Source organism: Stegastes partitus, unplaced genomic scaffold (genome assembly GCF_000690725.1).
Source record: "Stegastes partitus isolate 25-593 unplaced genomic scaffold, Stegastes_partitus-1.0.2 Scaffold1652, whole genome shotgun sequence".
NCBI classification, from domain to species: Eukaryota; Metazoa; Chordata; class Actinopteri; family Pomacentridae; genus Stegastes; species Stegastes partitus.
In genome coordinates, this window is record NW_007579383.1 from 87981 (window position 1) to 149583 (window position 61603).

General features: G+C 43.7%; 2 protein-coding genes across 2 annotated transcripts in view; both read right to left on the bottom strand.

Annotated features, from left to right (window-relative positions):
- LOC103371819 (insulin-like growth factor-binding protein 5) overlaps positions 1-1334 on the bottom strand; it is a 5663-nt gene extending 4329 nt beyond the window's left edge. Inside the window, exon 1 of the mRNA XM_008301272.1 lies at positions 785-1334. Coding sequence (XP_008299494.1) covers positions 785-1118 — 334 coding nt within the window. The 5' untranslated portion in view covers positions 1119-1334. The remainder of the gene's footprint in view (positions 1-784) is intronic.
- Positions 1335-30310: 28976 nt separating this feature from the next.
- On the bottom strand, positions 30311-60205 carry LOC103371820 (tensin-like; the record flags this gene model as incomplete). Its single annotated transcript, XM_008301273.1, has 19 exons — positions 30311-33706; positions 33853-33882; positions 33973-34041; positions 35807-35975; positions 36358-36384; positions 37393-37464; positions 38000-38077; positions 38168-38263; positions 38344-38472; positions 38575-38661; positions 38750-39306; positions 40338-40419; positions 40681-40707; positions 41024-41098; positions 45941-46085; positions 46197-46360; positions 46874-46954; positions 48165-49847; positions 60168-60205. Coding segments are annotated over 19 exons (3739 nt in total), but the record flags the coding sequence as incomplete, so codon positions are not given.
- Positions 60206-61603: the final 1398 nt, after the last annotated feature.

The following is a 61603-nucleotide window of genomic DNA, read 5'->3' on the forward strand; positions in this document are numbered from 1 at the left end:
GAAGAAAAAGTAGAGGTGTGCTGGAGGGGGAGTGGTGGGGGGGAGGCGACAAAAGAACAAAAAAGAGGAGAAACCGTAGAGGAAAGGGAACGGGGTGAAGCACGACTTTACACCTTGAAGACAGTTAGCGAGAGTGGACCGGAGCCAACATTTCCCACAAAGCCGTCCTCAGTGCTCCCCCAGCAGACACAGTGGCTCTGTCCCTGAACTGTTCATTCAAAAGGAGCCACCACCTGTAATCTTCTCCCTGGTTTTTTTATGTCGGCCCCCCCTGAGGCGACGGGCCGCTCACACGAAAGCACGCTGATTTACGGTTTCGCAAAGACCCAAAAATCTGAGATGACAGGTTGATCGGCGATTGTCGACGAGAGTTCACGGGGTCAAGGCGTGAGGAAGGCCTTGGAAGTCGTGTGCCTTGATAATGACAGGTGTCAGCTCCTATTAAAGAGTGTGTGTGTGTTGACCCACATCAGCCTCGCTGGCTCCCAAGGAGACAGGGAGGAGGGCTGGAACTCTTTTTTCCTAAATCCTGCAGAATAAGTGCATTCATTGCAGGCATGTGAGAGTTTCTCGATCACCTTTTGCACCTCTTCATTAAAGCACAATTACTGCACACAATCAGCATTATATAAGCCCTGATATGATTGCTTAACCAACACACCAGATTGTGGGATATCATGAGAAGGGCTCCTCTATAATAAAAAATGACTCCATTCATTCAGTTAATTAATGCTCCAATTTAAGCCGTTTAATTACACTGCTCTGGATCTCTCCACAGGCCTACCTTTTGACGGATGCAGCAGTTTGTACAACTTCTCGTTCTTGCACACCCCCCGGCCGTGCAGGAGCGCGTGCAGCGGCTTCTCCTCGCCGTTCTTGGGCAGGCAGCGGAGCCCGCGCGTGCACGGCCCGGTGTACACGCCGCACGGTTGGCCCTCTTCGAGCGCGCACGTCAGGCAGCAGCCGCAGCCGGGCTCCTTCACCAGCTGACAGCCCACCGGCACCGGCGGACACATGGACAGGGCCTTCTGGTCGCACGGCTCGCACGGCACGTACGACGAGCCGCAGCCGGTTATGCTCAGCAGCGGAACCACCAGGAAGGAAACTCTCAGCAGCATGGCGCGCTTCTCCTCTTCTCAAACTGCTCTCTGAATGAAACGATTATCAACTCAATCTGACGGCGAATCCTTTCTTTGTACGAGGTTGGAGTCCGAACATCAGGGGGGTGTTTGTTGCATCCACAGGTGCTTTGCGCGCTCGAGTCCAAATGTCATCCGATGCTCGCAAATCCACAAAGGCAGTCTTCCCCCCCTTTTTGAGCTCTCTTTCCCCCCCTCCTCAGAGTCAGCAATAATTCAGAAAAAGAAATAAAATTATCCAGACAAGCACGTCTCTCAGCCCTTCAGTGATGCCCGGTGCCGTTTTTACGCGCAGAGCCGTTCGTCTCCAAATGAGAAAATGAAGAGCGCGCTGATTCCTCCTGTCGCTCTCTCTGTAGGTTATTTTACCCGCACGGATTGTGAGCAGAATGTATAATCTGTGGCTTTGAGCTTGCCTTTTAAAAAAGAAACTGCCAGAGGCGAAGCCTATAACGATGGGTATGTCAAACAACGTTTGGAGGGGGAGGCGCACTTGTCAACTCCGTGCGCTGCGATGCTGATTTCACAGGGCGGGTGCTGGCATGCCTCCAGATCTGCCAGATACAGACGATGCTCCTGAAGGCGACTGTGGAAGACCTTATCTCTCTCGCTGACGGAATGGCCATTTAATAATAATAATATCAGCATTATGAAAACAAAATTAGTTGTATTTTTGTTTATTACAAGATCACATTGTTCTGGAAACTAGACCTTAAATGCTGACTGACAGTGAACTTATAAGCCAAGAAAAAGAAAACAGTTTAGAGTGAAGAGTCACATAGAAGCAAAGCAGAAACATGTCAGGATATGGATTTATGGTAAATTGCTCATACATTTATTAGGCTTTTGTGGAGGAAATTTCAGGGGAACAGCTACAAATGTCAAAATATTTTTGGTGAGTGTGTTGCTGGTCTCTTTATGTGATTTTTTCCTTTCAAACGTGACTTAAATATGTGATTTTTGCATGTCACAGAAGCCCTAAAGCCAAGTCTTCCTGCTCCTTCTCATTTCCTTACAGGCTTGACGCACACACACTGATGAGGGTTTTGTTCTTAAACCCTGCGTCAATGTTTGTTGTTCGCCACAAGACATAAGCAAACTTCGCTGCACACAACAACTTAAATTCCTACTTTGATTACCAAACCTCAGAAATACAGAGTTCACGTTCGGGGGCTGGTTTTGATCTCCGCACACAAACTCCCAGATCCCGATCTTCACCGAAATCTAATTACTTGATCAACGTAATTTCAGAAAATGCAATTAGAGGATTCAGATGTTGACATGGTTTCCCCCCAAGGAGCTGCCATTTAGATGCATTGCAGTAGCCTACATACACCCAGAGACCCTAATACGTGTTGTCAGAAAGTATTTGGTCAAATCGGACTTGTAATGGCACCGAATGCGCTCAAGGGCGGGTTCCTGCATGCAAGAAACAAGAAAGCTTAATAATTCCCCTCGGATGCCATTTGGTCTCTTTCGCCAAAGTGCTGTAGCTTTAAATATTTGCAGGATGCTGTCTTAACCATAACAAATGAATTTTCCAAAGATGTGCACAAAGCCTCGCTGTCGAAAAAAAAGGGTCCAGATCAAGGCGAACTGCACTCGCGGTGACCTTCTTTTATGACTCAGCGAGGTCAGCGAGATAAGTGGTCAGCTCTCATGCAGTGCAGAGCGCTCGTAACTCACTCGATGTTTTGGCAGATAGCGACATATATCTGGAGATTTTACGTGATGAGCATGTTTGTGTTGTTAGTAAACAGAGTTTCTGCAGAGACCGAGTTGAAAATAATTTAATGCTCTTGACCCTGGTCATGCTCATCCTGTTTCTTGCCGTTGTTATTGCTGCGCAGAATTTCTTGATTATTTAGTTTTTATTTGCCTCCTTGTTTACATCCTGTTCCTCCCCTTCTCCGTCGCGCAGTTTAAATGAAGTTTAAGTGTCCCATATGTGCGCGAATCCAATTACAGATGTTTGTCACGTCATTCGAAACTGACCTTTTCAAGCCCACACTGATTAAAGTTGTATTCCTTCGCACTGTCAAGTTTCACTTCCTCTTCCTCCCCTGCCCCCGCTTTTGCGAAACTTTGTTCTGCTCCCAATCGCCCGACCCCTGTTTGCCTTCGCCCTTGACCTTTTGCGCCGTATCGGGTGTCGGATGACATCACGCGTGACAACCCTTTCATTTCCCTCGCCTACCTGTCCGCGGTGGAAGAAAGAGCGCCTTTCACATTGAAAACTGGGAGACACATCTGTGCTTCACAGGCTCCAAAAAAAAAAAAACCTCCCTCTCAAAGATCACCCTGAAACTCTCCTCCACATTTATGATTCATAAACTGATGATTTACGACCCAGAGGCATATTGGCAATGCAAATGTGTCTACACTTGTTTTGTTTTCTCCAGATGTGAGACGAGGAGGATTTGTGGTCCAAGGGCTGCTCGGCTTCGTAAACCCCGCTGCTCCGTTTGTTAAGGTTAGGCCTTCCTATACAGTTTGAGTCGATTGGTGTATGTGGGCCATATGACGCACAGATGGCGGCTGCTCTGGATGGAGGTGCAAGGCTCGGATTTCTCTTGCAGTTGAGCTCAGGACTAAATATGCGCTGAGGTTTTAATGCCCGGTCAAAGCTGCTTTGGCGACACGCTGGCTTGTCGGCAAAATCCATGCTCACAGTTTGGTATCTTCAGCTGATGTTTTCATCCGGTCCACCGCTATTAATCCAGAATTTCAGTCTAGGAGCTCATCCATAAACAACAATATTCCCAAATGGCTCTTCCAGTTTTAGTTTGTACCATGAGTGATGCGTTCATGGGCCAACCTGAGCACTATGGTTCACCCAACGGACTCCCAAAGCTTTCTGGGTGGTGAAACTTCAAATTTACTTCAAGTATGTACCACACCGACCTCTACAAAGCCCACACTGCTTCAATCATACAACTGTCACAATAATGCAGCTTAAACTTTATCTGTTCAGCAAAATCTGTGTGGGTCAGAAAAGCATGCTCGCTTGCTAATCCTACCAAATGAAGTCAGGCCTCCTGGTGTTACAGGCGTCTGACATACAATATCTATATATAGCATTGAGACGTACGCTTTAAAGGCACCGCACACTCACGCGGAGAACCCACACAGGTGTTTCCACTTATTTTGGCTCATTAGAGCTCTTCTAAGTACTGTGTGGGCATGTACAGACTGTGCTTGCTCGACACCTCCCTGTTAGCCTTGATGCACCTGTTGGGATGGGTCAAAACGCACGTGGAGTTGAGTTAGTTACTTCGCATCTGAACGGGGGGTCTACTTAACCTTTGTAGACAAATCCCCAATTGAAACCGAAACTCAAGTGTTAATGGCTCCTTGAGGATATAAGCATCTGGAACTCCCAACTAGTCAGTCAGAACCGATGAAGCCTCTTGGATGAGAGGTGGAACGTCTTCAAGGAACTCAAGCAAGTCCAGTAGTTATGATTAAACTACGAGAGTAACCATGACCTGGACGACTCTTCACAGACACTTTGCGAGACTTAATTCAGTTTTGTTGTCTTTTTTGTTGCCTTTTTATTTAATTGATGGACCGTGGAAGCCAGCAATTTTGTGTTGCTGATGTTGTGGTGTTCTCCGGCTTCCTCTCCCACACAGTCCAAAAACACGTTGAGGTTAATCGGTGATTCTAAATTGTCCGTAGGTGTGAATGTGCTTGGTTGTCTGTCTCTAAGTGTAGCCCTGTGATAGACTGGTGACCGGTCCTGAGTCAGCTGAGATAGACTCCAGCCCCCCATGACCCTAGTGAGGATTAAGCGGTATATAGATAATGGATGGATGGATGTCTGTAGTTACAAAAGGGCTACTTCCTGTAAAGAATTGAGATATAAAAGTCACATGATATCTGAAGTGCCTGCATAAATCTGACCTGCACCCACTTTAGGACCGCATATAAAAGTCCCTCAAATCAGAATTGAGATGTTCAGATTGATTTGTGCTGTTCACATGGCGATGAAAAAACAAATCCAAGTGACATACGAGCAAAACAATAATACGATTTCCATCACTTTTGCATCTACTAAACTGAAAGCCCCGCACAGATTGATTAAATGTGTTCCTTTCTCGGGTCTGAATCCAACAATTCTGCACTAAAAACGTCACATGATGGATTCACGAGCGAGGTCAAGTTTAAATTACTGCTCAAAATGTGACTGAGAAAACTCTTAAACAAACACAAAACTGGTGTATTTTATATCATTCGGTCCATAGTGTGCGGGGAAGTCTTGCCAAAGTAAAGTTGGACACTTTCACACGATTGTGTCATATTTACTATACATTTGCGTTGCGGTCGCCATACATCACAGCTATAAATGCATCAATCAAAACGGGCCACTAAAAGAAAAAGCCAGCGGTAAGTCTAACCAAGCATCAGGGATTATATGATATGATTGAAAGCTCAAGAACAGCCACTAAATGGGCCTTGAATGAATTTTGAGGATCAGGTTTAAAGCCAACATGGACAAGAGGTCTTTAAAGTTCTCATAAAAATGGAATCCCAAACATGTACAACTCCAAAGACAGCTGAGCAAACTCCAATCGCTGATGGAGATCGTGTGATGTGATTGGTAACTCCGGAGCAGCTCATAAATGTAGCTTGTGGCGAGAGTGTTTACTGAACTGAATGTTCAAAGGTCAAAAATGAACTCCTAATAAAGTCCACGGTTTGTTTGTTTTTGTCAGTGATGTATCCAAAGGTCATTACAGAAAAATGAAAGTGGGATGGACAAGTTGGAGAGCTGCCATTTTTACTGGTATTTAGATTTTGTTTGTGGGTTTTAGGACAACCTCTGCTCGAATAGCTTGGAAATGGAACTTTAACATTAGCTCCGGTCCGTGTGAGGCTGGATGGTGTCATTCGGCGATGTCGTACAAGTCCTCCCGTGTCCCAAACTCCGGCCCTGACCTTCGACCTCCCGCGTAGGAAACTAATACTTTGATTTTTTTGTATATAGAATTGAAGCAACATGTCATAAACCGAGGAGGTTGAATCGCAGCCAGGAACAGAAAGGTACTGTTGTGTGAATTAAAACACACATCCCCCAGCCAAATGATGTCATGCTGCTCATGCTTGGACACTCCCCACCCTGCAGTGCTGGTTTGCATCCAACTCCTATAGCAGCAGCAGCAGCAACGACGGAGAGAGAGAGAAAGAAAAAAAAAAAAAGAGCGTGTGTGGTAGAGAAAGAGATGTATGTATATGTCATGCTTTGCCCGTTTGTCTCAAGAGTCTCATGACAGGACTACCACCCACCACAGCTCGGGTCTCGGGGCCTCGGTGGGGCCCTCGGGCGAAAGCTAAAGACGAGAAAGAGACAAATCTTAACCTCCTCCTGTCTTCTCTCTCTTTCCCTGCTTGTTAACCTTTGCCTGTCTTGCATTATTTGACTTAAATCAATATTTTGGGTCTCCATTTCTATCACATGCTATGATCTACATTTTTTATTTTTAACAGACATGATGTGGTGCAAAATCATGCTTTTATTTTGTAGTATTTCAAGCACCTGAACCATTTCGGAGAACAGCATTTGGAAAAAGTTGTATGATAAGATGGAGGCTGGCGTATCTATAACAAGAGCCTTCTCCGTGGATGCTCAAGAACTTTTCCGCTCAGAATTCACGGCACAGCAGCATTCAAGTCATCAATCTTTTGCCCCCTTCTTCCTCCGCCATTCCCTCCTCTTGCTCCACCATTGTTCATCTCCTTCTGTCTGCAGCTTGGCTTTCATATCCTGACCTACTTTGTTATCTGTCAAAAGACACTAAAGCCGCCGTCGCACTTGTTCGGCACGAGATAATGGGGCTTCGAGTCGACTTGAGCGATGTCTGAAACGGAGAAAATGATCAAAAGCGGGGAGGGGGGAAAGAAGCAACCTCAGCGCAAAATGCTTCGGAGACGTGATACGATCTATGGGAAACGGCGCTCGGGTGTCGTATTTCTGTCCATCCCCGGGACCTCGGGGCTAACGTGCCGCATTACAAGGAGAGAGTCGGGCAGAAAAAGTATGCCAGACAATGAAGTAATCCTCGTGAAAGGGATACCTTGAAAGCCTGCGCTGTACGAGGGGCGGGAAGTTTTATTTTCTGTGCCTCCAATATCGAAATCTGGCGGCAAATCATACATCTAGTCAGTCAAAACCAACTTCTTTATGCGTGTCAACGTCAACACGGTGTGTTAGCGCTGTCGCCTCACAGCTAGGAGGTTCAAATTTCAGCCTGGGGTCTTTTCGTGTGCCGTTTGCATGTTCTTTTTGTGGGATGGGTGACTGATCTCGTGTCTGATTGTCATGTTCCATCCCAAACCTTTCTATCATCCAACATAAAACATGCAAGACTCTTGCCAAGTTATGCAGCTTAGCGAGTAGCGGTATCAGGACCAAAAAAAAAGCACCAGATACAATATGGTGACTGTCACTATCTTGATAGGTTGCAAAGTGGTGGAACTTGAGTGGAGCGAAGGCAGACCATGCTTTGGTGTGTTGACCGTCGTGTCACTTCATCCATTTAAACATGCCATGCCCTTGATTACGCTTAACTTCAAGCCCTAATACAATTTAAATGGGTAAGTTATATAAAGAGTCACCCCGACTTAAGTTGCGATTAATGGTAAATGATCTATGGAGACCTAAATTGTCTTCATACAAGGGTGTCAACATGATTATTTCTGCTGCAAAGTTGGACAATTTAACATGAGAGTCTATGGGGATTGACTCGTGTTTGGAATCAGCCTCTAGTGGCCATTTGAGGAACTGCAGATTTTGGCGCGTTTGCATTAATTTTTTAGGCCCCAGAGGTTACCACTTGGGTAAAACTGATTAAAAGTTAATACAGATGATAATCCATCAGTCCATTCATGATACCATACATGCATACACTCATAAACATATTAGAACTGTTGGTTGGTACCAGTATCTGGTATAGAAACACAACTTTTCAATGGTTACCCAACGTAGTCCATTCACTGAAATATTTGTAGAGTAAAAATGTCAATTTTTGCTAGAGTTTCATAATCTCCCTCTGGCCTCAGGATAAGGAGACTTGTCACATTTTAAACTTCTTCCATGTGTCTCCTATCCATGGTGCCAAATGTTCACAGTTTTGAGGCTGTTACTGGCTAAATTTTTTATTTTTTTTCGGTGGAGGTTTAACAAAAATATCCCATTTGATTATTCCAGTCATTATTATCATTGAAGAAAAAAAAAAAGAGTTTCCTTGGCCGTGCGTTTGGGCTCACGCCTCGGTACAGGAAAACAAACCCGAACATTTGTTGAGTCATTTTGTTGAAACAAGCCAGTTAATGCAGTTTTAAAATCTGATCTACGTGACAATGACGTGCCCCGGCGCTGCAAGGAGCGCCGTCATCCATCACGTTTATGACAAGTCCATCAGTGAACGCATTTACAGTCACATGCAGTGTTTTTAACTTAAAGATTGTTTTGAATCCACTGGTACGAAGCTGACTCTGGATTGGAAGATGACTCGTTTGTGTGACTGATGTGCTCCGTATGGTCGAGTCAGAGCTTACTGTAAGCGACAAAGCCGAGTAAACCGCTGAAAATGTGCTGAGGCAGCACACGTTGCCCTCCCCCACGCACACACACACACACTCAGAGATACAGCCAATTCCCAGAATACAGTAAGCACTTAATTTTCAGAACGAATGAGAGGAGTCCACGCCGGATAAACTGGAGCTGAATTTCCAAGCAATGTGAGCGTGTTTGTGTGGGTTGAAGGACGCAGGTGGAGACTTCTGTGTATTTACCACAATGCAAATTTAGAAGAGAAATTACTTAAAAAAACAACAGCTGATAAACAAGTTAAATCTCAAGTAGTGAGTGGAACAAACTTTTTAATCTTTGTTTGTCCTCCAGTCAAACCTTTTTCTCCGCTGACCACACGATGTGTCATGTTTCTGGCAGCAGTTATTACGTTTGTATTGAATTAACAGTTTAAAAAAACAAAAAAACTGGGTAAATCCAATGAGTAAAAGCCGAGAACCTCCTACGGAAGCGTCATCGAGGGAAATTCCCAAGAAAAAGATGTCCAGGTTGCGGCCACACAGTCAGATATCCGTCTTACAGTACGTGTGGGAAGCGACGCACCACATCAGTGACTGTGCACCATCAGTGACGGTATCTGAATCTAAAAACAAACAAACAAACAAAAATTAAAAAAAAAACCCAGCGACATAAATTGTCGGCTACGGTTGAGACGAAAAAAAAACAAACAAATCTTGTGCCAATCAATATTCTCTTACTGTAAACTGTCTGGCTGTGGTTGCTCTGATTCACAGATTACTTTTATTTCCATGACACAGCAAATTGCAGTCACCAGCACCAAATTACACACCGAGCGAGCGCCCTGTTTGGGAAACGTCAGCCGCAAATCAGCGGGGCGCTGTGATCTGCAATGCAAAAACTGTAGGTAAGAGGAAAGGAGGTGGGGGAGTGAAGAAGCGAGGCGTTTGAAGGGTTTGGTGAAGGAGGAGGAGGGTTATAGGAAGCAGAATGTGAGATGGCAGATTGGCTAAAACCCTGTCAGCACATCTGTGTGGCCCTGGCAACTGCGGATTGGACAAAAGGCAGATCATTGGATCCAGATGTTGGAAAAGCTTTGGCGCTCCTTTGCCATGCCGATTCTATTCGCAGAACAAGTGCTTTTTTTTTTTTTTTGAGTTCATGGAATATTCAAATCTGTCGACAAATCATCCGTCTTTAGCTGCATTTAAAGGGCTCGCGGCGAAGACAAATTGCGTCAGGTGGTCTTTCTCTCAGAGGGAGGTCGCCTGGATTTCGAGCAACTGTGCTGACGTGCAGTAAAGAGATTCTCACCAGCCTTTAACTCTCTTTAGGAAGTCCTGCACCGTCAACATTCCCACATTCGAATACTCTTAAATCTGTTTTTACGAACGGTATCACGCTGCCTAATCGATAAATTACAAACAAATTCGGGGCCGGGTCACGCCGCCCCGTGACCCTGACATAACACCTGCAAATCACGGAGTCGGAAAATAGAAAAACATTTCTTGGAAAACCCATTTTTGACATCCTCGTTACCGTCATCACTCATACGAAAACGCTTTCTCAGAATTTGCGGTTCGTGCTCGTGTGCAGCGTGGTATGCAGATGATCTCCCAAGAAAATGGGGATGAATTTGGCAAGAGGACGCTCTCCGAGGAATCGTCCTGATTTACTGCTCCGGGGTTCTTAAGGCCTTGTTGTGGGCCAGAGCGGCCTGAAGCTGTGGTCACGCTGTCCTCTGGCTTTGTTGCTTTCCCACTGGTGTCGGTGCACCATGAGTGATGGTTACATTTTTTTGTAAAAGATCTTTCCCAGAATAAGTCCCGCTGTGATTTTCAGGGTCACTGCGACTTGGACTTCTTCTGGCGCATTTTTTTTGTGCATCATTTGTGTCAGTGTGTCTCCACATCAAGTATTTCCTCCAGTTAACGTCCTCATTTTTGAAGACAGGCCCCTCCATCAGTGCACTGCAGAGCGGTGATTTAGCAACCATCCTCAGGTGTGTAGGAATGGCACCAACTTTGAAAGGACAGCATTCAAAATAAAAGCATCGATTTGGAGCTCATTTTCTGTATGCAAGAAAATTAAAGCTCAGTTTTTGTTGCTGTTGCTATTGCAAACATTTAAGGAGACTTTCCCAAATTTTCCTCAGAAAAACTACTTTGTTCCCTTAATCAGCCTGGAGGTGGCACCATGACGACAACAAAAAGATTGCAATCATCATCTAATCCCACTTTCTGCATTGTTTTCGGTTTGACTTGTTACGAACAGCTCTTTGGCTGCAACAAAGGAGGAGATGGACATTTTACTACAACCAGAGGTGATTTATGAAGTGACAGTGAGGTGCAATAGGAAGCATCGGTGGTGTGTGTGAGGGTGAATGGCTAAGGAGGCCGGCTTATATAACCCAGGGACACTGGCCAGGTGAAGCAGATTAGCTGATTGTCTGAAACATCACCCTGTGGATCCAATGATTAGGTCGACTGCCACATGCTGATACCGTTGGCCTGTCTACCAAAAAATGAAGTTCCACTATTACTAAACTACATTCTCAATTGGGAAATTTATTTTCTAGACAATTTGTGTCACAGAAACCACAAACACATGTCTAATTTGCATATTTTTTGCCATTTATTATATTGCTTTCCATGTGGTGCTACTTTTCAACTAATTAATCTTCTAACAGATTTGGATAGACTGGTCACCCTGATGATACAAAAAATGGACGGAAAGCTTTAAATATGCTATGAAAGGGTGTATTTTGGATGTTTTTGAGAACCTAACCAAGTAGTTTTGGTGCTGTGAAAACAATAGACCAAAGTTGGCCCCATAGAAGCCTCTAGATCTGAAAAGTGAAGCCAACGCGGAAGTGACTTAAACCTAATTACCAGCATGGGGTGGCTTCTGTGGGTTGAAATAAAAAGAAAAGTCCAGTTGTACGGAAGTCAATTAGAAATTGATGCTACTCCTCATAACATTTTCCCAATTTTATGGTTTCCACTACGAGCTTCAAGTCTCCACCAATAGGGCATTTCGTAAACTATGATCTCATTTAGAGTAAAATAGACGACAAGAGCTTTACTGGGAGGCTACCTTTTGACTGATAAGTATCCGCCTCATCTGTGTTTCGTAATGTCATATTGTTATTCGAAAGACAGCAGGTTACTTCTCTAGCTTGGCAATGGAGTGGTGAAGTCTTCAATTTAATGTGTTCTATATTACCTGTGCCACCTTTAACTTTAGGGTCACACATATCTTTTCGTCCGTTTATCTCTTTACTTTCTATTTTCTAAACCAAGCTTTTTTTGCTCTTGGTCCTTGGCAGAACAACATCTGCACGCGAAGGGGTGTAAATCCAACCGAGAAATCCGTAAACAGCTGAAAACAATCAGCTTTAGATAGTCGTCTTCTCTGTGGGCTTCGTATCATGCGCCCTACCTCCTCAGCGTCTCCATCCTCGTACCAGTCCCAGCCGCGCATAACCCAGAGGCTGTGTCTTCACAATGCAGGACTTTGTGTCTTCCATCGCGCGCAATAAAGCAACTGTGTAATCAGGTTAATCAGGTTGGTTCCTGTCTCGATTAAGCCCGAGTAATTTGCTTGAAAATAGTTGAATCATTCATTGAAATCTGCTGACGAGGGAATGCTCATCGCAACCTTCAATCACGCAGTAAATATGTCAGAATTGAACGCTCATAAAGCAACACCTTTAATTTAACCTTGTTTGACTATAGCTTGGTATTATATAGGGGTGCCTCAAACTGAAAAGCACGCTTTGGGGCAGATGCAAAATGAAGCCCTGACTTTGCCCCGACAAACCCCCCGGTGCACGCTTCCCACTTACGCTTCAAATATGTGCATGAACACGCACAAATGACTTCTTAACAAGCCTTTTTGTCTGCAATTGTGTCTTTGAATTTTAAAAAGAAGCAGCAAAACAACATCAAGATTTGTTGATTTTTCGTTAATTTTAGTTCCTTTCGCAGCCTTCCGAACTTCGTAATGTTATATCAGCTCTCCTGTGAGTGTGGGCTTGTATAAACACTGGTACACTTGTTTTACACCCTCAGAGGTAAATTATCCTCAACAATTTTGGCTTGTGTATAATGATGTGTGGGGAATCTGCGGTGAGAGTACAATCCGGGGGTTTATTTTACGACGTTGGCACCGCTCGCGTTAGGTAAATCATCTCAAGAATTCAGGAATTCCTGCTTTTTGTCAGTGTCCTCGGGGATCTTGTATATCATGGCAATGTGAGAGGCCAAGGAGACCAGCATGACAAGAGGACAAGAGAAAAAAAAAAAACAGTTTCCGTGAGCGTTGCAGATTCCTATCAGAGGTGCTGAGCTCATCAGTTCCGCATTTTTGGACGCCAAGATGCTGAGATGTTGATGAGAATCATGAAAATGTGCACGACGAACACTGTCGCCTGCGAGAAGAAAAAAAAAAACTACCTGCTCCCTCTTATTATGCCTCCCCCTCGAAATCTGTCAAGTATCAGACGTGCCGTGCAGCAGCTTCCAAAAATCAGCTGGACTGAAGCTCTTGTTCTCGTGTTTGGTGATCTATGAGGTGCTGCCAGAGCCGTGTCTCTTTGCAGGACATGTGATACTGCAACAGGACGGCATTGTTAGGCTGGAATGAATCCGAGGGTGTCGTGTTTTCTCGACGGAACCACAGCGAGAGAGACGCTCGGTCACGTTGTGTTTTAAGAAGATACTGCAGTGGATTGAATAGGTAGAAGCTGTTTCAAGAACGGGGACCATAAAACAATTTAAACAATAGTTTCACAATTTGTCAGGGGATCTGTACCTCAACGTAGCATAGCTTAGCTTGGTTTAGCATGAAGAAAACACTTACAGTATGAAGCTCAGTCATTACTATGTTTGATAATGAGTAAACTTTTTAAAAACATTTGGTAAATGCATCAACAAAACATGCAAAGCGTAAAGATGACAAGTTGTGTTACGAGGATCTACACGAGTGCTAACCTGCACAATGCGAGCTGCTTTCATTTTCGTTTCACATTGTCTTATTTTATGGTAATGGAGCAGACTATTTATTGGTCCTGGTCATGTAATATTTTTTTATTTCTACCCTTCAATTCTTGGACACAAAACACAACCAAAAACTGCAGTTTCTCGAACGGCCACTTGAGGCTGACTCCAAAAGTGAGTCCATCTTCATAGACACCAATGTTAAATGACCAACTTCAAAGCAGAAATAAACATGTTTAAAGCCTGGTATAAAAAACAGTTTTGGTCTTTATAGCTAAGTTCCCCAACCATGACAACAGTAGGGGGGGCAGCTTTTCTATAACTCTCCCAATTAAAATGTATTAAGGATTGAAGGAAAGCATAATCAGGGGTGTAGTTGCTTTAAATAACAAGTGGATGTAGTCATAGGACAGTACGTGGCCTAGAGATATTTGCATGGCCTGCCTCAGCTCCACTCAGGTTCCAACTCTTTGGTGATTTTTGGATTAGTCGTGAATTATGAGGAGTCAGGTGCTGCCAAGATGGCGATTACCCAAGCCAGCACATGAGCTTCAAAACTGTTTGTCCATCTTTATATACAGCCTGGTTACAATGCAAGGTTACGTTGACATGCGCCACCCACCCAAACACCGTCGCAGACCAAGCGCACCCCCACAATGGCAGCAGCACTTAGCAGCCTCCCACAGCAGGATGATTTCATCACTCAAGGAACAGGACACGAAGCCAAGCCCCCTAGATCCAAAACTAATCCAGCATCTGCAAGTTTCACGGGAACAAACCCGATCCACAATGGCCCCATCACGCAACCTTCAGGACCCAAAGAATCCAATGTTCTGGTGCCAGACACCACAAGACACCCTAAGAGGTCCCATAGCCATGGATTGTCTGTTTTCGTGGCACAACATTGGACAGGTGGTTTAATATTGTGGCTGAGATGAGCCATGTATGTTAGCAGGCTTCCAACTTGTATGTATGTTGAGTCTTAGCCTTAATGCTAAGCTACCTAGCTGCTGGTACAGACATGAGTGGACATGAGTGCAATCTATCTTCCTTAACTGCTGCAAGAACGTGAACAAGCACATTTCTCAAATGGAAAGTTATTGCTTTTTAATTTATTTTGGGTGGATTAAGGATTCAACCTCCACATTTCCTACCTTCTTCTAAACTCGCAGCTCCCTTTTTTCTCTTCCTCGAACCGTCAAGAAGCGCTACAACAGTCTACGCACATCTGACAAGAAAAACAATACAAAACAAACCTTTCACTAAGCTGTCACTGACACGTCTTAATACCCACTACAGATTTAATGACATGTCATAAGTTGGGCCTGAGTCACTCTTCTTGGCAGAGACGAGGTTTCTACAATCACACTCAGGAGTTGATGGAAACGTGTCAGAGGGATGTGCCTTTTTCCTCACTACACACACAGAGAAACTTTTGTTTTTGGCCAGGGCCGGATGTGTGTCGTGTTCACGTCCATGTTTTTGGCTTATTCTTTCTATCGGGTTAAAGCTATTGGTAAGTTTCTCATATCCATATGTGACATCTTTACCTGGATGCTGCAAATGTGTTTTTTTTGGATTTAGGGTTAAACCGAAATCTTTTTGTTTTAGTGTACTTGTAAGGCGAGAGTCTTAAAGCCTTCCAGGATTACGGCTTTAGACAGTGGCATTTCTCGGGGATTATGCTGCATGTACGCCTGGTACTCTCGATGCCAATGCGTGTATTTCTCAAGCCAAGTTGATGAACCCGCTGACATTAGATAAAACTGCAGACGTGAATGCACAAGGCAATTTAACCTTTGAGGCTTCTTGGCTTTTTTGCACGAACTTTTATAGATGCATCACATGCACTTTACTTTTCGGCCTTTTAGTTTGCACCTACCATTCTAAAAGGCCCTGTGTAGCTGCAGGAACTTGGAAACTCTGCACATCCATGTCGTAGAGAAGAGAGGTGGTTTCCAAGAGATGACTAAAATTCATTCTTTTTGAAAACTTTTTCCCTTTCTGCAGGTAAGCGAGATGGCAGGGATTCAGCCTTTTTGCACAAGGATATTTCCACAAGAGCCCGAACCTGAGTTTTTCAGAGTGGATGGAAGCTCTTCCTGCCACAGCTGATCCAACTCAACCACGGCCGGCAAAGAAGCAAAGTTTCCGTCTCTCTCTCTCTCTGTTTGCAAACCGGGCTTCCTTCCTGGGCCAAAAGACAGAACAGGCTGCTATTAATTACAAAGAAATATTATCCTCTTGCGGGAGGTTCGCAACAACACCAGTATCCAAAGCAAACAGATACGGTGTGCTTGGAAGCTTGGTGCCTTGTACAGCTGCCATGCCAAATCCAGGCCCACAGATCCTCTTACAGCAGATCAGAGAGGAGGGAGGAGGGGAGGTTTTGTTATCATGCATGCTGCAGCATCATAATTCCCCATTTCATCTTCACTTCCCGACTACTAAACTGATACCAAAGCAACATGTAAAAGGGATTTCATCGCGGCCCCGATTGCGGCTCGCGACTTCCTGCCGCAAGAAAAGTTGCCGAACAAACTTCTGTGTTGGATCAGAGGGAATTTGATTGCAAGGCTGCGCGATGAACACTTTCCGTCGCGCGGCGCGATAGCAGATGGTCGTGTGGGAGGGTTGTGAGTTTTTAAAACATGCATAACACCACATCAACCCGGCAAAACAGCGCGGGAGGAAGAGGGAAGTTGCATCCACTACGCTCGAGTTGTTACATTTTGTGTAGGAAGCCTTTCCAAGGTCAAGAACCGTTGAGATGATATAACTTCAGGGGATCTTCTGCCGAGCAACACAATGCATGCATTCAAGGCGGTCGAGATATATTTTCTGCGCTCGACAGAAGGAGTGAAGCGTCTTTACATTAATCAGCTGGACAGGTATTTAGTTCCTGGAGCTCTTTAAAGCTGTCAGTTGAACCTCTAAAGCAGGGGGGGCCCTCACCGGCGTCCCACAGTACACATCGTAAATAGCCATTATTCCCTTGACATTACCTGCAAACTGTGAGGAGAGGACATCCTGTGCAGTCAAAGGGAGAACACTCAGTGTCAGGATGATGGATGAGGCCGGGCCGTGTTGTTTTGATAGAAAGATGTGCAGGCAGATCTGCCGGCGGAGGTGTGTGTGAGAGATGATACCCAGTGGGCTGCTTGAGTGACAGCAGATGCACTACGGGCTGCTGCTGTTTTTTGCGCGAGCGGTGGATTTATGCGTCCCGTAAGGGGGTTCCGAAACCCTCGTGGCTCGCTGTTAGCTAAACAACACCACTGAACTTATTGGGTATGATGACAGTTCAGCTCGGAGGTGCCGTTTGCGTAGCCACATAACTGACTGCCGCAGTCAAACTTTACTGTCGCGGAGCACATTTCAACCTGTCAAACGAACATGTCAAAAAAACTGCGATGCGACTGTGATTTATCGGGACTTTTTAGTTTCATTTGCACATGTCCATTTAAAGCTTAGACTTCACAAGATGCAGATTAACCGGCGGTCGTTAAATCTCTCCGTAGCAAAGTTGTAAATCTGCTGTTTGTGACGACATTCCCATGCTGGCACAACGTTAGTGGTGCGTTTCACGTCAGCGAGCAGTAATCGCTTCGCCAGAGCTGAAACGAGAGGGCAACCGTTAGTGACGGAGTTGGAGTCGAGCACGGTGGAAAAAACCGAGGACGCGTCCAACGAAAGTTTCTGATGCTCCAGATAGAGACAAGACAAAAAGATAAGTGCTCACGCTGCCAGAAGGGAGCACAAGAAGTTCCAATGTTCCAACATTTTACCCAGCAGGTCAACTAAACAGCCATATATCTAACTGTATATATATGAAATGTATTTATTCATGATTTATTTCCATTTCTGTCTAATTTTTCACTAGAAATCACTACTTTATGTCTTCTTCTCTATTTTTAATGAATATATTAGTGACAAAATTATTGGGTACTTTCACTGGAAAACTTTTGAGCTCTCGCTGAGGTTATGAATGATTCTCATTTATCCATCTTTGGCAGTGTCTGTTAATTTGAAATTACTCTTTGTCCCTTTTAAATATCCTTCTACTGGCAGCATTGTGCCTCTAATGTTGTGATGTGTCCACGTTTTTTAAATTTTACTGCTGCAGCCCCAGCCCTGTTCTCTGCCATAAAGGACAAGGTAATAACAACAAATCTGATGACAAAATGCATTTTTAAACTGTATGTACACTCTAGAAGGCAAATATGTTTGCTGGAAAAATGGGAAACTTTGAGTTAAAATTAAGTTTCTGCAATGCAAACTTTTCATTTGTGGGAAATCTAATAATTTATCTACATCTAACCTGAACCAGCAGCATTAATATTACTTGTTAACTTAATCTGGATTAACTTAATTCAATTGCGTGTTGCCAATTAATCCATTATCCATCCATCCATCCATTATCTATACACTGCTTAATCCTCACTCTCTATCCCAGCTGATCACAGGGCTACACGTAGAGACAGACAACCAAGCACACTCACATTCACACCTACGGACAATTTAGAATCACCAATTAACCTCAACATGTTTTTGGATCTTGTGGGAGGAAGCCGGAGAAGCCGGAGAGAACCCACGCTGCACGGGGAGAACATGCAAACTCCACGCAGAAAGATCCCGGATGTCCTCATCGGGACGCGAACCGGCGACCTTCTTGCTGCGAGGCAACCATGCTAACCACCGAGTCACCTTGCAGCCTGCTCCACCTTGCACAGTCTTACCAATTAAAGCAATTCATTGAAGTTGATCCAACAATTCCCTTTAAGGTTCTAACTGGGATCTCAATAGTCACATAATTTATACACACATTAGTACGAGGTGCAAATGGAGCCATAATGTCAGAACATAACTCAGCTTTCTCATAAAAAAGCCAATTTTTTAAGAGGAAATGTGCAGATTTGATGTCGCTGATCAGCTACTTACAAAACAGTTCTGAGATCCCTTCTTGGCCAACGTAACAGCCAATCACATCATGACTAAACGGACCCTCATATGTGACCTCAATCACCCCGACGGTACTGACAACCCCCACTAGAACTTAAATATTTGAAGACGCCTGTAAGACGACAGGTGAAACAGCGTGACTTGGATCGCTGAGAACCTCCACAGGCGCAGGAAATTGCTATGAAATCACAGGACAAGCATGATGGAGCGTATTTAATCATTGTATAACGTGTCTGATGTAATCCTCAAACCCTAAGAATAAACAGCTGATTGCACTGTTGGCCCGGAGCAAGCCACATGACATAATACTGATAGATTGATTGGGCAACAAAAAAAAAGAACAACTCAGACGGTTTCAACTTCATGCAGCGACAAATTACTTTCTCCGTCAGACAATCTGTGTTCCATTTGGTAGTCAGAGTGAAGACAGGAGTGTGACGGGTTTTATTGGGTTTAATTTTTGCAGTTGTAACTCGAAGAATGCAAGCGCAGCCTTCAAAGAGCCACCGGCTGCCGTGCACATGAAACCTCTGACCTTCTGCTGTATTAACAGGGTGGGTTTTGTCTCAGCGGTTCCTTTTCATCACCCGAAGCAGGAGGAAATAAATAGCATCGGCGAATTATCATCGGGCGTCCTCGCAATCATCGATTGAGGCTCGGTTTGGTTTCGCACTTTTTCTGCATCGCTTAAATAAACTAAATGTAATCCAGCCTCGGCTCAGCTAACTTTGCATATCAGCCGTCCTGACGAAAAGAAAAAAAAAAAAGGGCCTCTCGAAATGTGCACGTGCGGACTGTCAACAAGGACTCCATCAACAGCTTCTTTGTACAAGAGGCTCAGGGGAAGACAAAAACAGCCACAGCACGCTCATATCATCGGAGGGGGAAGGTTGCCGTGCGGAGGCCTGTGATTTTCTGCCTCCTTTCAACCTCACACGACGCTCGCTGCGACATTAATTTCCAACATTCCGACTTTTAAAATACCTCCGAAATGAGCTTAAAAAGCCGCAGCGTTCGGCCTACTGGTAGCAATTACTCACTATTAATTTATCCAAAACGGCGGGGACCGCATGACGTTAAACTCTGATTTTTGTTGACCTCCTGTTTATACCAACTTCTTCGTTTGAGCCATATCTGATTCCTGTATTTACGCCGGAACTGCTCTGTTTACGTTTCAAACAGCCTGCATGCATAAGTGATTTTGCAGATGTGGTCGTAAACAACTATATAACCAAGCGGGGAGCGCCGTCTGGGCAGCCACTTTGCAGCTAAACCAACATTTGCGACGGGACGAAAACAAGAAAGAAATAATAACTCAACCTCGTGCTTTCTCGAGAGCGAACTCTTTGAGCTTCGAGATAAGGTGGAAGAAGAAGAAGAGAGCCCTGATGGTAGCTTTGGCTCCTGCTTACGCTGCATCCTTCACGCTTCATGTTACCTCATTTCATAAAACAGGCTTTTCTGAGAAAGCATCTTGGTAAGGGCACAGGGTTAAAGGGATGACTTTGGAGTGGATTGCTCCTCGACGCCACGGCAGAGGAATAAATTGCATTTTAAGCCCTTAAACGGGACTTTAAAGCTGCGCTGATAGATGTTTTTACATGAACAACAAACCAAATGAGAACCAGTCATGTGAGTTGGCTGCTCAGACTGAAAACAATACAGAGAATTATCCTCAAACTCTGCAGCCCTTCCTCAGATTTACAAAGTTTTTAAAGCATCTTTCAGCACGTTGTTTTGGTTTTGGAGCTCACGACTTCAAGTTGCAGCTTCTCCATCGTATTACTTGTGCCACAAAGATTAAATTGCTTTAAAAAACCACTGCCAACCACACATGACAAGGAACAATCAGCACCACTAAGGAAGTAAAAGCTCGGTCACTGTCCAAACCAAGAAACGACAAAAGCGTTACAATTTAACCCTCCTATGATCGTTGGGGTCAATTTGAGCCCATTCAGTGTTGAACGTCTCTAAGTAAGTGGCTGACATCACTTTTTCAGTTTTATTTAAAGGTCTAGTGACACATAAACTTGGGTAACAATTTTGATTGTGATCATTTTCTGGAGGTTTAAATTGCTGGGGTCCCCAAGGATAAAAGATGTCAGTACATTTGAAGGTTAAAATGGATAAGCTTCTTCATCTTCGACAGTGGGGATCTTTTTCTTTTGCTGGGTATAGATCAGTTCCTGCATTTGTTCTTTGCACCATACATTTTTTTACACAAATTGACCATAAATTGTCATTTTGCCCAGAGAAAAGCAAGATTCATAGGGAACCAGTGTCAAAGTTAGATGGTATCACTATTCTGTATTCATTACACGTGCTTCAACATTTACTTCCTAATGATTAGTTCAAACAAAAAGCTCATCTCTTGTGATTTGACTAACTTTCATTGTTTTAGTGAAACCCCACGTCCAGCATAAAGAGACAGATATTGTTCTTTAGGGTTGCTGGAGATAGAATAAAGGTGAGTGAACCGGTTAAATAAAGCTGGCCCTTTGCTTTTCTTTGGTGACGTTTAACCCTGATACAACCATATCTAACATGTGTACAGTGAAACCTTTCTTTGTGGTTCCCAATATGGAGGCTGAAGCTGCACGAAGGGGTTGCAAAGAAATCTCAGCGGTTGGAAGATGACAAACAGGACAGGAAATCAATTCAATATATTTCTGGACACGTCTTTTGTTCATTATGCTAATTAGTGGCTAATTTTACGACAAAAAGCTTCTTAAAATTGTACAAATGCATGAATTGGAGAAGAAAAAGTGACTTTTTGTTACCCGACTGTGATAAGAAGCCGCAAACAGAACCTGCTTTTTTTTTTTTTTTTTAAAACCACGGACCTCAGTCACACTTCTTAAATTTGAGCAAAACGTCAGACAGTGATGAACCTCTCGACCCTCGTCTCTTTGCTTCACACTTGCTTCATTTCCACATGAGGTTGACCTCAGAAAAACGATCCGGGGCGAGCGCTTTAGGCGCTACGTGGACGCCTTCATCCAAAGTCAATTCGCAGCGAACCAGATTTCTGATGGACATGTTGCATGAAGCAAAAATAAACCGTTGACCTTCTGGTTCACGGATGGAATCCATCAATCCAAATCCCTAGACACTGCACATAGGTGGGGTTTTTTTTTTCTTCTTTTTGTCAGGTAAGGTGTTAAAGAAAGGATTTCACCAGCAACAGACTTTAAGTGCCCTCCAGGCAAACCGCTCAGTTCAGCGAGTTCAGCTCAGGACCGGCGACGTGCTGAACAAAAGAGGTTGAGACAGCCTCTGCATGTTTGGATCTTCTTGTTGCACCTCAGGAGACAGCTCCCGGTGACTCACATGTTGCTTTTTCTCACCTTTATTTATCCTGCACACTTTTTGCTGAGCAGGCATGCTATGCTCTCTCCCCCTCCTGTCTTGCTCATAAAGCTTCCCACCATCACACCTCAGTAAAACCACAGTCTTCTACTTTTGACCGCCGAGCTGCTCCGCCGGTGCAGTTGTGGGTTTGCTCGGTTGCTCAAGGGTACCTCTGACAGTCATTGTTGAGAGAAGGGTGAATTATGCCTTTTTCACTTCCTCTACGCAGAGTTTTCCAGGCAGACTTGGGATTTGAAGTGGTCAAACCTACTAGATGCGAGCCTGTGTGTGTGTGTGTGTGTGTGAGTGTTTCCATGCAACAGAAGGAGTTTGTATCATGTATCTTGACAGGGTTGACGACCAACGCCAGTGATTCATCCATTACTTTGGCAGGTGGTGAGATTGCTGGCTTGCAAAACCTGTGTTAGCGGTCTTTCTTTTTTTTTAATATGACTGCTTTCCTCCCGAGGAAATGAACGAGCATCGAGAAATGTTATGTCTTCATGGTACATTTCTTCTGAGCACATCTTACATAGTCAAGCTTCAAAGTCTTTTTTTTTTTTTTTTACAGCAGAGAAGAAAAGTGAGTAATAGAATATTACAAAACTGTACAATGAGTCCATTGTACAAACGTAATATACGTGGCTGAATTGTGAAATTCCTGATCTATATCAGGATCCTTCTCTGGAGATTGTAAAAAAAAAAAGACAACAACAAAACTGACGCCTTCAGGCATCGCACAGTGGCCTGAGATGAACTACAAGACATCAGCAAAACAAGATTTAGCGTGTCGGAGCGGTGGTTCCCAAAATGGGGGTGGGGACCCCATGATGAGTCGCAAGACACTGACACTGATTTTTTTCTGGAAATCCAAGAAAAGTTTGTCTTTTGCTCCTCTAGTAGGTTTACTCGCTACTACAACTTATAGAAAACTTCGACTGATGTGTTGTTTAAACTGATATTATGGTTGTCAGGTGCTTTTTTTTAATGTGGTACCATTAACTTGTTGGATTCAACCTGACCATCAACCATCCCAAACCCACTTTGCACTCCAGACTGTAGGTTTTTGCACTCTTTCACCTGCTCTGGGTAAAAAGGAATGTGGCTGGCTGAAGTCACCCACAACAGGTGAGATTTTCTAGAGCCAAAAAGGGGGTGCCAAGTCAAGTTTCCTCTCAGACCACTTGATTTAAAAGATGCTGAAATGTCCGTATAAAAATCAGAAACGCAAAAAGAAAACCCCCAAAACTGCTTACCCCAGCTTTAAGGAATCACCAAACTTATCATGATCCATCTTGAGCGTGAACATGAACATCCATCCATCCATCCATTATCTATACACCGCTTAATCCTCACTAGGGTCGCGGGGGGCTGGAGTCTATCCCAGCTGACTCAGGGCGAAGGCAGGGGACACCCTGGACAGGTCGCCAGTCTATCACAGGGTGTGAACATGAAAATCTATATAAAATTTCATGTCAGATTGATGCAATAGTTGTGGTGATATTTCATGTAAACCACAAATCTCACGTCAACGCTGGATGTCAGGGGTTCAGCAGAATCATTACGCATCATCCGCTGGGGACAAGGAACATTTGCACAAAGTTCTCCACCCAGGAAATGCCACACGTTGGATGCATGGTGGAGGAGTTTTGCAGAATTATCACGACAGGCAGCGGTTGTTGACATTCCTGTTGTCTATCTCTGTGCTCCTCATACAGATCGTGACGTCGAGACAGAAATGTAATATGGGAGTCTGTCATTTGGGGTCATGGCTGGAAGCATCGTGTGTGACTATTCAAAACAAGCGTCTCAAAAGATAAAAGTTGTGTAGTCTGATCCCTGCATTAGACGGCAAGCGATAGCAGGAACACGATCACAACGTTATGCACGGGGATATGCAGTTACCGCTTCACTTGACGCAGCTTGTGTTTTCTTTCTTTATCGTACAAATCTGATAGTATTGGTATCAGTTCTGTAGCTCGGGGCGACGGGGAGTGCAAAAGGCGACTATTGCTGGAAGTGTCACAATAATGTCAGTAAGTAAGCAGATCTCCGCTACAACCAATACCCGTCACTTTTGCCATCCGCTCGGAGGTCTGAGTTACATTCATGTTTCGCTTGGAAAAGAACCAGCCGTGAACAGTATTTTTCTCTAATAGGGATCACAGTTCACAGCACTCCACCTTTCCCATACGCCGAGATGTAATCATGACTCAGCGCGCCGCAGGAAAGCGTCCCTCCTAGCAAGACACTTCGTCTCGCCGCGTAGCTCGCGAGCACCTAAGTGGAAATTCTCCGAAAGGGAGAGCTAGCAAAACAGAATGGTTTGAGAAAGAAAATATTATGAAGGCGCATATTAAAGATATATGGTATCATATAAGATATCCCGTTCGCGCAGGACTCCTACTGCTCTGAAAGAATCCTCGCTATGCTGAGGGGGATTTATAAGGTGACGGATCCATTTGTTTTCCAGATGATGAAATTTAGACTGCGTTCTGGGTGTGCGAACATGCATACGTGTCTCTCAGACTCAAGAGGAGATTAAAAAGGTGCGTTAAGATACACACTTTTCGCAGCGTTCTGGCAGCTTCGCCTCTGAATGAATGTGTCGAGGGGTGTAGGTTCCACCGTGGAGGAGATCGTCTCGATTTTTATTGCCATTGGCAGAATTCATAGACTAAATAATGGTTGTATAATGGAACCGGTGCTCCCTTAAACACAGGAAATAAATGGTGGTGGTCATGTTCATTCATGCTGGTAATTATCACTGCCTTTTCAAGAAAAACTGCAAAACCCCCTCAAAGCAAAGAAATTATTAACTTTGGAAAGGCACCGACTGCGCTGCATCGATCCAGAATTCAAAACCGCTCAAGTGGGTCTGTCTGGTACACTCAACGTTTTGATACTGGGCAACCATTGAGGAGAAACCAGGCCCTGTTTTTGGGAGCACATGTTCACCTCAAAAGGCAGTTTCCATGCCAGATGAATCTTTAAGCTAAAGGTTTCTTTTTTCCTCGAAGTGCTTTGGAAAGATTTTTAGAAACAGGATCTCAGAAAGCGACGTGAAGACCTAAAGGCGCCTTATGGACATGTCACATGATTAACATCGCTTCAGAAAGTTTAATAAGAGCATCTGAAACCAGTTATGCTGGTATAACTCCATACATCGCGGACTCTTCGGGAGATCCTGGCTCTTCAAAGCTGACCCAACGACAGGCCCTTCCCAAAGCCCCGGGGCTCCTCAAGGGCCACGTCGTAAAGAGAAACACTTACGCCCCGACATGACTCAAGTTTGGGAGTATTCACATTTATGGCAGTTTGTGTTTTCTCTCAAACATAATGTACTGTAATCATTAGAAGCAGGTGACCTCCTCAACTTTGACTTGTTTCTGGACCAGCATTCCTGCGATGGTTCGAATTCTTCCACTTCTGACTGTAAAAAACGGCTATCATTAGTTCTAAGGGACCTTTTCAACCCGTCGCGGTGGTGGGGAACTTTGGTCGATACATGAAAAGATCGTGCTTATGCCCTAAATATGGAAATAGTTTGGCTTGGTGTAAACGTTAACATTTAGTGTCTCATGTGTTTAAATTTGTGTAATGTGTGTAAAATCGCAGCCTTAGTCTTTATCCTGAATTAAGAATTTTTGCAGTTGTCAGTGCTGACCTGCACACTGCAACGTGTTTTATAAGGGTTGCAGTCCAAACAACGAATCAACTGTAACATTAGCTTAAAGCCAGTCATTAGCTGGCGCAAATTAGCCTGCAGTCGTACTGTTCATTTTAAATGACTGGGATGCTTTTTAGCAGCTGTAGAGAATGCCAGTGGATGCAACCAGCCAGAGAACAAAGTGTCTTAGCAACATTTCACTCTGATGGGAACAGAATTTACAAAGTAAACATCATTTTGTATTGAAGGAGACTTAAACCTAACGAATTAGACCATAAACTTGTTTGGAAAATGTTTACTGAGGAAACAGATCAAGTGAGAAGTAGAATTATTTTCTGAGATTTTTGACTTCTTTTGCAACTGGAGGTGTCGCCACCTGCTGGCTGTTGGAAAGACTGCAGGCAATTCCGCATTGGCATCACTTTTCAGACGTCAAAGCTCTGTCCATCATTTTTCTCCACTGACGCAACACTGTGTAGAATAGTCTGATTGCACCTCATTATCACTTAACTGTAGTTTTTGTGTTTCCTCAAACTGATCACAAGGGGCGGAGCTAAGAACAGAATCAAAAATAGCGATGGAGGAATTGTTTTGGTGGAACATTCGCATGCAAGGAGTTTACCTATAAAATGGAATAGGTGGACTCTTTATGTCAGGATTCAAATGTTGTAGGTTGCAGCTTGAAAGGTGTTGCTGCTTTTTCCTGCAGCGAAGGAGATTTTGAAAATACTAACACGTCGATAGCGGAAAGAGAAGCCTTAGCTACTGGAAAGCTTCGACCGGCAGCCTACATCCGGTGATTTAGACTCATCTTTTGATATAAACATGCGCTCTTAGCTCTGCAAGCTACAATTGTTGTGTCATTTAATAGAACATCAATAACTGTGATCTATGAAGCAGAAGCAGGGAGATGTTAAACTTCAAAAAGGTGCAAAAGACGAGACAATTAAGACCACTCCAGCATGTATACAATAAAAATGATGCTTGAGCCAGGAGTCTTTCTGCCAAGATAAGCAAAACCACGCTCTATCCGCTTATCTAAATCTGCAAAAAAAAAGCATTTGCATCCAAAACATTCAAATTCCAAATTACTTGGCCGATCAGCAAACGCAGCACGCTTTGTTAAAACTCCAACATGTCTCTAAAACCACAAAATAAGCACAACTGCTGCATATGGTGCAGAGGCAAGAGGAAACATTCACCCTTATCCTGATCCTGGCAGAGAGAAAACCAAATCTAAGTCTGTGCTCGACTGGGATGCCTCATCGTCTCCACTCAGTCTCGTGAATCTTGACCCTTTAAAAGCCGAGTTGGATTTGAATCCTTCACATTGACGAACTGAAAATGTCCGCCGATGTGGCAGATATGAAGACTGATGAGCCCTCCGATGCGCAATCGCTGTTCCGGAGAGATTTCGCACGAGCGTGACGCTGAAAGGCAGTCAGTGAGCTGTTGCGAGGACGCAACCAGAGCCTTACGGGGTCTGTTCTGCCGCTTTGGCTGGGAAACAGCTGGCCCGTTTTAAAGCCCGGCGCTCGACGGCCTCTTCCTGACCAACATGTGGATGGCGAGGAAGAAGCCCAGTGTAGGAGAAGCCCATTTTCCACCCCCTAATAAGCCTGATCTCAGCGCTGTTATCTTAAGGAAACCCTCAGGAGCTGGTCAAACGGCGGATATGTCAGGAGTTAGGAGTGTTTTTCTTAGCAAATGGGCTAAATCAAGGCTGCTCCTGGGAAGATTATCACTGGCAGAAACGTCTCACCGACATCGCTGATGAGCTTTTAATTATTTCCTAAAAGTTTCTCTTCATCGCCAGCCAGCGCTCCGACAACATCACCACGTCAAGGATGCTTGGAGGTGGCAGAAAAGGGGGGAAAAAACGGCTCGTAATTAGCACCTGCTGCTCCGGCTCGGCGGGCGGCTCCAGATGATTAAACCTATCACTCTCTTTTAATCTGTCTTCTGACTGATAAATAGTAGAGCTCTTTGGGAAGTGAGTCGGAGGACGCGGAGTGCAAACCAAAACAAGCAGGTTGATTTTTCCGTCTGATAAGAGCGGAGTGGAAATTTTCCCTTGTTTGAATATTTACAGTCCAGTGGCATCTGCATGTGCAGGGGTCAGGTTTTTCCAAAACGACCGAGTCTCTGTGTGGGAAGGTCATACCTGGGTGAGATGCCTCTCTCACACACTGTACACATTTCCACAGCACATTTTGGCTCGGGTTTAACGGTGAGAGGTTCATGTTCATGCTTTGGCCCGAGTGTTGCATGAAAGTGATAAAAAAAAAAGTTTGAACACTGAGAATTTCCTCATGTTTAAACCATTCAAACTTTTACTTTTGGATGGTGCTGCAGAGGAATTAAAGAACTCTTTTTTTTTTTCTTTTTTAGCTTTCTGGCCTGTATACTTAAAGATCTATGCCAAAGGGCACGGATTGCTGCTTTGCTAGAAACGTCTTCTTTGGAATCTACGTCATAACATATCTGCACAATGCCTGAAAGAATAAGAAGCTGCCAGCCATTATTTCCTCTCAACAGCTTCTTCTGCTGACTCGAAAATGCCCACACGTCTCCAAATGTTAGCAGCCGACAGCTCTTGGAACATCTTGTACATGCTTCACCAGCATTGTCTTGCTTTGGCTCGTTGACCAATCACAGCAGGTTGGTGGTCCTAGAAGGATAAAAGTTAGAATGGACAGAAGTTGAGAAGAGGTGCTGCAATAATGCAACAATAGGAACCTGTAATGAAGAGCAAAACATGGGCTCTTAAACACCCCTAGTTCCAAAGTTCAGCTGCTGGAAACCCAGACTTAAACTAAACCAGTTGGACGGGCTTCAGAGCAACTGTTGGATGACTCACGACGACTCTGGTGATTCTCTAATTCATGTCGGCACCAGGAAGTCCAAATGTTCACCTATCAAGCGTAATAAACCGAAAGAGTTACGCAGACATTCACAGAGGTTTATTGATCATCGTCGGCTCGAATCAGAATTTAACACACAAATCTGCGATATCAACCGTCTCGAAACCTCCAAAGTCAGCTTTTGGTGTTGATCCATTCAGCGCCTCAAGACGTGTAAATCCTGCTTCATCGCATCATTAAACCTATAGGGGGAACGCTCCAGCTATCACCTAAAATAACTTGTGAATTAGGTGTTTAAATCCTCCAAACGGACGCTTTTATTGCTCCGATCCGTCGGACAAGCTGCAGAGACGCTTGTTTGAACCTTGGCAGCTCGCAGGCCGCCTCAGACTTCTTTCTCTCGCTGCTTCGACTGTAAAACACCTCCGGCGCGCCAACCTCTAGACTGGATGTCGTTACCTCCCAGCGCTCTTCTTTCAAAGTCAATTTCAAAGCCGGCGAGGCATATGGTCCTGATTTTTAATTCAGCGACTTGGCCGTTGATCGAACCCAGATCCGCCCGGTATCGGGGCGGACGCTAACCGCTTGCGCCGTTTGAACTTAAGTTGTGTTTTTATTGCCTTGACATATTTTATGTTTGGAGTTTGTCTGTTTCGTGGGATTTTTTTTTTTACGCAATGGGGCTTTCTGGAAAAAGGAAACGTCAATGAGATTTCCTTCTTCAAATAAAAGGTGTCAAACCAAATCAGTTCACATCGGCCGCAAACACGACCGAGAACACGCCTTCCATGCACCTCTGAAGCGTTTTGAGGGCGAACGCACGTGTAGCGTCCATGAACTCAACCGGCCATGCGCTTGGTGGGAGCCCGCGCCTCCCTTCCAGCTCATAATGTGGCGAAGCCGAGAGCGACGTACGTAATTTGTCAGGGGGGAATGTGTCATGCATATTTGTGAGTTTGAGCACCGTCTGCAGCCGTGAGAACCTCGCAGCGGTTTTGATCATGTTTCATTATAGCCCGTTTCTATGGGCTCGAGCGATCGCTAGGTGGCCGAGGACAAACAAACAGACCGGGCTACCGCTTCGGTTGTTGGCGCTGCGTTCACTCAAGTGGCTCAAACGGACACCTGTAGTCAATTTGTTAGCCTTTGAATGAGGGTGCAACAGTTGAAGCTCATTTTAGAATCACAACAACCAGTAAAAGAAGCAATAAAAGCAAATAACAGAATGTTTACAATGAAAAGAAAAAAATAGCCGACATAAATCAGAAAGCATACCTTCATCACCAGCAAGCTTTTTCATTCAATGCAGGTATATTTTCTGGCCTCACGTGTCAAACCGTCCGTGGGCACACACCAGACGATCCTCCCCTCTGACCTTAATGAGCAATATGTGCCAAAATGCAAATAATCACCAGCAATAAAGTGAGATAAAGCAGCTTCCCCGTCACAAAGGGTTCAGCCGGGAGGAACCGACAACAGCTTGACATTCAGATAACACGGCGAAGGTGAGCGGGGCAGCGGGGTGAACCCACGGTCACATTTCAAACTCGTATGCAAAGAGGTTTCATATGAGGGAGACGGCTTTGATTTTCAGACAGGTTTTTCCTATTTAACGCCAAGCAAAACCCTTTGCTTTTATCTTATTTTATTTAGCCTCTCACTGATGTCTTAACATGGGGAGCACATGCCGCGTATTTTTTTTGATTTCCAACCCTGACAAAGAAGAATGATGGAGATAAATAAGCGAAATTAAAAAAAAACACCCGCATAGCTTTAACGTAACTGATCTGTATTGCTTTAATGTTTTTTGTTGTTTTTTTTTTCTCCTTAGGAACAGGTAAGCCATGACAATACAATGTAAATGATAAGCGCAAACAAAATCTGAGACCCTTTTGTACATCCATAAGTAGCACATTCATACAAACATACAAGTCCCATCTGTACAACGGGTCACAGAATCTTTTTTTTTGTTGTTTTTTTTTTACCTCCGCTGAAACAAGAAGGTAGCTCTTGACTCAAAGCAAACAGGTACAATGCCATTTTAGATTTATTTATTTTTTTGAAATTTCACTTCCGTTAGTAGTCGATTGAAGCGCACCGTACCTCTTTGCTTTCAATGAAGCGCCACCATACATTCCTAAAATCGATAATGTGACGATGAATTTAAAAAAAACGTGTCAGGAAAATAAAAGAATAAATAAGAATAAATAAATCACTGACTCTCGAGGGGGGGAAAGGTGGTGGAGGTGAAAGGGGGGGAAGGCCCTGGAGAAGACACCTTTGGCAGTCTGACAAAGCTGCAGCTGTAGAGCTTTAGCATCACGGTGAGACACGTCTGACTTTTATTTACCTCCAGCGCTGACACCCATACGAAATTTATGTCACTCCTCTTGTAGGTATTGTGAGTACAAGCGCTTTTGTTTACACACTTCCAATGGGGCACAGCGGGGCCTGTTCTCTCTTGAACAGGAGTTGGACACATTTTTGGAGCGTTGAGACACCAGTAAAAACAAAATGTCTCCCCCCCTCCTCTATTCCCAAAAAAAAAAGAAAACGCTTTCGTCATCTGCAGCTGAATGTCTCGCTGTGTAAATACCCCCTCGGTTACCCAGAACACCCATGTTTGTATGTGTGTGTGTGTGTGTGTGATGGCTGGTTCTTGAGATTACTGCGAAAGCCGAGCAAGGTGACCGAACGAAAAAAAAAAATATAATAAATAAAATGTGATTATAAAAAGCGACATGCAGCCAGAATCTTTGGCAAAAATAAAATTTAAAAAAAATCGGAACTGTCATGGGGTGCTGTTTTCATATTGCATTTGAGGTTCTGAACTTTAACGTGCATCCCTTTATTATTTTTTTAAAGTTTCCTCGTCTCTAAAAATCACGCCTTTAAATCTTTAAATTCTACCAGCTAACGATGCTTCGACGCTCCCACAAAAAAAAAAAATAAAAATGGCGGCGCTCAGATGCTTCTTTGTCCATGCAACTTGGCTTCTATCTCATTCATGCCCTGCCTCGTTCTGAGAGAACAAAAAAAAAGGAAAAAAACAAACATGACGAGCAGGAAAACAAACATATACATGTACAAAGTAATGTACACCATATATTCAAACACATTTCAAAATCGTCAGACTTTGAAATCATTAGCCAAAATAATTTTTTTTTGTTTTTTCTCAACCCATTAGGTAATCTTCTTTATCTAGACTGTACAATATATGTATATATGAGTAATCATGAGGGGACCAAAGCAACAAAAATAAATACTTTTTCGCTATGTCACCTTTCAAAGTAGTATATCTATGTACATTTATATCAATATCAATTTTCCTTAGCTTATTGTGAATGGTTGAGCGGGTGTTCAACAAGCAGGCATTGCGCACAGTGTGGAAACTCCTTTTTCTTTTCTTCTTCTTTTTTTTTTTTCTTTTCCTTTTGCCCTAAAAGGTATCTAATGTCAATTTCGACAACACTGTGGAACAAAAAAAAAAAGAGAAAAACTGTCCTCGATACAGTGAAAGGTAACCCTGGCTCAAATGGAACGACAAAAAAAAAAAAAAAAACTGAAAGAAAAAAAGTACAAATATAGCATCTCACCATCATGTGACTACTTCAACAATGGGGTTTTTGTCTAACTTCTTTTTAGGACTCAGAGAAGAGTACAAAAAAAAAAAAAAAAGTTGTCTATTTCATGCAGTCTTTGACAAGTCATACAACCTCAGTGTACTTGTCTAAAGGTTTTTAGTTTTTAGCACACAGCATAGAATGTTTTCAGTGATGTTGAATGTAGCTATGAGGGAGGGTGCAAGTTTGGGACAACAACATGCATAAAGAACAGTGCATAGGTCCACGTCATCATTGGGCCAGTCCCTGGTGATTTCCAGTGTGTTTCAGTGGCAGCGTCTATCAACAGATCCACTACTGCAAGCAGTTGGTTTTTGAAGTCTACGTGACTCTGGGGGAGGTGGGGGTGGTTCGAAAGCCTGAATGAGCGACGCCATCTTGTGGAGAAACAGTCGTCCTCCCGCTCTCTCTCTCTCTCTTTCTCTTTCTGTCTGCCATGCGATCAGGAGGCTTGCTGATTTCAGGCCAGAGTTAATCCAAGAAGTTTGGAGAGAGGGCGTGAACCGGAAGGTGATGCGAGTGTAGCTGCACTGACACAAAGTGCGGTGACCTTAGCGTGGCGGGTAAGGTGGGGTAAGGGGGTAGGTGGACACTTCTGTTTTTTTTTTTTCTTTTAACAAGTCTGGTCTGCTATGCGCAGTTTTAGATCAGTCGTTGTTTCACTGCAGAGCCCTTTCCAACACACAACAGACCCGGAAATGACCACTCTAAGGGTTTCACAATGACTTTTGTGGAAGGTAGAAGAACCAAGCTTAAAGATCAAGCTAACATGCATAATGTCTTCAGACAACTGTTTTGCTAAAAGCCATCAAGGCCGACTTTTTTCCTGAAGACGAGTTCAAGAAGAAACCAGATTTCTTTTCTTTTTTTTTTTGTTTTCTTTTTTCTTGTTTTTTTTTTAAGTTCAACACTTCATCTTTTGAAAAGAGGAAATAATAATGGCTTAATAGCTACATCATTCTTGCACTTGTATTGCAACTACCTTTGGTAAATCAATCAACGAAACAACAGAAAACCCTGAAACATACAAGTTCTTACTTGTTCCCCGACTGAACTTAGCATTGTTCCTTTTAGTCTTTAGCTAGCAATTTCCTCTCACACAGGCGACCCCCGTGTGGAGACGTTTTATCCGCCTCTCCGACGGCCTCCATGGTTGTCACGTGCACAGCTCCACACCACACATCCTCTAGCTCCACTCTGGATTCACACCGAAGCCTTCCAATAGAGACTACTCCAAAAAAGACCAAAGTCAAGACAAACCAGCAAGGCAGAGAGGGAAAAAAGAGAGAAGGGGAAACAGAAACAAACCGACAGGAAACAGAAAGAAGGACATCATCGAGTCCTGGCGAAAAAGACACCAACTGACGAAGGGAGATTGCAAAAAAATGGCCACTGCCATTTGGACGTTGAGGGTTTCACCGCTTCATCATTTTGGAGACGAAGCTGACGATGGCGGAGGCCGGCTGGTCCGGGTCCAGCTCAGCAAACAGGTGGCTGACATTGTCTGTTGTGCTTCCTTGTTTCCTTGCGACGAATCCGAAAAGTCTGGAAGGAAGAGAAAGACATCTGTATTTAGCATTTCGAAAGTCTTCCAGCTTCATACATACAGCGTTGTGTTTGAGGAGCAGCACGACTTCCAACCACGTCTTTTTGCAGTAGTTTGATGAAACAAATGTTATGTGTAGACTTACTTCACTGAGCCGCCTCCTTCTTTGCCCCATCTACGGAAAGAAAAGAGATTCGTCCATTTTTGAATCGAGTAATGATAGAATCTGCTTCTATTTTTTTTGCATAAGAAAGCAGGTTCTTACTTCCTGTCCTGGGGATCAATGTCACAGTAGGTTACCGTGTTGATGGGGTAATGTCGCCTGAAGAAAATCCTGCAGCGAAACAAACAACATGCATGTCATTGTCAGTGAGTGGGTATGCTTTCAGTGTCCACAGCGCTGTATCGGCCTCGCTTGTGTCGAGTTGTGACGACTGCTGTTGGTTTATGTTTGTGGAAAAAAGCACAAAACCTCCATAAAATCGGGCGTAGTTTGTTGGATGTCGGCTTTTTACAGCTCAACTGGGATGAAACTGAAATTTTAGACATAAAAAAAAGGGAAACTCAGAGAAGCTGGTTGCAAAGTTTAATTTAATTGGACTTATATCAGGTTACCAAGCAGGAAACCTCTGACACAGAGCAATTTTTGGTTTTCATTTTGATCTTATGTATGTTTACAGTGTGAACATGTGAGTCTGTTAAAAGTGTAGAACTAAAATCTTGAGGCAGCTTTTAGTGTTTATATTTATAATAAGCTTCTTGAACACCTGAGAGCAGCTGAAAATACTGACATTTTTAAATGCAACCTTTCCTTTTCAGCCTGGCTCTTGCTCAAATATGGTTCATAGGCATCACTTACTTCACTTTATTCATTTATTTATTGTTTTCATATTGTTAAATCTCATTTTATTTATTTTAATTTATACATTTTATCTTTCTAATCTATTTTATGTAGACTTGTAGTCTCGTTTTTACCATTACATGTTAATTTTTTGAATAATTTTGTAATAATTTGTCTTGTTATCGGTTCACCAGTCCTCTGTGAAGCACTAAACTGTGTGAAAGGTGCTGCACAAATAACGTTGGATAGTTGCTGTCAGTACTTTGAGAAGGTGTTTTTTGATACGACCAACAGGAGCGCCAAATTGGTTTGCGAATAAACTGGGTCCCATTCAGTATACGGAATATATATACACACATATATAGTTAAACATTGGTTATGTGAGCTAATTTACTTTAAATTTTATACACTGTTCATCAGTTATCAGTCATATTTTTTTGTTTTTGCTGATTTCTACAAATTCTAAACTCACATTTTCTAATATGATTAAAAATGTGATTAAGGTTGTGTCCAAAATCATCCACTCCCTCCCTGTTCACTATACAGCAGGGGTGTCCAATCCTGGTCCATGAGGGCCACAGTCCTGCATGTTTTCGATGTTCCCCTCTTCCAACACACCTGATTCAAATGATCAGCTCATCATCAAGCTCTGCAGAAGCCTGATAACGATCCTGATCATTTGAATCAGGTGTGTTGGAAGAGGGAAACATCTAAAACATGCAGGATTGCGGCCCTCGAGGACCAGGATTGGACACCCCTGCTATACAGGGACCACCACATAGTGAACTATGTAGGGAGCATCTCGGCAAAGTAACATTTCAGACTAGAGCTATTAATTACGTCGCTCGCTAGCTGCGATTTGCACCATAGCAGCGTAGAGCAAACATCAAACTCGCAGTTTGTTGCATAGCTAAGAAACGGGTAAAATAAAATTTAACAAAACATAAACTTACATTTTAATGACAAGTTTTCATTCGTCTAGTTTCCTTTCACATATTGCATGATGGTCCATATTGCTTGGTTAGTGACCGACACTGCTTTAACAGTGCATTGTGGGATATTTTGAGTGCACCATATAGGGTGTAACTTAACATTCAGACAGCACTACAAAATGAACACCCTGTATAGTGCGCTATAGAGGGTGTTGTGGGTGATTTCAGATACAGCCTAAATATCGCAGATCACTGTTGATAATCACACACCAGCTATCCAAACTCCTTTCCGCGGTCGGTTGTGTCGCAGCTGCTGTTGCACTTACTTCCTCTGACTGTCCGTGAGCGTGATGCCCTGTGTGGACACTTTAAAGTGGACGGTGGTGGCAGCAGGCAGAGGGTTGGTTGCCAGCGTCTGACTAATTGCCTTGGCAACGGCCTGCGGCCCCGTGAGAGACTCCATGTCCACCGAGTTGATGTAGAGAACATTGCACGCTAGAAGTAAACAATAGGAACAGTCAAACAGAGTCGGTGTTAAATAAGAACAGTCACTGGAAGAAAACGGCGTGCATGCAGTTCAGTGTGAGCGGATGGAAGCTGTATCGGGGGTGTTTAAAAAGCCAACGATGAAGAATGTCGTTGTCATGCACTGTAAAGCAGGTAGTCTGTATAATAAATGGTCTTTCACTTTTAGGAATGCTCCTCCAGTCTGTTGACTGTCAACGTGCACTATGTTGTGCATGCTTTGAGTTTGAGGTTCTATTTAGTTGCAAACAGCTACAACTATGTGAAAGCTTTATTTTTTTCTGTCATAGCAACAATCAACACATTCAGTCCAAGTGCATGATGGAGCAAAGCAGTGCAAACCAGTATTTACCATGAGCCTCCTCTGGAACCTTTTGAACTGCAAGGTAAGGGTGACAGTGGGTCAGCAAACGAGCTGAAACAACATTACCCCAAAAGAAATACGTAGATAATTGAGATAATGTAAGCATGCTTTTAAAAGATACGGGGCGTGATGAAAAACCTCAGAGACTGCAACTATAACGAGCAAAAACCACACCTATGCTCGTAGTGCTTCTGCCACATTTGTGTGTCAAGGACCATTTGTGATACGCGCTGGTGTCAAAATAGTGACTCTTTAACCTGAATTTCATTTTGGGAAAGAGGGCGAAGTGACAGAAAGCCAAGTCTGGCACGATGGGGACCCACAAATGCTTTCCCTCACATGCTTCAGGATGTTCCAGTAGAACTCTATGGAGACAGTCCGACCTTCTGGGGATGAGTTCACGCTTCAGAACCCCCAGAATGTTGAACAAAACGACAAGAATGCTCTTATTCCCCCTGCTGACCCGACGAACCTTCTTCAGCTTTTGAGACAGCGGGGTCTCTGGTCTCTGGGTCTTATCACCACTGATGAACCTCAGCATTGCATCGGTTTGATGGAGAATTTGATGTTTGCTCTCTGTGCAAGCTAGTGGTCCATGTTGAAATCGCAAATCCGTGTAAGTGGTCAGAACAGGATGTAAAAGAAGAGTTCCAAGTGCAGCAGGAGCACTTGAAGCAGTGTATCGCTTCACACTAAGACGATTTCAAAGTTTATAGCAACCAAATTTAAACAAGGCAGAGTTTTTGCGTTTTTATAAGTGCAGTCTCAGAACTTCTTGATCAACATGTTTGCAGATCTAACATTTAATTAGCTAGCATCCACATGGAACTCATCCAATCAGTGCTTTCTTACGGTTTCTGCCCTTTCCCCATTCATAAACTCGCTCTTGTTCTCAGTTTCTCAACCCTTTGCCACTAATCTTGCTCGGAAAGAATCCCTGTATCCCCATCAAAAGAACTCTAATGGATGCTTTCTGATGATATGATAAAATCAATTCCACAATTAAATTGTCGTGATGCTTACCTGCGCCCTGCTTAAGAAGTTCAACGACCGGATCAGTAGGTGTGGCGAGTTCTAGCGCCTCTTCATTTGGGTCTTTAAGTGACAGAACAGAGACGATGTCAGATACTTCTGTCAAGAAACAGTTTTGCAGTGTACTGTAGATTACAAGAAGCAATCATGTGCCTAAACTGCAACTGACATTCACTACAGAAGGAAAACAGCTAAAAGCCAAATCTGGTACAAAACAGCCTTGTCTTTGTATCAGATTCAAATTGTTGGATGTGATTACTGACAAATAAATCTAAAAAACTAATAATAAATACAAAATAACCAAACAAAATGTTACTATAATACCCTCTCTAGTCTATAAGTTTTAGTTTTTTGATAGTATCAGTATTAGCAAATGCTACGATCACAAAAAAGAGCACATTTAAAGTGATATTTACCATTTCAATGTATGGGGAGTAGCTTAGTTGTGATCTCCCGGTTTGTACAGTAAATATTTGTATTGGAGTTTTTTGGGGTTCCACTGCAAGATATGCTTCTCTTTCCATCAAAAATACAACATTTCTGACATGACGAAGACTTTGTCCAAAGAGAGCGACATGAAGAAGAGGGTGGAGCTCACCTTTGGCGGGGATCATCAGCTTGCAGGGCAGAGCCAGTGGGGTCATCGAGTGTTGGTACACCAGAGCAGAGAGACATCCTACGGACACAAAGTAATCCGTCTGTTAACTTGAAGTGAAGCCCTATTCGACAGGTCAGATGTACAGAAGAATCTGGGCTGGAAGCTCACCGAAGTAGGGTTCATTGGGACAACCCTTCAGACGGACGCCTTTGGGGCTCGTCTCAATCAGGAAGTGCCTCACCAGTTCGTTAGTCATGTCACCAACTAAGCAAAGGAAGGAAATGCTTGTGACGTCATGAGAAAGCAGCACGTTTAGCAGTGAGTGGACTGTGGGAAACCTTTACCTTTCTTGTTCTGCTGAACCGTCGGCGGGGGGCATGCTACCTTCATGGCCAGACCGTAGGCCCCACGGAAAGAATGGCTGTCCCTAATGATGAACGCCCCGGGTTCCCTGTCCTTCAACAGATTGATGGCTGGAAGAAGGACAAAGGAAAATTCACAGTCACGTGGGGAATGGCGAGTCTGTTTCACTTACAGATAAGCAAATACATGTTTTGGAAATTTCCAACACTTACCTTGCTCTCTGGAGATGTCTGGCTTGTACCAGTACTTGGAAGTGTCCTGGACAAACTTGACATTCATCTTAATGTCAGGATAACCATCTGTTTAAATGAAAGTACACATGGAAAATAATTATCGTTGATCATAAACCTGCTGCGAGCTAAAGAAAACCATCTTCCCCCGTCTCACCATATATGGACTTGGAGACGTCTGGGAGTGTGTGAGCGCCAGACAGGTTTGGCGTGCTGCCACCGCTGGCTGGCGTCGGGGTCAGGTTCTTGTTGTCCGTCCTCTCCGCGTCGCCGCTGGACATGTGTCTCTTCTCCGGCAGCTGTGGGGAGACGGGGAAGGCGGGCGTGGGAGGCGGCTGGGCGCTCCCCTGGCGGGAGGCGGCGCCCAGCTCGTCGGGCGTGCTGTGGCCACTCGCCGCCGTTCGCCGTCCCATGAGAGGGCTCGGAGGCACGCCGGCCGCCGCCGTTTTGGGGTTTCGGCCGATCAGAGGACTGGAGGGGATGCCGGCTGGAGGAGGGTGTCTGGCCAGGGAGGGGCTGGCTTGGCCCAGGCGTCTCTGGAGGGCGGGGCTCGGGGGTGTGTTGGTGGCCACGGTGCGATGGAGGGTGTTGGGGCTGCCGGGGACGGTGTGGACGCCCATGATGTTGACCTGGGAGCCCTCAGGGGAGGCGGGTCTGTGGGCGTATGGGGAGGCGGGGCTGTGTTGGGCGCCATCTGAAGAACCAACCCTCCTTCTGCAAGCACAAAAAGAAAATTAGCCAATTAACATTAGTTTTCTAGTCTGCATCACGGGTCTGTCCATTCAAGTGATCATATAAAACACTGAAAATATGTTCACGCGAGTTTGATTTTTAACAGTTCATAAGAGTAGGGCCTCAAAGTCAACTGGTTGATACGCTCTGATCCAATCAAATTCTTATTCTTCGCACAATTGCCAGTGTTGCCTAAATACAGTACGGAGAAAAGCACTATATTAAAAGCCTGGAAGGATTAATCTATTATTTATGGAGGCAGGCTATCTGTGGACGTTTTTCCAGCTTTGAACTTAACCAATCAAATGCAGACTGCTAAGTCTAACTTATTTAAAGTTTACTGAATGTTTAGTCGGAGGAAACCCCAAACTCATGGACGCAATGTCAAAGAAGTCGTCACTGCAGCTACATTTAGTTAAAACTGATGGCCAAAAAGTTACTTTGCAAACAGAAAGTGACATATGGGGCCGTTAGCTTTGGCTTTAAGTCAATTTACTATAAAATGACGGGGTTCAAATGATTAAATATGCCACAAATACTAGCTGTTTATGTAGATTTAGAATCTATCCAAGCTATGAAGGATAGCAGGTAGAGTGTACTCAATGAACTGTGGCTCATTTAGCTCATCTTGAAGCAACTGTTTTCCTGAATAATTACTTGAGTTTTCTCCGTCATTTATTTTATAATCAGAATCAGATTTTGTTTTTAAGACTTATGGAACTGGAATAGACTTTTAGTCGTATTGCTATTTTCTAGACGTAAAATGTGGTATGGGAGATAAATGGAAGTGGAATCCAGCTGCAAAACCCCTTTAACTCTTTTACATTCAGAAAAAAAGTGATCCATTCTATTACTGATGGTGTTTTTGTTTTAACTGATTGAAACCAGTAAAAAACAATCTGCACTTGAGGGTAAAAAACGATTCAAGGGAAAAAAAAATTGCTTGGCTTCTGCAGAAGTCAAGCCATTTCTCAAAGTTTTATCATTAAATAAAACAGAATACGACTGCTCACCCGTCAGTGCCGTGGATGGGACTGCTTGAGGAGAGAGGAGCATTCAGCGGTTGTGCCCTGGAGTCCCCAAAATTGCGATTATCTGAGGAACACAAAACATGAAATCGCACACGATTCATTTTAACGTGTCACATGACAGTTTTTCATCAAATGGGATGCAAATGTTACCAGATCAGACGACAAACAAAAAAAGAGCGACGGAAACAGGTAATGATTCAGAAGTCATCCTTAATACAACACACATTCTGCGGAAGGTTGGGATGCAGAACAGGAAATAAAAGCACCTGGTTGAAACACAAAAGGAGGAGACGTTTACACTGTACTGCCACAGAGGTGCCCTTACCTTGCTCTCCGTCATTAGAATCAGAGTCTGACCGGCGAGATAAGACAGAAAGCAAAGGGGAGAAGAGGAGGAAGGGAGGATGTATGGAAGAGGAGGAGGAGACAAGGAAGACGCACTTGAGCGCAAAGCAACAACTGGAGGGTGTGTGTGTTAGCTGTTAGCATTTAGTGGAAGTGTTGAGCACTAGAGGGAAGCAGAGACCAGCGGTGTTAACGCTGCTACAGAATGACATAATGCAGAGCTGCTGTGCACTGCTACAGTCTGAACATGCATTAGCTATTATTCATTTTAAGGACATTCTGTATGAAATTTATGAAACCAGATTTGATATTTGTCAACTGACCTGATCCGGCCTGCTGATGAGGCTTCAGCCCCAGCGCCGACAGAGGAGTCTTGACCAAACCTGGAGGGGAACGAGCTACGAGTAAAAGAGGCAAAGAGGCTTAAAAGGTTGTCATCGATATGGGATCTACACAAAAATGACGAGGAGTCATGCAATAATGACCAATGCAAGGCAGCGGCGATACAATGGGAATGCATGAGATGGTGGGTTGACGTGTTTGAGGTACACTTGGTTAATGCAACCATTTAGGATACAAGACTAGATTAATGAGGTTCTTAGTCATAGTCGAAGGTTTTTAGGTATACTTGTATTCATAAGTTCATCACATGTGTTTCAACATGTCTTGAAAATATGGCCCCATGTTAGAGCTCCTGTGAGGTAAATATAGTAAATTTGGAATAAGCCAACACAGTCCAATGCTTTGTTTGGCTCATGGTCTGCAAGATATCTGCTCTGCGTCTGTAGAAAAGATGCTAAACAGCCCTCAATCCAAGTGAAGCTATTCCTGCCAAACACCACAAGGGGGCGTTTGTGCCATAAATCCATACCACTTTCTGGATGATAGAGTGAATTCAGAGGACAAAAAACCAAACACTACTCCTATTTTTTTGACATTTTTTTGTTGCAGAGGATAGTTTTGTGCAGCAGCTCTTACAGACTCTGCTTCTTCGCTCATGGACAAGCTTCCCAACCTCGACACAGCAGCAGGTTTCGGATGCTGTGTTTGTGTGCTTGTTCAGAAAAGTTTGTGGTTGGCTAGCATCGTCTCTATGGGAACGGAAGTGAATGAATTTGGGTGTCAAGGCGTCTAAAGGAGCGTATTTGTCATTGCTGTTGAGATTTGGTCCTCAGGAATGGCCTACCCCATATTTAAATGTTATTTAAACAAACAAACCAAGGAGAAAAAAAAGCTAGAACGATGCCAACAGGTGCTTTAAAAACAAACAAATCCTCAAATTATGCATCTGTATTATCTGCATCTCCAAAATCATTTGTTTCTTTCAGTAGGATTTAATGGAATACGAGCCAATGTGCATCCATCCACAACACAAGCATGGAGTCATGGGAATGTTTACAGCATGCTGCTATGAGAGAAGCGCCAGGGTCCAGGTTAGATTGTGGATTCAGAGTCAGCATTGGTCTGAACATGGGGGGTTGTGTTAATGTGGCTTAGTGAGGCGATGAGGTAAAGGACGTCCATCACTGTGGAAATGGGATTGCAGAGGAATCCAGATCAAAAGCATGACATGGATTCAGTCCAAGTGCTCACGTAGGGGTGGCATGGAGGTACAATGTGAAGGTTTGCGCCACAGAACAGCTTCTTACGGCAACAGCTGTGTGTTCAGGACTGACTGCTGGAGGAGGAGGAGGAGGAGGCTGGTTTTCAAAAGTCAACACAATCTGTCACACAGGCCTGAACAAGGTGGTGCAACCGCATCTAGTAGATAAGTGTCAAGGGGTTTGGTCGAAGTAGGGGCACATTAGATGAGGTGTTTGTGTACGTTTGGCCACATTTTTTTTACTTTTCCTGAATTTAAAACTGTCAGAACTTAAGGAAAGAACAATTAGAAGTAGAAAATTTGTTGTAATGACTGACAGAAATCCTACACTTTTTAACTATAAACCTGATTATGTCGATATATTAAAAAAACAGGAGATCAAGTTGATTTAGAAAGCAGGAGAGAAGAAGGAAAGAGAATAAATAGGAGAAAAAATAGATGAAAGAAGGTAGAAAAGATGTGTGTTTAGAGGCTCTACATGTACATATAATGCTGTTGGGTGTTAGAAATAAATACAACTTCAGTCCTTGTTAAATTTGCTTTCTTTCCCCTTGTTATGCATGATTTGCATACACAGGCTTCGTGCTTGAGTTTGCTTTAAGCAAATTTAACAAAATGAGTTTTTCTCACACTGAGGTGAAGCTGTGTTTGTGTGGTTTGGTGTAATCATGATGGATCAATGTAAAATGCTTGACTTGTGTTTCTATACAATCATAGCTGAAGTCATTTAGCTGCCTAACATTATCACAAAGCTCTAATTTCATATGTTTGAACAAAACCATTCGCTAACCCTTTCACCTCAAAAATCTAAAATCTACAGTGCCTGCAAAAAGTATTGGAAGTTTTCCACAGGTCGACAAAGTATTGGTTGCACGGGGTGATGCAATACTTATGCAATCAGCCATTTTCAGTTTGAGATTTCTAATTAATTGGCATTATTTTTGGAGAAATCTGTTTCTACTTTGACATGAAGGAGTCTTTAAAAAACTTATATTGACCATGACTTGGTGTTAAAAGCAATCAAAGTGGAAAAATGCTGTTTCTAACCTGCATCTCTTAATCCTATGACTATATTTGAGTACAAGTCTACATGTTAATTACCTATTTTTGTCATGTTTGTGCAAATTTTCCATTAGATTTATGGATGTATTGTGTTGATCTTTTTTGTTTGCATGTTTGAATACCAGCCTTCACATATTGGTCCCAGTATTGCTCCACCTTTGACCACAAGCATACAGAAGTTACTTATTTTTTTTATATTAACACTTTGTCTAGGGCATTTTGTATTGATGGCAGGATTGAACACGACTCTCTATGTGCTGATTGAGTCCAGGCAGGAGAAAAATCAGGGTGTGGATGACTTATTTAACTATGTTTATCTTGCCAGGACAACTGCGACTCATTATTCACTCGGTAAACGACGAAGCAATCGTTCATTTACATGCTCAAAACACACAAACACTCGCCGTAGGGCACGTGTTATTCCAGTCCTACACTCCCTATCCATTGGTTACAGAATTCAGCGTAAAATCCTGTTGATTACTTTTAAATCTGGTCTGGCTCAGCTTTACATCTCAGTACGGTTCGACTCAATTCAATCTATTGCTGTTAAAAATTCCACTTTTTAGGCTGAGAACAACAGGAGATCATGTTTTTACAGGTTCCTCGTGACTGCCAGAGCAGGTAAAAAGCTTTAAAACCAGTACGGACGGGCATTTGAATAATGCTTTATGACGTTAACCCTTACATGTTGCTCATATTTTATGCCTGAATTCCTGTCACAAATTCCCTCATAGTAAGTGTCCATACCAAATTTTAAACTACAGATCCGTTTAGAATGTTTAATTTTAGTTAATTTTAGTTTAAATTTAGAAAATCACCTGTGCAGTTTCCAGATTCCCTAAATCCACCATTTTCCTTGATTTGACCCACACTGGTAGATCTAAAACCCATCCAAATGGATATACAGGTCAAATTTGACCCAAAACAGCCTCAGTGTACAAACATTTGTAGCACCTGCACAAAAGTATAACATTTTAAAATTCAGATTTGTGTGTGTTTTGGGTCGCTTTAGGAAAAGTCATCAAATTTCAAGCTAAAAGAACGACGTTTAGGGTATTTTTACTGCCGTCAATTGTCAAAACATGTCAAATTTGAATCAAAACTGTACGTAAGGGTTAAATATTAAAGGTTTTATTGCCTATTTTAATGCTTTTTTGTTGCCTCTTTTTGCAGCTACTAAGTTTATTGTCATTTTCTGACAACTGACTTAATCAGTCATCAGCTACTTGGTGCTCACAAGCTCAAAATGTTTGAATTATTTGCCTAAAATCCAAGTGAGGAGCAGCTGCGTGTCTTCCCTTTGCACCTGAACACTCAATGGTCCAGTCAATGAAAGGCAACACCCAATGCAAATATTTTCCCAACCCAAAAAAAAAAAAAACACAAAAGGTCACGACTCCAGCAACTTCTAAATCTCTTCGGATCCTCGTCGTTCTGCGGGATCCTTTCGCAACAATGGATCAAACCTTCACCTCCACGCTGCTCCTGTTGTGCTTGTCTGGAGCTGTCGGCAAGTTCGTCTACATCAGGGAGCTTAAGACCTGGCATGATGCTCAGAAGTACTGCCGGCTGTTTTACACAGACCTGGCTCCTGTCACTAACGAACACGACATCCAGAAGCTTCGGGAGCTCTCCGACAACACCAATCTCTATGTCTGGGTAGGATTTCAAAGGAGCTCCACGCACAGAGATCAGTGGTTGTGGTCAGGAGGTGCGAGGGTGTCCGAGTTTTTCTGGGAACGGGGTCAACCCAATAATAGAGGAGCTGAAGACTACGGCGTCATGAAACACTACAAGTGGCACGATTCTAGAGACTTCCACTACGACCCCTTCTTCTGCTACAACGTGGTCGTGGTGAGGCAAAAGAAGACTTGGGAGGAAGCGCTGGAGCACTGCAGGGAGCACCACCGCGACCTGGCCAGCGTGGCGTCCGAGGCGGAGATGGCGCTGATCCAGAGGGAGTTGCTTAAAAACGTCACCACGGAACGCGTCTGGATCGGTTTGCATTTCTTTCCCGGAGGGTGGCTGTGGGTGGACGGGCAGCCCCTGGGGTACGAGGTCTGGGATCAGGGGGGGAAGCCGGCGTGTCCGCAATTCAAGCGGGAGTGTGCGGCGTTGCAGGTGACGGGAGGGACGAGTGGCGGCTGCGATCCTAATTTGGTCTCTGTCACAGCGGGAACAGGAATAAATGTGGGGAATTGTGGAGGGAATGTTGGCCTGAATGTTCCTGGGCTAAATGATGCAGGTGTGAATGAAAGTGTATGGGGGGCTCGTGACTGTGAGGAAAAACTCCATTTTATTTGCTACTGAACTAGCTCCCTTTAAGTTGATTTAATTGGCTGGTGTTTATTATCTCATATGTTTTATTTAAACTCTGTATGTTTGACAGTTTATTTCTATTTTGGAAATTGCTAGCCTTGTGCTTAAACACTGTACAACTGCAAATAAACTACGTTAGATTCTGTTCGCATCATGCAATTCTGTTTTCCTTGCACATATATCCTATTTTAGTATTGAAAAGAAGAAGAAGAGGTTGTACATGTTTGCCCCCGGTCAGCAGGCAGAGTGAACCTACACATGTTGAAGTAAGGAGTCTGTGGCGACACGGGGAAGCCGGGGGTCGGGGGGGAATTCTCACCACCGCCTCTAAAGGTGGGACTGTTGGAAAAGCCGTCCGCCTCGTCGTCCTCGAATGCCTCCTGGTAGCTGTGCATGATACCCTGGAACAAAACAAATACAATTGATGGAAAATGTGCTTCTATCATATTATCTTGCCTATTTTAAGCAGCTGAGCATTGGTGATGAATTATACGACGGATCAAATACCGCACCTCTCTCGGTCTTCCTCCAGGGTTGAGGGCCAGATTGTTGGCAAAGTCTGGCGAATGCACCGCCGACGTGCTGTCGTGGCTGCTCTGGTACTGGCCTTCGCTCGTGGTCCGACGCCTGCCGGTCTCCTGCGGCACTTCTGGGGTCATCCCTCTGGAGCGAACTCCTGCAACCCCCCAAAATATGCACCGTGTGCAACTGTCAGCTCGGTATATATGTGTTAAAAGCAGCTTTTTAATGTTGCCTGGGAACATTTTGCAGCACTACAAAAATGGTAGAAATAGAATCTGCACAGGAAAAAATGAACAAAGTCCTTTTAGTTTGACAAATCATAAAACTTTTTTTCCCCCCTACAGAATCATCCCTTATCTTTCTGTGTTTTAATTAGCTGATGTGCAGGCTGATTCTCCACCCTCGGAATGGGTGGACGTAAACTTACAGCCTTTATCAAGAGAGCGAAAAAGAGAGAAAGATAAAGAGAATGCAAAGTAGCAGGTGTTGGGAATATAAATAAAAAAGCAGTGGAAAAGGACAAAAAGAGCAGAAATAGGAATTGATGAAAAGACATGAAGAAAGCAAACTTTAAATTATTTTTTAAAAATGGTTGGAAAGCAGAGAAAGGAAATAAAAAAAAAAAAAAAGGAAATCAGAAATTAAAAGCGAGGGAAAGTGGACAAACCAGAGAAGGAATAGGAGCGATGGCGGTCAGATTGTTGCGGTGTCATGCTTTCACTGATGCCCCGGATACGAGCGTTGTACTCTGTTGCCGGGGGGAGGGATGTCGGGTGGTGGAAGGGAGGCAGCAGGTGGAGGAGGAAGTGTGGAGGAGGAGGAGGAGGGTGAAAGAGGTGCAGAGGAGGAAGCAAGGGTGGGAAGGGTTTTCCATACAGCGGAGAGATGGATTGAACAGAAAGGGAGAAGAAAAATCAGAACAAAAATGGATCTAATGGATTTTTGAAGTGAAATGATACCAAGAACTATGTTGGGATCAGCTTGAGCTGCGACAACCGTCGAATTTACATCTTTGCTCCACTGGGAGGCACCTGGGAGCTTCCATATCATTTCACATGAAGGTACATTATGAATGCAGACAATGCATGGAAGCTGGAGACTCCGAATGCCTGGCTATTCTTACTCTCATCCCATCTCCACTCTCACCAGCTCTGCTTTATTTCAGCTGCAGAGCTAATTATACGAGCACAGGTCATTCCTCTGGTACGGCACCCCATGATGAATCTGTAACAGAAACTGCTGAAAGCTGCACCGGTCACGTTCTGCTTAGTGTTTTAGACGACAGAGCTGAGGTTGAGCTCAACCCCCCCGTCAGCCTCTCTCTGCATTTTGGATGTATATATGTTTTTAGGGAGTATTTTTGGATACACGCTAAAAAATTGCTTGACACTAGGTTCATTTTTCACAGTGGCGAAATGTTTAATTGCTCCAGCTAGCCAGGCCGTAACTGTGCATGGCTCTCCACGAAGTCAGCATTTCCATTTAATAACAACATTTAATACTGAAAATAGAAGATATAAAAGCAGATATAATAGTCATAGTTAGAAATCTTGAGCAAGTTTTAGGTCTGGGATGGAAACAAACAGGCATTTGCTGCCTGCAGAAAAGGGAAATTACAGTTTTCCCTTTTTTTTTCTCCACGAAGTCAGCATTTCCATTTAATAACAACATTTAATACTGAAAATAGAAGATATAAAAGCAGATATAATAGTCATAGTTAGAAATCTTGAGCAAGTTTTAGGTCTGGGATGGAAACAAACAGGCATTTGCTGCCTGCAGAAAAGGGAAATTACAGTTTTCCTTTTAAACCTGCCTGCAATTAAGTATTGAGGATTTACTGTAAATGGATTCAAACATGAAAAGAAAAATAGCTGGGATTATCTTTTAAATAATATTACAGCGCCCTCTTGCTAACAATCACTCATCCACTAGATCCCGACAATATCTCAAAGTCTTACCGGCAATACGGTGAGCCACCAGACCTTCAAGGTTTAGCGTCTCCTCCTCTGCATCTTGTTCTCTGGGCAAAGACGAAGAAGATGTATCCTTGGGTTGAGGGGTAAGAGCAGGAAGGGGAGAAGAAGAGGCACTGTAGCCTGGGTAGGGAGACGAGCCCTGCAGGTCTGGGGAGTGTGAAACGACGCTTCCTGGGTACGAGTTCAGAGGCTTCCCTGCTGCCTGCTGGTTGAAATTAGGAGATGGATCCATGGGGTAGTGGTGGGGTGCTTGGCGTGTGTGTAGGTAGGGCTCGGGGGTGTGCGTTGGGGTGGTGTTTTGGTGTTGGTAGGCGGCATTGGGCCTCTGTGGAGAATACACTGGGGACTCCATAACGGGGCTCTGGTTGGGTAAAGTTGACACTCTCCCAGTCGATCGTTGGGGCTGGTGAAAGGCGTTGCCGACTGACCCAGAGTTGTTGTAGCCATGGATGGCAGAGTCCGCTTGGTATGAGGGTCTGGCCAGGGTCTGGGAGAAGGGCACCTGGGTTGAATTGAGGTTATTCTCCCCAGGGGGCGCACTGTGGGACTTGGACATGTGGGAGTTAATTGGGTCCAGGTCGAGCATTAGCATGTTTAGAGCCTCGATGGACTGCTCGATGTCCCGCTGCGAGGCGGGGGTGGGGAAGTGGGGCAGGCTATGGGTCGACTGAAGAGGAGGGCCAAAAGGATCATCAGGTAAGCTGTACTGGTGCCAGGCATTGAGACCTCTTTGAACAGCCTCCCGGCTACTGGTGCTCCTCTCAGGGGCCCGGGGCATCAGTTTAGGGTTCGTCTCAGGGCTGCCGGCAGGTGGGTTCCCAAAGGACTGTGAACGGTACATCCCCCCTCCATTTTGAAAGTTGTTGTATCCCCCCTGTGGCGATGCCGAGTCCACAGACCTCTCTTGCATCGCTGTCGGAGTTCGTACTCCATGCACAGGCATCTCGTTGAGCTTCTCCCCGAGTACGCTTCTCTCAAGGTATGGCCCGTCGTTCTGTCCACTGACAGGCGTCTGCGATTGGTAATAAAGGTCAGCTGGCGTCGCCTGGCCCTCTAGGGATGAGAGCGTGCCCAAGCTGTCCACACTGTTGCCCTCTTGGCTATTAGGTAGTTCGTCGTCGAGTATATCTGTCTCTCGCTCCTCTGTTGAAGGGGCGCCAACAAGTCTAGTGTGGCCCCCGTTGACGTGCACCTGCGCTGGGACCAGGTGTCGGACTCCACCTCCTGGACTGGTGGACGTGGACAGGTAGGCTTGCCGCTGAGTTGGTGCCTCAAGGCCACTCAGAAGCTGGTCAAGCTCTCTTTTCTCCTGTGGGCTGAGCGGTGGGTGAGGGGCTGTTGGGTTGTTGTGGCTCACAGCGCTCTGCACGGACTGGCTGTGCTCATCAGTACGATCAGTCTTGATGGACGCGGTGGAGTTGCCTGAGTCGCTGCTCACCGAGAGGGTGTGGTCGACGGCAGGGAGGGAGGTGTGGCCTGTCACAGGAAGGGTGTGGTCGGTGGTTTGCAGGGGATGGCTCGCGTGCTGCAACGGGTTCTCCGCATTGGTCAAGGGGTTTTCACGGACTGGGAGGCCGTTGATGGTGACAACTCCCTCCAGGGAGTCTTTCTTGCGAACCCGGGCATATAGACTTCCATCAATTGGACCTTGAGTGTGAACAACATCTGAAAGACACAAAGAGACATAAGATTATTAGATGCATTCCCATGCAGAATATACAGATTTAAACACAAAACAAACTGACAAGTACAATACTTCTTGACGTGATTTTCACCACCTTTTCTTTATGCATGTATTAGCTCCAGTCATTTTTGCATGGGGCACAATCACTGGCACCACAAGCACAGTGACCCCCCTCTGCACCCGACTCTTTTGACCCTGAGGTCCAGCATGCAGCCCAGCCATCGGCAACACCACCCGCTCAGCTCTATTAATAGCCAATTTGCAGGTCTAAAGCCCCTGTCACGTTGCGTCAGTGCATGCCCACATGGTCTAACGTGAACCAGGGCGGGTCCTGTCCAAGACACTGAAACAGCTGGTCTGTGTGAACCAAAGAGAAGAGCAGAAGTGCCAGGTTGAAAGCTCAGAGCTGGACCGGGAGGGGACGAGCTGTCCTCTTCAAGCTGATTTCTGGCTGCTGAATCATGCCGGCAGGAGGAACGGGTCGCATACATGCATATAAAATATGTATTGCACAGAATTTATTTTTTATTGTGTATCATCTAGTACAACTAAACAAAATTCCTTTGGTCAGGCTTCAAATGAGAGAACTTCAGAAAACATCAAGCACGAGGAAAGAAAAAAATCCTCACTTGCTTAGTGTGTCGAAACTCATTTGACATTTCTTGGACACACACATGGCCCAGCAGAGTTTCCAGCAACACACACATTCATGTTGCAATTTTTTTTAGTGGCAACATGAAATGCTTGTATGGTCACTGAAATATTATGTGAACGAAAAAAAATATTATATTTGCCGAACAAATGATGTTCAACCAAATTGGAAACTTGAAAAACTTTTAATAACACAACACAAAGTTTTCAAAAGTTTCAAAGTGTAATAAATAACCCAACTCTTTTGTGGCACTGGAACACACAAACACTGGTACAGTACTGCAATTCATACAGTGGGAGATAGAACGTAGACTATAATTATAGGCAAGTGCCCCATTTTAAACTGTAAAACACTACACTCGCGTCCATGAAACACAACAGTCACACGTGCGCCGGCTCAGTCACACTTACAAGAAGAGGCACCGGCACCCCATTGCTAGTATGCATTCGCAAAAGTGATACGCAACATATACGTGACCGCGGCTGGCTCGTATGTGGGATGTTCCAAATTGAGAGACCCCACGGGGACAGATGGTGGATCACTCGGGCCGCAGCTATTTCAAACCCCATGTCAACAACAACTCACAGGCACAGTAGCAACAAGAATGGGAGGACGGGCGAGGAAGCTGTAAACACAGTTTGTTCCTGTGGTTGTTTTTAATGTTGACACATTATGAGCGTATAATTGCAGGTTTAGAGTTACATTTTGTTGCGAGTAGAACGCCTTGTGTACAATCTAGAGCCAAAAGCATACATAGTTATTAACAAAACCTAGTCATGCTGAGAACAACAACAACAAAGCTTTATTCCCTACCAACAAACACACAACCAAAATATTTCCTTTAAATATCATATCCAATTTTCTTATATGAAGCGACTAATAATTCCATCTCTACATCATAACACCAAACTCAGTGTAAACATCACCCTTACCTGTAGGCCACTCTTCTGAATTTTTTACTTCGCTGTTACCGAGAAACCCGAGAAAAGTGAAACATTTCCTCACAAGAAATCAAAAAGTGTATACATCAGGAGTCCTCCGGTGACTGAACTGTCTCCCTCCGGGTTTCTTCTCTCACTCTCCCTGTCCTCTCTGATTCATGTCCTCCCATCACCCAACATGTGCTCTACTGGAGCGAGGTGGGGCTGTACCACTGAAAGCTGCTGAAAGGGGTGAGCTGGCACTCTGGCATGACTGTTCCCGGCAGCGGGGGGGAGGAGGGCCTCCTCCGCCGCCGCCGTCACCACCTCCACATGGCTGCTCGGGAGAGACGTCGTTTCTAATAAACTACAACTCCCACACCAGCTGTCTGCAGCCTGCTGACATCATTAGAAGGGGGGGATCCCTTCGCTAAGTGTCACCCTCCCTACCTGCATCCTGCAAGCCCTACAAAGCATCAAAGCAGGAGTAAGCTGTCACTGCTCTGCATAAATCCATAATAAGTGGGGTTTTTAATACTTTTCAAGGCTTGAAATTAAGGTTAATCTACAGTATTTCACAGAACTGTGGTCTACATTTTCCACCAGCTGCTCCTCTGTCTGTCTCTCGCCCAGTCTGACCTTTAACAGAATAGGGAAAGTCCTTGTTCTCGGTCGTAAAAGACGAGCCTTTTAGTGCTCCGTGGCAAAAGCGACTCATCTTTGACGGGGAGACACTTCTTTTTCAGCTGCTGGTTAACCCCATCCGGAGGTTAAATTAGAGGAACACACACTGGTGTGTGTGACACATCGTGGCTCAGAGAGGAAAGAAAGCAAAAGAAAAACTAAACTTTTGGAGAAGGTTGGTATTTTTTTCCCCCCTATTTAGCAGTGAGGATGAAGTGGCCTGACTCATAGACGACAACACCGTGCATGCAAACTGTAGATTTGCCCACTTATGTGTAGGAGACAAACATGCATACTATCCTATTATTACCCCCATTACGTACATGCATCATGGAGGTGTTGACTAATGTTGGAAGAACCCTTTAACTAGAAAAGCTGCCAACAAACAGCCCGCCTGCTGGAGTGCCTTTGAGCAAACCACTATTTCTCCAACTTCCTCATCCTATTTCGGACTATATTGCGACGTATGTGCCACTGTGCACGCAAAGCCAAGTGGGATCGTTTGACCTGACACAGTCCAGACAGTTTGCACGCTCTATTTGAGTAATTACGGATAACCAGGGGAGACCTGATAGTTGAGCGGTGAGTGTGCATGCCGCATGAGGCACGGATGCTTTCCAGCAGCGAGTCCTTGGTTCAATTCCTGGCTGGCACAAAGCTTTACGGCCTGTCATTCCCCTTCTCTGTCTCTCTCTTCCCCACATTCAGTGTCTCTCTACTATAACTACAGCTGGGGTGCCAAAGAACACACTGTAAAATAAAACTGCAATATTTTTTCATTGTTAAAATACAGATTCTAGCCTTAATTTTGGTTGAGTTTGTGTGTGTATATTGTATATATTGAGGGATATTTTCATATTTAAAGACAATGAACCCTGTACTTATATATACTGTATATTTTGAGCATGTTAGAAATATAGATATAATGAAAAAAATACATATATGTAATGATAAAAATGATATTTTGACAGATTATCAGGTGATATACACCCACGAAAACACGTTTATTCAACATTTTTGTTGTGAAAACTATGCAAAATATCTCTCTAATCAACAAATCTATGCAAAATTATCAAATAAATAGTTAATTTTTAATACTGTACCTATTTAAAAATTATTTTATGCCAATAAAATAACAAATCATTAAAAATTGGACATTTTATGGCTATTCAAAGTGACAAGTTTTTCCGTTTTATTTTACATTAAACATTAAAACTATCAGCCCATGTTTGTAGTTTTCATATTTTCATGTATATAATAAACAACACTTTTGCATAATTTGTATTTTTGACCACAATTATGACATACATTTGCATTTTAGTGCAAAAAAAATGACAGAGCTGACTGAAGAAGTGAAGTTAAAGACTCTTGCATTTCAAATATGAGCGTCCAAATATGACCGTACATATATTTAATGTGACAGCATGGCGCCTGTCGTCCGGTAGCATCAATGTCAGAGATGTGACAAGCGGAGCCCGGTGTTAAATCCACTGACCGTGATTATGAATGACACAAACCAGCAGCTCTCCATCTGAATAGAACAAATAGCTTTCCTGTGGTGTCATAAATAGCTGCAGAGGACCTCGAATTAGATCGGTTGAGTCACCGGCGCTCTGCGGAACACAAATAGCTAACAACTTCGCTTCCTGCTCCGGTGAACAACTGTAACATGCCATTCGTTTCGCTTTAAAGGACAAAAGGCGCCGCTCATTTAAATGTCTAGTAAAAATCCAAATCGGGATCAGGAAGTATTTGTACATGAATCACCGAGATGAAAACTTTTCTGACTTAGTAAAAGTCTCGGTCTTTCACACGCACACCTGTGCATGCTCTATATTCTCTCATGTGACAGGTGCTTGCCTTTCTTGTGAAAGTGCCAGAGGCGTTGCTTGTACTGCGCTGCACACACACACACTGACACACACACAACACCTGCCTCTCGGTCGTATTCTCTTAAGTGTTCACTTGAGTGTCTCGTTGCTACATCACAGCCTCAGAGGCAATTAAAAAGCCATTTAAACACCTGTGGCCGATGGTTTATTATAAATAGACAATGTGCTACAACCACTGTTATTGCAGTATCAAATGGAGCAGCTGGGATGTGGATTATATACATAGTTAGTACATTTGAGATTAACAGACAGGGTGATTGAGGAGGCCCATTTGTCAACACACCCATAGGGCAACGGGAACAGAGCTGCTATATCATTTGATACTGGACACCCACAATAAATGTGTCACATGCACTTCTATTTTCATCAATCATTCCTCAGTTTTCTTTTACTGTTGCATCAAAAATGGATGGTACATTGAAGCAAGTTGTAGAACAGTGGGACAGTTTCACCACCCAGAACCTATTTAATGTAGGTTTAACCAAATGACCGATTTGTACATCCATCCATCCGTCTATTATCTATACACTGCTTTATCCTCTGGAGGATCGCAGATGGATGGAGTCTATCCCATCTGACTTTGGGCAAAGGCACGGTGGACAGGTCGCCAATCCATCAAAGGGTCACATAGAGACAGACAACCAAGCACAGTCGCATTCACACCAACAGACAATTTAAAGTCAAGTGAGAAAAATTCAAAGAGTTTTTGCTTGAACTGGACTGAATTGCCAGCTGTGTACACACAGAGCAGATAAAGGATAAATATGGAAGAAAAAAAAATGTATGTATATATGTGGATCTCCTATTTTTTTTAAAAAACTCAATATTTGTACCTTTTGGCACTTAAATGATAATTGTTTTTTTTGTAAAGTAATCAATCAGAAGTGATCAAAGAAATTCTAATTTCTTTTTTTTCATGATTTATGGCATTAGAACTTTGTCGTGACATGAAAAATGATCTGGCAGTAAACAAAAAAGGGAAATAAAGTCTAGAAATTGTTCAGTGTTTCGCGCATTAAACCAAATTTCATTTTTATGCAGATGATATTATTTTCTATCTCCAGCAGTTTTTCAGGTCCTACATCTTTCACTCATTAAACTTGAGTGAGTAACTGATATTAATTATTGTAAAGCATGGCAATCATGCAGAAACTGGTTAGAAAAGTACTGCTCCCAAAAGCACATCAGTGCCGTCCTCTAACGATTTTTTTTAAAAGGCTTTTGGGCGGCTTTTTCCTTGACTTCTCCCATCGACCACCTTGGAAGTTTCCAGGCGCGTTTAAAGGTGGAAACTTAAAGATGGGCCTGACACTCTAATAGGACAAGGTGACCTTATAAAAAAGGCCAAACCCATTTTTACAAAACACAGACACACATAAATATAGAAACACACCTAACACTTACACGCAATGTTAAATGGACCCATATGGCGGGTCTTTCACTCGCTTAGGCAAAAGATGCGCAGCGATAGTTTTATAGGATACGGTGTATGATTTCATGTCTGCATGCGTGTTTATAAATGCATATATGCATGTATACATCTACAGCAAGAGTTATTTAGAGAAGGTCACCTGGGCGAGAAAGGCCTCTTTGGAGTTAAAGAGTCAGTGTGGGTTGGAAGGCGACTAAGAGCTGTAAAAACGGAGATGTCACGAGAAGTAAAAAGCAACGAGGGCCAGGACGAACAAAGTGATAAAGGACCATTTGTTCTCCAAAGCTCATTAAAGGGAACCGACAGAGTGGTAAACTTCAAGGAGGAGGATAAGAATGGAACAGTGCAAAAAAACAAGGTCGCCATAAAACTGGAGTCAGACAAAAAAAAGAAGATGCAGTTTAATGAATGAATTGAGTCTTAATTCAAGAATATATATATTTTAGAAAGCAATAGATTTAATGATGCTTTAATGCTTGATTTAACAACTTTTATGACCGCCCTATCGAATGTCCATCTGGATCAACTGATGGCAAAAATCTGTATAATCTACAGACAATTTGTGGGATATATAACTGTCAACAACAACAGCAACAACAAACCTAAAAAAGCACCATTCAGTGGCACCATTGTGTCTGCACAGTGTGTGTGCAGGGCATCAAGGTGGCAGAGTTCAGCATGTATAAACCACATGAACCTTTAAAATGAAAACTGCAACAGAAGGAGAATCAGCCACAGATGACGATGTTTGTGCATCCCAAAGCCAACTGGCTGTAGCAGACGAGCCGACTGAACTTTTAGCACACATGCTGAAGAAATTGGAATGGGAGAAAGTCTGTATAATTTACAGGTGTGCCATGTAGATTGACGTGTACGTAGTAATGAATGCCTGAATCCGTCTTTATGCATGTGTTTGTTTTGAGTGTTTTTTTTTAGCCTTGATTTGATAGAAATCCAAGAGACAGTCGGGGAATGACGTCCACTGCTCAGGAAATATGGAATGCATCCTAACAACTCGGGTGTCACCCACTGATTCTGTCAAAACATTTTCGTCTCCATACATCCTTCAGTCTGATTTTTGAACCATTTATTTCTCGCAATAGGTTGAAAAATATTGTAGTTTTTCATATCATGCTTACCACATTGTCCCCTGTGCAAATAAACCTTAGGTTTGTTAAAGTATTAATGCTTGATGGAGGCTCTTTTGCAAACACGGTGCCTCAATTTCTGGTATTACTGTAAAATAAAATAAAATAAACAATGAAATCATTTCACCCTCTGAACTTAAACTCCCTGCTGAGTTTGAAAGGCAGAATTTCTTTTTAGAAATCGCCAAAATGACCATATTTATTAGAGCCAGGAACTATAAAGGCATGAATAGTCATGTCATTTTCCGACTCTGTTCAATAAAATTGTGATGTTTCATTAAAATGTTTATTCTGCATGTCTTATTTAAAAAATAAATCATCAAAAACTAATTATGTAGACCGAATGGATTCTTAAAAACAAAAAAACAATCCGAGTTGTGACCATTCAAAAATGTATTTTTGGCTAAACTGCAGGCAGTGTACACTATTTAAAAGTAGTAAATAAATATCTATAATAACCATTTTTCTTTTTCAGTTTTAGTTTAAATTTGTGTAAAAGTTATAATCAAACAAATTAAACTTGTTTCTTCTTTATATTATGATTTAGGCATTCTAAATCTTATTATATATCTCCACATCTGGCTGTGCTGTTTCCATAGAGTTGCAGGACTTGAATAAAACGTAACAGCAGCTTAAAACGCCCAGAAACAGTTTGGCATTCAGAGCCTTAACAAAAACAAGGATTAGCATTTCATAGGTGCTACAAATATCAACCTGCCTCGGTCGTATTCCTTCCCAGTCTGACCACATCTCGAGCTTTTTAACGTCTCAGCTGTGCCCTTCATCACATGTTTTCATCCGCTGTAATTACACACAGAAGCAGGCCTGCACATGCAAAAGCATCAATGCACAACCACACACACACACACACACGTGGGGATGTCAGCAAGCCGTCGAGCATCTCGCAGCGGGATGCAACTTTCACCTTCACAGCTTTCATACCACCCCGACGACGGCCAGTCTGCATGCCGGCGGAAGGGCGACTAGGGTTTGACGGACAACTGACGGGCTCGTCTTGAAGATCCGCGAGCGTGCGGGATGCCTCAAAAGCATCCCCCCGTTAAGCCATTTAATCCACCGTTTGGTGTTGAAATCCGACTGTATTTCGGCAGCAGAGCGCGAGGAAGAAAGAGAGACGCCCTCATAAAGGATGACACCGGTGAAAAAAAAAGGTGGCGTATCGGTGACTGGCACAAGGAAAACTGTCGCGGTTTTATATTCGCCATGTCTGCCTCTCCGTCTATCTGTCACTGTCCAGCTGTCACAGTTTTAGGTGACGTGATGTGACTGTATCAGTGTCTGTCTCCGAGATTGCTTTCAGGGTGATGTCATCCATCCGTCTGTCATCCGAGTGAGTGTCATAAAAAAAAGTGTCTGACTGCCAACCACGTCTGATTCATGTCAACTCCCTGATTTTTTTCCTTCTTTCTTTGCAAGTGAAGATTTGTTAGATCAAGCTGCAGATTGGGGTTTTCTTGGGGAGTTATCAGGGGATTTGGGGTTTGTTTAAACTTGAATTGCTGGTTAAGTGAAGTCGGAATTACGGGAAGCTCGTCACGGGGGACGGAAAGTCGCTAAAATCATGAAAGTTTAAAATTTGCAGCTTCATTCTGGAGGTTAGAGGAAAGCTGTGGAGTTTTTGACTATGAGTGACTATACGGAGCGCCACGAGGTCCACATTTGCTTTGGGTTCCTTCACACCCATGAGGATATCGACTGAATTATGCTAGCGTATCTCCTCCTGTCTTAACTCCTTCTCCATTTTCTTAAGACGAAAGCCGCCAAATGAGAAATCTCTCCCGTCTGTCTTCAGCGAATGACGTCCTGCCAAATCCAACAAACACCCACATTACTTGCTTCACTTGGAACACACCTTTGCGTTTTTCCTCCCTCCTTGTGGTGCACTTTAAAGAAATTGGAACTCTTCCACGATTAGAACAATTTCTGGGTCAGTGGAGGAGAGAAGATGTGAGGAGGCACAAGGCCAGTGTTATACTTCTCATATCTGCAAGACTTTAAAGGTTCCCTTGGGTGCAAGCGATGTGCATCTCTGCCAAAATCCCTCCGCCGATGTCCACATGCAACTCAAAATTTGTGCCAAGGCGGCCATTATCCTAAAGGGCAGTAGTGTGTATGCATAAAATACGCAAATACAGATCTTTTTTGGACAAGTATAAACTCGCCTTTCAAGTGGATTCCAAGTGAACAAGCTTCAACATTCGACTTTTATGTCGAGTTTTAATGTCCAGTATTTTAAAAACTGTTTTCTTAAATATCAAGTGAAGTACGTCGTCAAAGAAACGACCTTAAATTCACCTTATTTCATGATGACATCCCCAAAAATCTTGACTTCGCCTCGTTGCATGTGAACAAGAACTAAAAGTGGACTGAGAGGATCACGTCAGGCTGGATGTCTGTCTGTCATCCACGGCTCTTTGAGGGCTTTGGAGCACCATATTTACCTCTTGGAGGCAGAAACCTTTAGCCCTCTGGAGCTGCTCTACATCAGCACAGAAGAGGTAGAGTAACAACCTTCATGAGCTGGCTTTGAATTTGTAAAATATTGATGTGTTGGGTTAAAAAAAAAAGACAACTTTAACATGTAAAAAAGGAGAGTGTGGTATATTTTTTCAGAAGAGACCAACAAATACACTTCGAAAAGTTAGAAAAGAAGCTGGATTAGTTAAAGCAGTAATGTGCAAAATAGAAAACATGACAGACAGTAGGAAAAGCCATATGGAGACATCTCCACGGACTGCAGGAGAAAGGAGGCATTAGCAGACGAGGACGAGCTCAGTGGGGTTTCCAGGACTGGGATTTGAACCTGCTGCTGCAGCTCACCGTGCTGTCAGCAAGAGGTCTAACGAGAAGCTCACGCAAGACACACACTGAAGACTTTTAAAATACCTGACGGCGCTCCATTTCTTAGGCCTGGCTTCTGGACGTGACCGCGTTTAAGCTTTACCCAAACACCAGCTTTAGACACCAAGTGAACACAGAACGATGGAACGCTGATATTTAACATTTCATTCGAACTGATCTCTCTGCAAATCTGTCGAGTGAATATTTTAACTGCTATCTAGCTCTTCTCATGAAAAGAAGCACGTTTTTCCCAAATTTTAAGTCCTCGCCACATAAAAAAGTTTTCAAACCCTGCATCCAGAACAGTTCATGAAACAAACCCTACATGTGTCCCAGTCGAAGCGCTCACATGAAGCTACCAACCGAGGTCCCTAATAGTTTTGGTGTACCCAAATTGCAGCCCGCTCATAAAATGTTCCACACACAAATTGCTCGCTCCATGACTCATTTTATACCATATGGGTGCCAAACACACAGGATGCAACAAAGTTGACATGGAAACGCAATAAACAGACAAACAGACTCTTGCAGACGACGAGAAGTTTTGCGCTTTTTGACGTTTCGTCTGGAGGAGAAGAAGTGTGAGGAGCAAAAAAAACGCTGAATTTCCAAGAAAAACGTTTAAAATATCACAAAGCGTGCAGATTTCTAAGCTGGTTTTGAATTTGCTGCACGTTAAAATTTAAATTCAAGAGTTAAATTCAAACTCACCAGTCAGTGCTTCTCTTCCTCTTTTGATGTCTTGCTTTCTTAATAAAAAAAAAAAACGCCTGAATCTCCACTTAAACTTTGCACAAGTCTGGTCCTCCTCGTGTCTCTCAGCCTCTCTGTGCCCCGTCTCTCTATCTCCGTCTGTCTCTATCCAGCTATTCCAGACATGTTTCAGGGCTCGGCCCCAGCCAAATAAGGGAGGAGGAGGGCAGTAAACAAGGAAGACGGGCTGCGCTGTCGCTGGGCCCGCTGCCTTACTGTACGCCACACACACACACACACGCTCAACTCGATCCTCTGTGGCAAGACGCCGCTTTTAGTGGTTCACATGTGCGGCGTTTTCGACTATTATCCAATTAGCCGCTTTGTATTTAAAAAATTTGCCGTTGCGCTTCGGAGCGAAACCTTTAAATCAAAAATGGTCGTATATTATTTCAACGCGTTCACACTCCAGCGTGAGAAACTGTGCCAAGTAGAGTCTTAAGTCATAAGGACGCCTATAGCCGCGCAGACGCCCTGCACAATCGGATTAACGCGACAAATTAATGGTGTTCTCGGTCATTTTTAAGAACATTAAGGAACTCGTTGGCCCCCATTGGTGGCCTTCTGACTGCTTTGACCTCCGGGTCGACAGCTGTCTCCAGACCACAGGGTTATTAGTGGAGCAAAGGCAAGCCGACAAACACAAGGTGCACCACACACACACTTCTGCATACCACGTAAAAAGCTGCGAAAGACCTACACAAACATACAACAACTCATATGCACGCCCAGACCAATGTTTGCGCCTATTAAACTGCTGTAAACCCAAATATGCGCAAAACAGCTCACAAATACCTCAACCTAAGGACGCCTCTCCTCACGTTCCCCCCACCGGCATCGGTATGAAACTCTAAGCTTCCTAATCCCGCCGACCCTTTAAAGACACCCATCTTTCGTTGAGTCCTCTCAACTGGATTTCCAAGGTCGGCGGAGTCCGTTAAAAATGGCGTCAGGAAGAGTTAGCCGAGGGCCCCCCCCCAGATGCATTCAGACATCAACGCCCGAGGATGAAACATTCGTTTAATACCCAGACAAATAAACAAGTCTGGATTCTTTAAATGATACCTGGTGAGTGATTCATGTCCGCCGAGCTGTGCTGCGTAAAAATAGGCCGTTCTGTCATGGAGCTTGTCAGTGTCATCCAATTGGCATCGCAATGTACAGTGAGGGAAATGAGTATGTATAGTTCATGGTTTTGGCCAGATACAAAAAGCTATCAGACTACAATGTGAATACTAGATTTATTTTAACTGTAAGAGATGGAATATCTGCATAAAACACAAATAAATAAGAAGAACTTTGGTCTTCCACTAACAAATTTCAGGAGAAAATGATGAATAGGTCGCAGAAAGCTGGGAGCTTCCAAAAGTTGATGATTTTTCTGTTTTTGCAGC